The sequence below is a fragment of the Notamacropus eugenii genome, chromosome 4 (genome assembly GCF_028372415.1).
Source record: "Notamacropus eugenii isolate mMacEug1 chromosome 4, mMacEug1.pri_v2, whole genome shotgun sequence".
NCBI classification, from domain to species: domain Eukaryota; kingdom Metazoa; phylum Chordata; class Mammalia; order Diprotodontia; family Macropodidae; genus Notamacropus; species Notamacropus eugenii.
The window spans coordinates 466,903,990-466,976,078 of NC_092875.1; the positions used below are offsets into that span (position 1 = coordinate 466,903,990).

The following is a 72,089-nucleotide window of genomic DNA, read 5'->3' on the forward strand; positions in this document are numbered from 1 at the left end:
ATTTATCAATTGGGGAATGACTTGTATTCTTGTAATTTGACTCCATTCTCTATATATTTTAGAAATGAGGACTTTATCACAGATGGTAGTTAAAAAAATTCTTTCCCAATTTTCTGCTTCCCTCCTCATCTTGGTTGCATTGGATTTGTTTGTGCAAAAGCTTTTCAATTTAAAGTAATAAAAATTATCCATTTTGTACTTCATAATGTTCTCTACCTCTTGTTTGGTTAAAACTTTCTCCATTCTCCATAAATCTGACAAATACACTATAACTTGCTCCCATAATTTGTTTTTTGTATCAACCTTTATACCTAGATCATATACCCATTTGGACTTTATTCTTCTGTATGGTGTCAGGTGTTGGTCTATGCCCAGTTGCTGCCACACTATTTTCCAGTTTTCCCAGCAGTTTTTGTTAAACTGTGACTTCTTATCCCAGAAGCTGGTGTCCTTGGATTCATCAAATAGTAGACTGCTATAGTCACTAGCTACTGAGTCTTGTGTACCTAACCTATTCCACTGATCTACCCCTCTACATCTTAGCCACTACCAAGTCTTTTTGATGATTGCTGCTTTATAATACAATTTAAGATCTGGTCTGACTAGGCCACCTTCCCCAGCATTTCTTTTCATTAATTCCCTTGATATTCTGGACAGTTAATTCTCCTAGATTAATTTGATATTATTTTTTCTACCTTTATAAAATAATTTTTTGGTAGTTTGATTGGTATGGTATTGAACAAGTAAATTAATTTAGGTAGGATTGTCATTTTTATTATATTAGCTTGGCCTAATCATGAGCAACTAATGTTTTTCCAATTATTTAGATTTGACTTTATTTGTGTGAAAAGTGTTTTGTAATTGTGTTCATATAGTCCCTGGGTTTGTTTCGGCAGGTAGACTCCCAAATATTTTATAGTGTCTACCGTAACTTTAAATGGGATCTCTCTATCTATGTCTTGCTTTGGGGCTTTGTTAGCAAGATATAGAAATGCAGATGATTTATGTGGGTCTATTTTGTATCCTTCAACTTTGCTGAAGTTGTTTATTACTTCAAGTAGTTTTTTTACTTGATTCTCTAGGTTCTCTAAGTATATATCACCATATCATCTGCAAAGAGTAATAACTTAGTTTCTTCTTTGCTTATTCTAATTCCTTCTATTTCTTTTTTCTTCTCTTACTGCTAAAGCTAACATTTTTAGTATCATATTGTATCAAAGTCCTTTTAAACAAAAGTTCTGGAGCCAATTTGAATCAACAAAGGAGAGCTGATTGTTAAATTTTCAGTATGAGCATTTGCACTTTAGAAATTAGCAAAAATTCCAATCAGGGTTTGATTTGCTGTTTTGTTGATTATCTAGATTTAAGAAAGTAATTAAGAAAATGTTTAATAATACAGATTTAACTTTAAAGTGTGTTATGAGTAAGTGTTTTTTCTGAAGAGCCGATTGTTTAAACATTTACCAGAATGTCGTTTCTGTGAACTTCCACTTTATTATCATGTGAATGATGACTGAGCACATAACAATGATGAAGGGAAGTATGGATGATTCTTGTAAAGTTTTTATGCCTATCACTATTTTTTGCCGTTGTTCAATTATTTCAGCCATGTCCTTACTCTCTATGACCCCATTTGGAGTTTTGTCGGCAAAGATATTGGGTGGTTTGCCATTTCCTTCTCTAGCTCATTTGACAGATGAGGAAACTGAGGCAAATAGGGCTAAATGACTTGCCCCGGGTCATGCAGTTAGGAAGTATCTGAGATCAGATTTGAACTCAGAAAGATAGGTCTTCCTAATTCCAAGCCTAGTACTCTATCCACCGAGCCATCTAGAATCAAAAAAATCTTTTAAGGGACCTTCTGGGAGATGGTATTAAAGGTTTCAGAGGTAACAGAGTTTAAATTGAGCACTGTCTCTTAAGACTTCATCTCTGACCCTAAGCAATATCTCTTAAGATTTTATATCTAATCCTTGTCTGTATCATAAATATAAAGCCAAAATGCATCTCAGAAGATATTTAGCCCAACCTTCTTTTCTAGATGAGGAAACTGTGGTCCAGGAGGTTGTGATTTGTCCAAGCTTCAGAGGGAACATTTGAAACCAATTCCTTTGACTCCAGAGCCTGTCCTCTCTCCATCCTGTCTCAGTGTCTCTGGTTAAATGGCAACTGAAGGAACTGGAGTCCCACAGGGAATTAAGGACTCCCATACCTCTTTTGTGCCTGTGACTGTAGCACTGGACCAGAAAAGAAGTTTTAGGAAAATATAAGACCAGACATTTACTTCATGTGCTAAAAATGGATTTTTTTGGTTGTTCTTTTATACATTGTCAACATTTCTTTCTTTGTTTAAGGACTCCCCTCCCCCAAATAAAAATGCTATTCATTTTCCACACTGTTCTTTCTGATGGGCAGCATGTGCTAAGAGGAATTTCAGCAGCACTTTTTTCTTATGAAACCAAAGACAACACGGAAATTTTTTCTGACAGTTCTGCTTGGCATAGTGATTAATTAAAGCAGATGGATGAGCTTAAAGTAAGATTTCCTCCTCCATTCCATCATTCAGTGACCTTCTTTAAGGGCAAAGGACTTTATAATAGATGAACCCTTCAGCATTAATAAGCCCTTACTCAGTTATTTCCTTAGGAACCATTCATTAGATTAACAAAACGGTAGTAACCAACTAATGAAGGACCTTTGGTCTAAGCTGTAGAGAAGGGCATGAAGAGTCATCATTAGTGCTTCCAGGCAAAATGTCATTTGGACCACCTTGTCAGAAATGGTCAAGAAAACTTTGACCTGTAATTGTATTGGGAGAGTTCAAGGGCTCAAGAGGTTACAGACAGGATGAGAGATAAGGTACAAGGGTTAAAAAATGCCAATTGGATGCACAAATGAAGACAAACTGATATTGTCAAGGTCTCAGGGAAGGGCTGTTTTTCCCTGCTTCTGAATGCTTGAGATGAGTCATTATTTCACTTTCTTGCTGGCTTAGTTTGTAGATTTGAATTTCATTAAGAAAAAAAGGATGAAAAAGTATAGAAACATTTAAAGTGGTCATATAGAGTTTGATTTCTAAAAAAAATTCAAATATCTATTTTCTTTCTGTGGTATGGGATGGTAATGAGATGATATGACAGACACACAAATTACCGTGTTCCCTTTGCAATGTCTTTGTCTCCCAACAACTCCATGTAGCTTAACAGTTTTCGAAAAAAAATGGGACAATTATTCATTAAAACATTTAGTCCTGAGTCAAAATTTTACGTTTGAAAGATACCATAGAAATAGGACTAGATGTGGAATTGGCTCCAAAGTAAGGAAACTTTCTCTACTAATATTGATCGGTATCTCCTTTGCAACTTACCATCTTAGAGAATTGCCTAGAGATGATGAAATGATTTGTCCAGAGTTACACTGCTGTATATGTCAGAGGTGAGACTTGGACAGAGGGCTTCCTAATTCTGAAGTGAGTTTTCAGTCCCCTACAGCCCAATATCCCTCTTCATGGAAGATGCCCTCAGGGCTGAGAATGGAGGGATAGGAGAGACAGGAAGACAGATCAAATAATGGGAGCCCAGAAACTGAGAAAAATTAGTGAATTTTAACTAGGATATTCCTTATTATGTTAACACTGTGCAGAATAACAAAACTCCTTCAAGCACTGGGTAAAATGGTCAACATAAACTAGAGGTCAGCCAAGAACACCTCTTCAAAGAACTGCTTCTTCCTCCACTATGGTGTGGTCTTCAATCCAGATGGCATCCTTAAAGGGATAATGCACATTAACATTTTCTTTAAGACCCTCAGTCTTTGGGATTTCTGAGAGGAAGCCATGAATCTCTAAAAAAGATGCTCAGGACCCCCTTAGGAATCTCGATAATTGCTCTTCAGGGCTAATTTCACAAATATCAATGTGAATAGTAAAGAATTTCACAGACTCTCAAAGTTGGAAATAACATGAGATTATCTAGTCCAGAGATATGTGAAATGTGTGTGTGTGTGTGTGTATACATATATGGTGAATTTCTCTCTATAGCTAAAGATAGACATAGGTATAGATAGCTATGCACAAATGTGTAGAGAGAGTGAACTACATTTCAATATAACTGATTTCCTTCATAATTTTGTTCATTTATATTTAAAAATACTATTCTGAGAAAGGGCCCATGGACTTTACCAGATTGCCAGAGGTGTCCATGACACACAAAAGGTTAAGAAACTCTGATCTTGGCCCACCTTTGCCTTATGGTATTTGGTCTTAAGATTTTTTAGTTTGTGTCATCATTGTGATGATTTCTGAGTATTAACTAAATGTATCAGTCTTTGTTGTGTAGTATACTGTTATTGAGGTGCCTGCTCCCCTACCCCAAACACACACACACACACACACACACACACACACACACACACACACACACACACACACATACACAGTATATACCAGAATGGGCAGCAAAAACAAACCAAAACGGTAAAGCTTTAGTATCAAGTGCAGTGTGGCACTGACCATTTGAATTGTACCAGGTAAGCCTTCTCCCTACTCCTATTCCTAGTCCAGGGTGTTATTGGTGATTCCCTCACACCATATTTCCTTTTTGGGCAACATAGCCAGGATGGTAGAGAGGAATGAAAATTGTTCTAAATATAGTGCATATATATATATATATATATATGCATATGTACATATACGTGTGTATGTATAGATTATATATAATCTACATTTCTAAATAAAATTGGTAGGAATTTCATACTGATGTTTTTAAAAACAGCAGACTTTTATTATGTAACGGATGAAACTGTAAAAGTACTAACATGCAGTTTCCTTTAGCACTGAATATCATCCCACTGGTATGAAGGCGGGGTGTTCTATCTTATAAAACTACAAAATCTCAGAGCTGGAAGCAACCTCAAAGGCTATGTAATTCAACCTGTACTTGAATAATAATCCCTTCTCTAACATCCCAAACAAGTTGAACAGCTTCTTCTTTTAAGTGCTCCACTGAAGGGAAACTCATTCCACTTTCTAATCTTTAGTAGATGTTTTCCTCATACCACCTCTGAGATAAGCTCCCAGACTCAAACTTAAACTCACAACTGGGTCACCAGATGGTGGCTACTACCTAGGGATCTAGAGATAATCCTATACATGGCTACTCCTACTGATGGGGATGGGATCTGAACCCCTAAAAAGAAAACACCAGGTCTAGACCTCAAAAAGAAGAAATTCCTGGATTTTTACACACAGCCCAGACCCCTGACATTTTCCTGAGGTACCACCCATCCCAGTAATCTTTTCAACTGTCCTTTCATTCTGCCCCCTCCCCCTTTCTCTGTTACCTCCCAACCACCCCAGACTATTTGCCATTACTTAATCTCATCCAGATTTTCCCACAATCCTGTTTAAAAGTGTCCATCCTCTCCTCCATTCTCAGGTTCTTAAAATCTGTCCCTCTTGTGCACCACAAAGGCACAGGTTCTTAAAATCCCACCTGCTTCTATTGGCAACAAAATAAACCTTGACTCTGACTGAAAAAAGGCTTGAGTGGTTGAACTATTTCGAGGCAGATCCATGCCCTATATTCTTGAATTTCATGATTTCTAGCACACCTAGACTACAACACTACCATTGTAGATCATGAGCCCCCAGTGGTGTGCTTCCAACTAACAATTAGCCCTACTAGCTAATTAGCTGTTTAGCTCATAATAAAAGTATTCTTAGAGGACAGAAGAATAATGTTTACAAAACATTTCTCTCATAATCTTGGTACTCATCGCACAAATACACATAGACATTGTGGAGATAGTGGGCATAGATTTAAAATACAACAGTAACGAATCATGCTTGTAGGTTTCCCACATGGCTAAGAGTAACTCAAAAATTCCAAGTACTGTATAGTCTGAAAGCCTCTTTCTCTCTAGAATTGTAGGACCTTCATTCTCTAGAATGACTTGGACCAGGGATGGGGAACTTGAGGCTTTGAGGCCACATGTGATTCTTCATTTGTTTTGTGTAGTTTGGATGCAAAGGGCTGAACTTGAGGACCTACAGGGCTGCATATGGCCTCTAGGCTACAGGTTCCCCACCCCTGATACTTTCTTGGATTGCTCCTCAGTGGGTAGCTTTTACCACCTCCATATTTAGGGTCAGATTCAACTTTCACTAAGCATTCCATAGTATTCTTTCAGAAAGGGTCAAGACCTGTAGCCTAGGTAGAATCCTCTTCAGTTCTACTCCCTCAGCACCTGGGTTTGGAGGCCTGCCCTCTCCTAGAGAGTAAATAAGAGAGCTGAGGTTTCACCTTTCCTTTTGATAACTCCTGCTAATTCAGGTCTAGGACCTCCCAGTCAAAGAATTTATATTGAACATCTAGCACATTTTCCAAATTTTTACCTCCTCAGGCTGGGCCATAAACAGTCAATGACTGTTTGCCCAACAATCACCAAACAGCTCTGGGGTTCAGGGTTCCACAGTTTTCTTTTTCTTTTTTTTAAACACAAATTTTCTGCAGTTAGTATATTCAAACGAGGGGATGAGAAAAGCACCCAGTACTTCTAGACTCTGAAGTCAAATTCACTGTCTCTGTGGGCCCTTTCATATGTAAATGAGCTACTTGATGTTTCCAATCTCTCAAAAGCTGAAGAATGATTCAGCCATACCTGAAAAGGCCTCACCCTTACATCTCCTGGACTCTGCCCTTACCCTTTATTACCTACAAAGAGACACATCCTGACACTGGCAACAAGTTGAAAACTGTCTCCCCACGATTTCCACCTATTGCTCCTATTTCTGCCCTCTGGGGAAAAATGAGACAAACTGAATAATGTTACCATATGATATCTTTAGAAGACAATGCTCACTCACCCACACTACCACTACTGAGTCATCTCTTCTTGCTAAACATCCTAGTGCCTTCAGCTGCTTCTGAATGGAGTGGTCCTCAGTCCTCTCTTTTGGAAACTTTCTTCTCAAGGTATTCCAGGGGGTGTTAATGTCCTTCCTTCAGCATGATTCCTAAAGCTGAACATACATTGTAGTGATGGCATAACCAAGACAGAATACAGTAATATTCTCACTTTTTCTCGATTAACACAATTTAAGCCTCTATTGGTCTCTGATGCATAAAAGATTGATTTACGTTGAGCTTTGGAGCCCATTTAAGTCCCCCATTCTTTTCCCACACAAGCTTATCCATTCTGCCCTTGTGCAGGTAATTTTTATCCAGAATATAAGACTTTCTATTTATCATTATTGAGTTTCATCTTATTAGATTTGGGCCATTGGTCTAGCCCATTGGGATCTTCTTTCTCTGATATTGATGTGTTAGCTAGCCTTCTCAACGCGGAATCATCAGTAATTCAATGATTCAATGATTTGCCTTCATTCAAGTAACTGATTTTTAAAAATTGATCAAGTAAATAAAGGAAAAGTTGTTAAAGGAAATGAACAAATGACTTTCAAAAGAAGAAATACTGATAGTTAATAATCACATAAAATATGCTAGACATTACAATCAGAAATGATGATGGGCTAGAGGCCCAAGCTGAGACTGTACCCCAAAAGAATTACCCCAAAATAATTTGAGTCCCAATTGTCCATAGGCCCTGGAAAACCTCACTTTGAACTCTCCTTGAATCTTCCCACTTAATTTAACTGTTTCATGCCCAAATGTATTACCCTTAAACTAGCCTAGACCTCCATGGTCTCTTACCTCTGGATTCCCTCTGACTACTTCCCACCTTTGATCCTATTAAAATTCCATTTTCTTGGTCCCTGGTGTCTGACCTCTAGTCACCTCAACTACTAGCCACTCCTATCAAGACCATCCCTAAATCCCTCCTCTAGTAACCCCAGACTATTTGGCTAACCCTAGATCCCTCCCACAATCTTTCTGTATATAAGATCCATCTTACCTCCATGAAAATACTCAGTTTCAATTTGGTTCAGATTTCATCTAGCCTGCTTACAAGCATCACAAATGCTCAGTTTCCTTAAGAGCCTACTTAACATGGTGGATCTTAGATAAACTTTGTTTTTCTTTGACTGAAAGAAGGCCTGAGTTGAATGCCTTTGGACAGTACCCAGTGCATCAGCATTTTGGGGTCCTGAGCACCCTGAAATCTCAACAATGTCTAACTCATACCCATGAAACTGACATGATTAAAAGCAATGAAACTCAAGGCCACACTTATTCATTGCTTTTGGAATTGCAAACTTGCAGAATCTTTACAGAAACAATCTGGCAAGAAGTAGTAAAGCTCTCCCCCCAAAATCGCTTTCTTTTCATGCGGTAATTCTATTGTTGGGAATTATAACTTCAAAATTTTATCAGAAACAAACAAAAAGAGTTATCCATTCAGAGATTTTAATAGCATTGTTATTTGTAGCTGCAAAAAACTGGAGGCAACCAAACGTCCAGTCATGGATGAATGACTGAATAAGTCTATGTAATGCAATACTCTACTATATATAATGCAATTCTGTATATACTCTAAGATTAACAAAGAAAAATCAATCAATAATTATGAAGACATGCATGAAATAATGTAAAGCAAAGGAAAAACAGAACCATAAGAACAGAGTATGGATTAAGGCGCTATAAAAGGGGAAGTGGATGGTTTTAATGGATAAAGAATCCTTGCAGAGCCACTGAAAAAATGACTGAAAAGTTGCCATAGATCATATATCATAATTGATTTATTTAAATGTGAATAGTTACAATGTCAGTGTAATTGTACTCATGTTTAATATAAGTTAAACTAAATATTTAATTGAAAAATAGCTTTTAAAAAACTCTTGAACAGCAGCCTTGAATCAAGGATGAATCTCTGGATCTCTCTGCTAGAGATGATATTCTAATACTTAAATGAAGCTTTGGTCCCTTGATCAGCATCTTCCTTCCAGCACTGCAGATCCCAACCCATTAAGGCCTGTGTATCACAGGGAACTTGGATTCCTGCTCTCCCATAAACTGAGGAAAGATGGTCCATCTTCTGTGGCTTTCCTTTACCTCTCTTGGTATTGTGAACACAGGAGTGGGCTATCCATTGGTTATCCCTTATTATTACCTTGTGACAAATCTAGTCTACTCCAACATGCAACAGATGGATTATTTCACTTTCTTCTTTTTTATATTGGTAAATTTTCTGTATTTGGAGTTTTTTTATGTGTGTTGTTGGGAAACTTCCTACTCTATCATATTCACCTGTATCCTCATATTTCATTTTCTGAGTTCATTTTTTATTTCCTCCTTCTGCTTTTATGGTCTATTGTTGTGTTTGTCCTTCATTCTTGAAGGGGACCATGACCTCACCATCAACCATAAAGGTGATGATGACATGACTCATAGTTCACTTTGATTTGAGGGAGGGAGAACTGTGCAAGGTCACCAGTCTCACTTTCTTCTCCTGAGCCATATGGGTCCAGTGGCCAGATAATTATCCAGACAATTAGAGATGGAACAGGATGCAGTGGGAGATCTTGGCTCTTTTAAGCTAAAGTCTTTTCAGGTTCTCACTTTGAGTGAGGTAATGATCATTCTGTAAATGGGCCTCTTGAAGAAGTGAGTCATGGGATGGCCCTTTTAATAAAAACAAAAAACAAACAAGCCAAAAAAACCTGGTAGGAGACGATCCTGAGGGTTCCTGTGCTAAATAGAAACAGTTACTAATTACATTCACTCTGAGCCAGGATGACCAACAAAATAGCATTTAAGAAGGGGTTGGGCAGGGACATACTTCTACCTATCTGTGTGTGTCTATCTATTTATTTCAACTAGTTTTCTAGTTGTATATACTTGAACTTTGTCCAATTTATGAGCTCCAGAGTGAAATGGGTTTAAGTTTGGTCTTTGAGAAAGAGATCTAGCCAGTAAACCCCAAGTTAACTAGGAAGCTTTTGGCCATCAAAATTTATCTTCCTTGGTCTATTGTTTATAGAATGAAGCAACTGTGTTTTTTATGGTGATATAACACTTTTCTTATAATTAGTAGGATGAGTGGAGCATAACTTATGTCAGGTACCATATGGTTAATATTATGTACTATATATTGTAAGTAGTTTTAAAACTTATTTTGAAATCTTGAACCTAGAAAGCTGAGAAAAGAGAGTTGGATTAGATCATCTCTGAGGTACTGTCCAGCTCTGAGAGTCTGTGATTCTGAGAGATTTGGAACAAAAAGGAAGGCTAAGAGAAAATGTCTGTTGCCAACTGGTTCCAGGCATTTCTGTTATCAAAGCTCTGTTAGTGAAATGGTGGAAATGATGGTTGGATATAGGAACCCAAGGTCTAAGATTTTGAATAGGAAGAAAAATTCAGCCTGGATGAAGTATTCTTCTGAATGCCAGCTTGGAGAAATCTGACTCAGGGAATATTAGCATGGCAACTGATATCACATGGTCCAAGACAGGGATTATGAAGGCATAGAGTCTTCCAGAAAGAAGGGGTCCAGATGCTACTTACAGGTCATATGGAAGAGAATTCAGTTTTAGTACATGACCTATACTATATCAATCAGCATCTTTTATGGAGTCTGATGACTTCCATGCCTGCAATCCTCCCTTTCCTTATCTCCACCCACTGGCTTTCCTGACTTCTTCTGAGTCCCAACTAAAATCCCATCTTCTACATGAAGCCTTTCCCAACTGCTCTTCATTTGTGCTCTCTTAGTTATTTCCCATTTATCCTACATATAACTTGCACGTGTTTGTTGGCTTATTGTCTCCCTCATTAGATTGTAAGCTCCTTGAGGACAGGGACTTTCTTTTGACTCTTTCTGTATCCCTGTTGCTTAACATAGTGCCTGGCACTTAGTACAACATCACTCAATGCTTATTGACTGACTACTATTGACAACTACCTGTTGGCTTCAGGTACCTCCACTGAGGGTTCAGTTCATCCCACATCTGTATAAACAGTTGGAGGAATCAACTCAAACAAATCATGCTGAAGAAAATAGATTAGGGGTAAGAAAGGTCATGGATAAGGGAGAGTTGGGAAAAGGATTTTAGAACAGCTGAAATACTTACAGCTTTGCCAGATCAACCCCATTAGCTATAGACCAAGAACTGATATAATATCTACTCACTTAACCTGAGTGAAAGAGGAAGGACCATGCAAATTCTAGGTCTATTTTCCTCATCCATCCATCCATCCATCCATCCATCCATCCATCCATCCATCCATCCATCCATCCATTTATCCATCTATCCATCTATCTATCTATCTATCTATCTATCTATCTATCTATCTATCTATCTATCTATCTATCTATCTATCTATATCTGTCTGTCTGTCTGTCTATCTAATTGAAAAGATTTCTGACTGTAAGTCCTGCTGTTTGCTCTATTGGTGAGTTCCTCCTGAGTTATCTGTTTTGTGGAGGGTCCCAGGTTATCCTTTGTTGCCTACCTGGCCCTGTTCCTGACTTCAGGAATTTAAAATTATGCTCCTGTACCAGGTACTTTTACCCTCCCCACATTCCCCTTTTCAGTTCCCTTTTGTGTATTTTCCCCTGTTCAATGTAAACTCCTCAAGGGTAAAGGCTGTTTTCCTTTTTACTTGTATTTGTACCTCCAGAGGGGCAGCTAGGTGGTGCAGTGGATAGAGCACCAGTGCAGGAGTCAGAAGGACCTGAGTTCAAGTCTCACCTCAGGTAGTTAACACTCACTAGTTGTGTGACCTTGGGCAAGTCACTTAACTCCAATTGCCTCATTCTGGGTCATCTCCAGTCATCCTGAGAAATATCTGGTCACTGGATTCAGATGGCTCTGGAGGAGAAATGAGGCTGGTGACCTGCACAGCTCTCCCTCACTCAGAACAAAGTCAAGTGCAAGTCATGTCATCATTCCTCTGATGGCAGGGTCTTCTTCGACAACAAAGGACGAACACACATCTCCAGAAATTCTTGGCACATAGTAACTGCTTGATAAATACTTATTTTTTCCCTTCCTTCCTTCATTGCTTTCTTCCTTCCTTTTTTCCTTCTGTCTTTCCCTCCTTTTTCCTTCTTTCCATGAATTCTCTAACATTCCCCATACATTTTCTCATGATGTTTAGCAGGTATTTGGTTTTGCTATTTCTTTAACCAGAGCTAGGAGTTCCTTGGCAGAGAGACGGCTCTTTGAGAAGGGGTTTGGACACTGCTCTGCGATTTATAGACTTAAATGTCTGATCGGCTGAATAGAAGTTAATGACTGGCTCAATCTCACTTGGTCAACGTGTGTCAGGGACCAGAACCCAGGCCTTCCTGACTCCTGAGGTCAGTCTAGCTCTCCATCCACCATTCTACCTTGCTTTTGAGTACTTAGTACTAAAACTTTCTAAAGTCTAAAAGAAGGTGATTAAATATCGGAAGCAGCTAGGTGACCCAATGGGTAGAGGGCTGATCCTGAAGGAAGGACTTCTTGAGTTCAAATGTGACCTCAGACACTTACTTGCTGTGTGACCCTGAGCAAGTCACTTCACCCTCTTTGCCTCAGTTTCCTTATCTGTAGAATGAGCTAAAGAAGGAAATGGCAAACCATTTTAGGATCTCTGCCAAGAAAACCCCAAATGAGGTCACAAAGAATCAAACGCAATTGAAACAACAGCCCTACCTAGCTGTAAATGGGATGAAAGAGAGGGACAATGGCAGCTAGAAGCCAACAGGGGATGCTAACAACCCAAATTTTGAGTTTTGCTGGTGAAAGATAAGAATAACATGGGGGAGGGCCATGATGATTACCGCAGCAGGCTTCTAAGTCATAGTGTCATAATTGTATTGCAAATCTGCTACTGGAGGACTTTCAGGGAATGAACCCTATAGGCCACAAGATGTTGTGCTGCAAGCAGAATCTCATACAAAGAAAGCAAGGAGAAGACTCTTTGAGCAGTCACATTGGTGTCCTTTATTTTTAGAATCCGCATTTGGATGATCTAACTCTCCAACCTTCTGTGAAAAATCTTCCTTGGTACAGACACATGAAGTCATTTCACTGGGTGGTTTAGATTTATTTTAATTTACAAGCTTCTGCCGTTGCTCTGGATGGGTGTCTGACTTGCTTAATGTTGCGAATGGTTTTAATACACCACTCAAAGCTCCCTGGGGATATTTGTAAGGCCTCTCCATTCCTGGTGCCATTTTTTTTTCCCACTGTGAACTTGCTGTATATAAATCTGGTGAGTCTCACAGCAGCAGTTTCTGGATGTGACATGTTTGCACATCTGCAATGGCTTTCTAGGGCCAATGCTGAACCGGCACACTTGCTTCTCAGTTTTATTCCATAAGGAGATGAGATTATGAACACAAATCATAGTTCCTGTGATTTACAGCTGTAAAGGTTAGCAAGATATTGCAGAGATAATATCACTGCTATATCTCCCAACAATAATTAAAATCTGGCCACAGGGAACAACTTCCAAGAGGCTTCCATTCACTCAGTTCAGTTGGTTGTTTACTCCGAGTTTGGGTAATTAAAGTTGTGTCCCAGTAGCAGCATGCTCATAATTATAGTTTAGTTATTATCTCACAGGAAACCAAGGTGACCGATTTTCATGCTGGAGGACAACAGAATTGGATGATGACAAAGAAGTTCATTTCCAGAGTTGCAGAAATAAGAGACTATGAAAAGAACATCAGAATAGTTTAGATAATCCTGCAAAGCTAAAAGAAAATATTCCTTCCTCCTTCTTTTCTTCCTATCAATGAAAGGAGTGTTTCTCAGCCCCATCATACATCCTGTGTACATCAAAGAAAGGAGAGCAGCTCTGATAAAATATAGAAATAGAAATCTTTTACTCAGAATATTTTGACCGTAGATTTTCAAAAACTCACTCACCTAAAATCACACATTACTAAAAAACGCCCCATGGATCCCAGTTACTTACTGGATATAATCCAAACTATTGATCATTCAACCATTGTTTTCCACGATCTGACCTGAGCCTACTTGGCAGCCATGTCTCTGATTGTTCACCCTCAGGGACCTAGTACTCAAGCCTAATTAACATACGACCTTGGATTTTCTTGTTTTTTTTCCCCTTTTATTCGTGCTATTTTCTCTACCTGGATAATCTCCTCCATCCTCTAACCATTAAATAGCAGTCATAATGAGAATAATACCTAAATTTCACTGGGATAGAGAACTTCCTTTCCCATACAGGCAGCACCTTTTCTTCAGCTTAATAGTCTTAGAGAGTTACCTGAGGCATGGAGGGTTAAGTCACTTGCCACATACTTCAGTATGTGTAGTAGGCAGAATTTGAACCCACAACTTCCTAGGTCCAAAACTGACCCCTTATCCATGATGTCAACAAAAACAGTAATAATAACTCAAATTTATCCATGTCATTATGGCTTATAAATCCCATTTCTTGCAACAACTCTATGATGTAAATTATAAATATTCATATATCATAGATCTAGAGTTGGAAGGGACTTTCAAAGGATATCTAGTATCTAGTCCAACCCAAGTTTTCTGCCTCTACTACCATCATTCTATCCACTACATGGTGCTGACTTCAGTTTCTCCATTCACAAAATGTGATAATAATGCCTATAGTACCAACTCATGAGACTGTTGTGAGATTCAAATGAGATAACGTGTATAAAGTGCTTTGTGAGCCATACTAAATGGCCATACCATTCTCATCCTCATCCTCTTCACCATTACGCTAATTTCCGGAGATATCTTAGGAAGTATGTAGTAGAATTAGGATTTGAACTCAGTACCTCTAAATCCAAACCTGAAGTCCAGAGAGAGGAAAATACTGTACCCAAGGGATGGATGCAGTTATGAGGTATCAAAGTTAGGATATGAACCTGGGTCTTCTGATTTCAAGTCATGTGTTTTCCATAGCAGCCTAGGAAACATTCTCCACACCTCAAGGCATATCTTAAATTCCATCTCTTTCAGGAAGTTGTGCCTAATCTCTCAAGCCAGAAATGATCTCTGCCTTCTTGAATCTTTCCTAAGATTTTGTTCATAATTTTTCTACTGCCTTTATCACATTCTGTCTTATTATTTGTGCTTGTGTTTGTCATTTCCCTGGTTAGAGATTGTTAGCTCTTTGAGGACAGGACCCGTGTTTTATTCATCTCTATGTCCCCTCACACTCCAGCATCTCCAACATAACGGATGTACAAACAATGATCCTGAAGGAGTGAATGAATGAATATAAGCAGGAAAATGAACTCTTTTCTTCTTCCTACCAGAAAGGCAGGATATTATGGAATATCTTCAGAGAATGATAAATAATCCAGTCAGGATGGAGAAGTGACTTCATGAAAGTTGAATTATGGGAGATATATCTGAAACCTGCCTGGATTTCAGAGGAATGTAAGCTTTGAAAAGCATATTTTTAAATTCAGAGATGGCATATTTATTTTAAGTAATATTTTATTTTCCCAAATTATATGTAAAGATAATTTTTAACATTCATTTTTAAAAATTTTGAGTTCCAAATTCTCTCTCTCTCCCTTACCTTACCCCCACCCATTGGAAGCAGTTTGATACAGGTCGTATCTGTGCAGTCATGCAAAACATTTCCATATTCGTCATGTTGTAAAAGAAGACAGACCAAAACACACATGCACACACATGCACACAAAATCAAGAAATGGAAAACAGTATGCTTCAATCTGCATTCAGACTCCGTCAGTTCTTTTTTTGGATATGGACAGCATTTTCTATAATGAGTCCTTTGGAATTGCCTTGGATATTTGTATTGCTGAGAATATCTGAGTCATTCACAGTTGATCAGAGGATGGCATATTTAAAAATAAAATTCCTCCTCCCCAAAGAAACTATCCCAAGGGGTCTTAAATTCTAAGCCTTTTTATCATTATAGAAGTAACAAAATAGATGTTTTTTTCAATCTAATATGCTCTCAGTACAAGACTTACGACTATGTAAAACAGTGTGATATCATGATGGTAGATAGGTTTCATAGATCCTAAGATCAAATGGAAGATATGCATCTGACTTAATCCAGAGGGGATGTTCATTTTGTCACATTTATCTCATTTTAAAATTTTAAAACATTTCCACATTTTAAAAAAATAGAAAAATAGAAGAGAAGTTATATTTTCAAGGCACGGTGAGCGTTGTTCAGATTATACCCCAGAGGTCTTTCATTACTTAAAATAGAGGTGCCTTCTAAGCACTGATCTTGTTTGAGGTACAATTCTGCTTTATAGTAGTCTGACAAACCAGTAGCTTTGAGATTTTGTGCCTCTGTGAATCTTTCCCTTCCTGTTTCACCAAGAGGAAAGGCAACCCCAGGTACAGAGTTTAGTTTCTTTTAAATTATCTAGTATATCTTTTGAATCCTTGCATATCTATCCTCTAGCAAATATGAGAACTTCAGCAACTGGTATGCAAAATGCCCTACTTTGCTAAGGTTTCTTTTTCATGAAAATGAAACATGTTTTATCCCTAGCACCAGATGGTGTTTGTGAAGACTGGACATGCAGATGCTTCCTAATTAAAGCATTACAGTTTGCCATGAGAGATGGAAACCACAGATTGTGTGTGTGTGTGTGTGTGTGTGTGTGTGTGTGTGTGTGTGTTGTGTGTGTAGGTGGAGAGGGTTACCCAAAATGTGGATGAAGAGGCAGGCTGAGTCCCAGCCTTTTGGAACACATTTTTGATTGGTCCCGAGGGAGCATCTAATGGCAAAAGGCAGTTAATTTGGAGATAATTGAGAGATCTCTTTTTGGTCCTCACACAATAAAACAAGGTGTTGGGCCTCAGCTGGCATTTGCACTCTGACAGGGAGAGAAGGGCAAAGAATTGTCCTGCAAAAGCTGCCACCTCATTTTCATTTCATGCAAAAACTGAGTACTCCCCTTTTTCCTCATCCCTCCTCTCTTTCCCAAATCACACACACACACACACACACACACACACACACACACAGTGTATACACACACATACACTCTTATACCCACGTCATTATTATCCCAACATATCAGTCTATAAACAAGAGTTGCCAAAGGAAGAAACCTTTTACGGACTGGAGATGACTGACTCCCTTGAAAAACAAAGACTTTAACTATAACACAACCCTACAGACCCATGAGAAAGAGAGAGACAGACAGACAGAGAGAAAAAGAGAGGCAGGAGAGGGATAGAGGGAAAACAAAAGAGATCCAGACACCCAGCGATAGACAGAAACACACAGACAGACAGAGAAATAGACAGAAAGAAATGAGCGCATGTGCGCACACACAGAAACAGAAACACAGAGAGAGAGATGGAGACAAGGTAAAGAGACTAAAGGTCTCCCCCTGGAGTAGACAATGACCCTTGGAATCACTTTCCCCTGTCAGACTTCATGGTTCTGTTTGCAATATTGTCTCAGAAAAAAAGGCAAATTTCTGAGTTTCTTTCTTAGATGAAAATCATCTCTGGGTTGGTAGAGTGTAAAGAAGAATTATACAACAGAAACTATCATTGTAATGGAGTTAGCAATTAGAAAAGGTGTAAGGAAATTACCAGATAAAAACTACTTCAATGCCTTTGATTTCATGAATTCATAGGAACATAGATTTAGAATTAGAAGTAACACAAGAGGACATCTAGTCCAACCCTGATATCTGTTGCCTATGTGGGCCTCAGTTTCCTCATCTTTAAAAGGAGTATGTTTGACCCAGGGATGGGGAATCTGCAGCCTCAAGGCCACATGTGGCTCTCTAGCTCCTCAAGTGTAGCCCTTTGACTGAATCCAAACTTCACTGAACAGATGCCCTTAATAAAAGGATTTCTTCTATAAACCTTGGACTCAGTCAAAAGGCCCCACCCAAGGACTTAGAAGGCTACACTCCCCACTCCAGCACTAGATCAATGCTCGTATCTATGATCCAAAGACCCTCTTCATTTTTCCCATGAGAAAATTGAAGCTCAGGGCCACTAAAATAATAATCAGAGTGGCAAAATTGAAATCCAGGTCCTCTGTCTCTCACACCAGTCCTCTGTCCATTTCACTGGGTGTTACAGAATGCTAGCCAACGCTGGAGATTCTAAACCTTCTGATCCTTAGTTCAACATTTCATGAGTTACCGCGGCTTAAAAGCAATCCCCAAACACTGGCTCCTGGTGACTGCCTTGTGGAGAAGAAGCAGTCCCAACCTAACTGGTCAGTCTTCAGTCTTTTTCTAGGCCACACTTTTTCTGTTTCATAGGACTTCTGGTATCAGAGTCTTGGGTAGGGATTCATTCCATGATCTTCCAGATCTATCAGCTATCACCTCATGATGACCTCCATGCAAAGATGAGGCATTTGTAGGTTTTAGTCTAGTAGTTTTTAGGAGAAAACCAGTGAATGTTGAGGGTTTTTTCTGGCCTCTCTATTTCTCTCTCTTTCTAAGGTAGTTTACTTATAGTCACAGAGGCCATTAAGTCAAAAGTATAATTTTTTTTTTAAATCCAATTTTCTCCTATAGCTCCTACCCATGAAACTCCAATGTAATTAGAATCCACATAGCTGTGAAAATGGTCTCTTCTCTCCCAGGAGCTGTGAAATTTGATGGTGATTGAAGTTTAAGGGTGCAAAAATGGAGAGATTAGCCCTGATAAAAAGAGGAGTCTTTAATGATTAGCCTTTGTGGGTGCCCTATTCACTGGATTATTCCCCTTCAGTAAAGCTCAGAAAACAGAATTGCCTGAATTGAGACTGAAGTCCTGGGGAGGAAAAGGCTGGGAGGGCGGGGTTGAGGGTGAGGGCACAAAGCTGAATGAGGGGACAGCCAGCGGAATCCGCAGGGCTGGGGGAATGAGCTAATTAACCTCAGAGTACAGGGATGGGAGAAAAGAAGCTTGGGTCTGATTAAGGGGCAGATAGACAGCTGGGTTCTCTAATCTTACTTTTTTTTAGGTATTAAAGACCTGGCTGTTATTTTGGAAGTTTGTGGTTGGATAAGTTGACCCATTTGGGAAGTTTGCTGTCCCAGGCCTTCCACCCATATCCAAGGCAGCTGTCAGGTTTATGGTTGGGGAGTGTCAATGATAAAAAGTTACATTAGGAAGCAATATGGAATGATGGAAAGAATACAGTTATCCCTTCCACATGGTGACTTTCCCCATCACGGGTTTTGATCTATCACAGGTTTTGATATATAGAGGATCGGCATAAGAAATTAAATGGGAATTTTGGAGGAGTTTTGCAGAAGTCACAGACAACATGTGAAGGCCAGAAGTCTATACAGAAAATGTTTAGAAACTCAGAAATTCATGAAATATATTTATAGCATTGTATAATATCAATGTATTTTATCTTTTAATACCATAATAATTAAGACTTCTTCTCTGAGGGCCAAAGGGAGGGCCAAAAAATTTTACATGGATTTTCTAGGTGATGAGAGCGCTGCACCCCTAAGATACAGAAGGGGCAAGTGTAACGCTTTAGGTGTCATGGACCTTGGGTTCCAGTTCTGACTGTATCACTTACTACCTTTGTAACCAAGTAGCCTCTCTGAATCTTAGTTTTCTCGTTCATAAAATGATGGGCCTCTAAAATTCCTCCCAGATCTAAATCTGTGATGCTACAAGGTCTACCACAAAGATTATTTATGCTTATCACAAAAAACAAACCAAAAAAACAACTAAGGGGGGATGTTGAAAATGTACTTCTGGGATCTTCTCAAGAGAATGAACACACAATATGCAAGTAAGTCAGTTCCTTCCTAGTGACTTTAGGTATGGGGTAATGTAGCAGCACTCAGCTTTCCAAGCCATAGGTGTGGAGCAGAGGAGATCCTGCCCCTGAACTAAACAAAGAACTGAAATCTTCCAAAAGTTATTGGGATTCAAAGGCAGTGTTATGGAATCAGAATGTGAGATATTAATGGTGAGCTACAGTAGGAGCAGGAAATGTGGAAGAAGGAAAGAACAGGAAATGAAAAGCACAGAACCCTGAGTGACAATCGGTGCTGTGTTGGTAAATGTTTGACAGTTAACTCTCCCTGCTTCCCTTTCCCCCCAGTGCATGCAGGACATACTTTAAAATTTAATCTGATGTTGCTAACCATTTCTCCAACGTTTTCTTAAATATAGACAACCAATTAAACTGTAAATCAAGCCCTGATTTGTAACCTTTGCAGATTTCCAAGGTGTAAATGCTCACGCTGAAAACTGAACAATCCTCTCTGTGGTTCAGGCTGGCTCCAGGATGGCCCTGGTTATCATCCTGAGAATTCTTTCTGAGGAGATTCCCAGTTTCTTAGACTCGGCACCATTTTGGGACAGCTAATGTTTGCTGGAGGCAAGGAACCAGATTGTCTGTTAGCAAGGGAATAATGGGCCTGAAACCATTAACTTTGTAATTAAAAGCCTAGCATTCACAATCCCACTAACATTTTCTGTGGCATACCCCATCAATCATTCCGGCTTGTTGGTGGCTTTTTTTCTTCCTATGGAAAGGTAAATGCTTTGGTATTATTTCGTTCCTCTTCTAATTTTAAGTTGGTAATTCCATTTCGAGCACTCATTTGAAAGAGTGAGAGGATCTGGACACAGATTCATAAATCTTCTCTGTGCAACTTGGAGCAAAGCATTTGCCTTCTCTGGATTTTGGTTTTCTCGCCTGTCGAATGAGAGCCTTGGACTAGATCAAGAGTTCTTAAATGGGGGTCCATGAATTTATATTTTTTAAACAATAGGAAGGGGGAGAAAAGCATGTATTAAGCTCCTACTATGTGCCAAGCACTGTGCCAGGTACTTTACAAACATTACTTCATTTGACCTTCACAACAGCCCTGTGGAGAAGATGCTATTATTATCCCCATTTTAAGTGACTTGCCATGGGTTACTCAATTCGTAAGCGCCTGAGGCCGGATTTGAACTCGGATCTTCCTGATTGTCTCTTTCACTTAAATCCAATCTACTCAAGAGGCAAGACATCACCCCATGATAACAATGGCCCTCTTTGAAAATAAAGGATGAACAGGAACAATGACTGATAGATATCAATAACAATATTTCGATATAATTGATTTTCCTTGTAATTCTATGTACTTAATTTTATGTATTTAAAAAATTATGTGAGAAGGGGTTCATATGTTTCATCAGACTATCAAAAGAGCATGGGATGCATACAAAGTTAGGCTCCTAGACTAGATAATATCTAAGGCTGGTCCTAACCGTAAATCAGTGAACTGAGTTCATGAATTTTGAAAGGATTGTAAAGTCAGAGAAAAAGAATTATAATATCGACAAAGCATCTAAGTCACAGACTGGAGACCAAAGATGCTGAATGTTGAGCTTAGTGAGGGCCCCTTGGAAAGATTCTGTATTTCCTCTCTCCAGGGAGGAATAGTCAAACTAATCCAACTTACTGGAATTTTGGCAGGGAACCGAAGCAAAATGAATCACAGACCACAGAGTTCGAAGTACTCCATCCCATACCTGGCCAAAGAACCCCTTTTCCAACATCCCAACAAATGCTAATCCAGGCTCTGCTTGAAGACCGCCCATGAAGTGAAGTTCATAACCTTCCTTGGTGGTCTGTTGGGCAGCTCTAATTATCAGGAAGTTGATCTTCACAACTGGCCAATATCTGCCCAATATCAGATATCCAGTACCTGCTCCTCTTTACCTTCTATTGGCTGCTTTTATTTCTGGCCTGTGGGCCTAAGCAGAACAGGTCTAATCCCTCTTCAACCTGACAATCCTTCAAATAATTAAGGATAGTGATCTCATTCTCCCTAACTCAACTCTTTTCTTGACTAAGCATCTCTAGTTCTTTCAACGAATTCTCCTGTAGTATTTATTCCAGTTAGTTCACCACCTTTGTCACCCTCTTCTCAGCACACACCAATCTTTCTTCAAATATAGGAGCCACAGGTGTCCTCTGTATTTAGACTAATCATAGCAGAAAATGATAGATTATTACCTCTCTTTTTCTAAACATGATGCTACTTAATGCAGTCTAGGACAGTGTTGCCTCCCAGGGTTGCTGTCACACTCTTGACTTATGTTAAGCTTATAAGTCACTAAAACCCCAAGATCTTCTTCATAGTAACTATTGTCTAGATATACTTTTCCTGCCCTATATTTGGAATGTTGATTTTTTTGAACCCAAGTGCAGAACTTTACATTCATTCATATGAACATTCATCCTATCCAATTTGGTCCATTGTCCTAGCCATCTGAAAGGTTTTTTGGATTTCTGTTTTCCAGCGTGCCATCTGCAAATGTGACAAGACTGCTGTCTGTTCCTTAATGTTGCTTGGTCATTGATATGGTTTTCTTTATTTTTAAAAAGATGTATTTTTTATTTTTTCCCCCAATTACATGTTGAAATTTTTAAAAACATTTTTTAAAAGTTTTGAGTTCCAAATTCTATCTCACCCTCTCTTCCCTCCCCCCTCCCTGAGACATTAAGCAATCAGATATAGATTATATATGTTCAGTCATGTAATACTTGGTCATTGATATTGATATAAAACATCATATGCTAAGAATAGATCCTTAGTGTACTTTCTTAGGGGCAAGGGTTCTCAAACATTTTGGTCTCAGGTCCCCTTTATGCTATTAAACTTTTTTTAGTACCCTCCAAAGAACTTTTATTTATATGAGTTATATTTATCAATATTTACTATATTATAAATTAAATATATTAATATTATTATGCAAGTAGTTTTGATTTCATGACCCCTTGAAAGGGTACCTAGAAGACACTTAGAAATTAGTAGAAATTTTCTTCCAATTGATCTATTAAAAGCTACCCTTTTATCTGCTCACTTAAACAATCCCAAAGTCACCTAATTATCCTGTCTTCTAGTCCATATCTCATCACCCTACCCACAGGCATGGAATGGAAGACTGTCAAATATGAATTTGCCAATTTGTTTGCATATTCAAACATATTCATATCTCTTCAGATAGTTCCTCCTTTTCCTCCTCAATGGAATAGAATACTTTGTTCTCATACCTTCAGGATTTCATTCTCAGGCACTTTCCATTCTTATTGGTTTAACTTCTCTTTCAAAGCAATTGGACCCTATCTCTTTTCTTTGAAGCCTGCCCTCCCCAAACCCAGTGTGGATGTCAGATCCTCAACAGCCAAATGAGCACAATATGGCAAAACAGAATAAGTTTTGGGTTTGGAGTCAGGAACTGTGTTCAAATTCTGACTTTCCTCTCCTTTGCTATCTTGAGCTTTAAGGTGGAGGGCTCACTCGTTCCCAAGGTTCCTGTAATTTCTACTTCAATGTCCAATTCCTTATTGTTGGTGCTATTGGATGGTTTTAAAGCAAATTTATTGGTGTATTTTATTTTGATGTAAAAGGAACAATCCAAGTATATTTATTTGTTTATTGATGGTTAACATAAGAGATAAGATAATATAGTGAATAGAGACGGCCAGGAAGACATCTATCCCTGCAGTGAGCCAGGGTAAATCACTCAACCCCTGAGGGTTCCAGGCAATTCTCTAAGACTATAGTTGCCAAGAGGGGGCCAATTTGCATTGGAAGAGGGAGTATACTCACATGGGAATTACCTGTATCAATGAAAGAAATAGCAATTGTTTCTGTTCCGACTAGAAACCCTGAGGGTTTTCCCCTTCCAGATAGATTCTTTTGTGAAGTCAAATTAGACCATCTTTTGCCTCCATTTTCACCTAGCCTTTAACTATTGAATCGGTGTTGCCTCCAGAGTCCCTCACTGCATCCCAGACTACCTCTAGTTGTCCTGATTTATGTCTGGTCATTGGTCTCCAATGACTCTGGAGGAGAAAGTGAGGCTGGTGACTTTGCGCAGCCCTGCCTCACTTAAATCCAATTCACTTGCAAGTCAAAACATCACTCTCTTGATGTGATTGGTTTTCTTCTAGAATGAAGGACAAATAATGACATGTTAATGAAATCCCAGTCTAGTCCCTTTCCCCTAATATAAGGGAAGGATATACCCTTTAGCTCTGACAAATGACATTAACACTGACTGCTGCGTCTGAGCAGATTTTATTGCCTCTCCACGTTGACTTAACATTACTGTAATCATTGTGTATGCTGTTCAGCGGTCCTGGTTTCTTTACCCAGGATCACTCCATGAGTCTCCTTGGGTCTCTCTCTGAATTCTTCACGTTCACTGTTCCTTTCAGTAAAACCATCTTGTTGGATGACTTTTACAACATGGAGATTTCTTGTAAGTCATAAAAGTAGAATTACAAAGTAAGTAAAAAGATAAATCATAATCCAAAGATCCTCCTTCAACCAGGAAAGATCGGTCATATCATTTGTGAGCATTTTCCTACTGGCACATGATGCCACAGGAAATTAGATAATGTCTGTCCTACTGAGAAAGACCCGAAGATAAGCAATATTTTTTCATACTTGGCATTGGCCTTTGGGTCAAAGCAAATTCTACAACAGGGGAAGAAAAGGTGGTACATAAGGCAGCTGTCTGGAAAGGGTAATAATAATTACCAGTTGTAACTATAAAAGAGTTTCTCCAATCCTGGAGTCTCCCCTCCTTTTCTTTCTCCCCCTGTCTTTGTGTTCAGGGCCTCCAGCTTATCTCCTGCACTTGACACAAAGAAACTCCTGGGTTTCTGGGGGAGTTCAGGCCGCAAGCTGTGATCACACCTGTTTAGAGTTTTATTTCCTGCCGGCTTGGAAATGCTACACTCTAGGTTTTTGTTTGCAGGCAAAGTGGGCGGAGAAGGTTTCCTCTTAACAGAAAGGATGCATAAAAGATTCATGGCTGATATCCAACAAGCACTGCAACTTTCCCTTTGAAAAAAGTCTGCTTAGGCTCCCAATGGTTTTCCAGAATAGAGACCATTTTTATACAGTTGCTCTTTCTGGCCTGGAGTTTTAATGCTCACATTAAATAATATAATAGCATCCATTTGGTCCCTAGAAAAGAAGCGTGGATGATATAGAATGTTCTGTTTTTCTCTAAAAATGCCTTTCAGATTTTAGACAACTTTATATTGTTGTGAGTCATTTACTAGGAAGCACAGTTAAAAATTAAATTTGATTTTCTTTTCACAGCCCAAACGTACTCCTGTGATCGTTTCTAGTTTATAAAGGATGTGAAGTATTTAACATTTTTAAGGGTTGGATTTCTTTTTGCTTCTGATTCTGCAGTCAGGTTTTTCTCAGGTCCTGGCCTGGTTGCTTATATTGACGAATCAGGTGGATTTCAGGAATTCTTCTCCTTCTGTGATGTAGTGGACGGAACAATAGATTGCAAGCTATAAGATCTGGGTTCTAGTCTCACCTCTGACACTTCTTTTTAATATTAGTTTATTCAAAAGGCAAAGGAAGAGATGCTATCCTAGGTATGGGTAAAAGCAGAGTTTGTTCAGACAAAGAAGACACCAAGGTCATCCAAGGACACATCCGTTGTGTCCCAGGCCATCACCTTTTAAGTGATGGTCAAGTCTTGACTTGTATGTTGCCGCTGGACTCAATGGCTCTGGAAGAGAGAGGGAGGTTAACGACTTTTTGCAACTTTGCCTCACTTAAATTCAATTCACAAATGAGTCAAGTTGTCACCCAGGGATGTCATTGGTCCTCTTTGAAAACAAAGGACAAACAAGTACAAAAGCAGTCTCAGAAGCATAGAAGAGTATTCTGGGGCCAGAGAAGCATAACATGGCGGGAGGAGATAGCACTTGTCTGGTGGAAGAGAGAGCAGTCTTTTTCTGTTTGACCTCAGAAGGCAGAATCAGAAACAACAAAAAGGAAATTTTGGTTGAGAAAAGTAAGCATTACACATGGAGTCAGGAAGACCTGAGTTTGAATCCTGCCTCAGACACTTACTAGCTGCTTGACCCCATACAAGTCGCTTAACTTCTGTCTGCCTCAGTTTTCTCATCTGCGTAATGGGGATAATAACAGCACCTACTCCACAGGGATGTTGTGAGGTAAATATGTTTTAATATATATTATTATTATACATTATGATACATCATAATAGATAACATGGTACAAATAATATATGTATGCAGGTGTATGTATATATATATATATATATATACATATATAAATAAGTTTATCCTCACAGCAACCTTGTGGAGTAGGTACATCTATCCATCCATCTATCTGTCTGTCTATCTGTCTATCTATCTATCTATCTGTTATTATTATATAGGTATTACATGCATAATACCTATGTAATATATATACACCATATATTAATGTTTGTAAACTTTATAGTGCCATATGGTGTTAAATATTATTTCAGGAAAAATTTCCTAATGTTCTTTATTGTTTAGTCACTTTCCAGTTGTGTCCAACAGTTCATGATGCCCCTTGGGGTTTTCCTGGCAAAGACACTGGAGTGGTTTACCATTCCTTCTCCTGCTCATTTTATGGAAACGGAGACAAACAGGGTGAAGTGACTTGCCTAGGGTTCCACAGCTAGTAAGTGCCTCAAATCAAATTTGAACTCAGGTCTTTCCGGTTCCAGGCTTGACGATCTATCCCCTGTGCCACCCAGCTGCCCCTCCCAATGCACAAAGCAGCTCATTCCATTTATGGGTAGCTCCTAATGATTAATGTGCTCCATAAATGGAATGAGCTGCTTTGGGAGGTAATGGGTTGAAGATTTCCAAAGAGAACTTGATGACCATGTGCCCAGTATATTCCAACTCTAAAACTCTGTGATTTGAGATCTGGCTGGAAAGGATAATATAATGGACAGTTTCCAAGTAAGATGACTGTGTGAAAGGGGAGCCCAGCCCTTTCACTCTGTAAAAGCTCTAAGAATATTACCAGACCAAATAATGATCAAGAAATTCAAAGAGAAACTTGAATATTTTCATCCAACCCAAGACTGAGCAAGGACTCCTCGATGAAGGAAGCCAATGTCATTGTGGGTAAGTAAGGTAAAAGCAGCTTGCCAAATCTGGGACCAGAGATGCTCAGGGGACATCTGAAGCCTGCAGCAATCTTGATGCTGGGGATGGGGTGGGCAGAAAGCTGGAATTGGGTGAACAAGGAAGCCCCAGAGGTCTCAGGAACTGCAAGCATTTTGCCCTAGGATCCCAGGGGGACTGGATGGCCAAAGCAATCTGACCTGAGATATTGTTGTAGCAGGATGCCCATCAATTGGGAAATGATTGAACAAGTTATGGTTTGTGAATATAGTGGAGTATTATTACATTATATGGTATGAATATAGTGTGGTATTATTACAAAGTTCCAAAACAGATGGATTCACAATAACCTGAAAAGACTTGTATGAGCTAATGCAGAGTGAAGTGAGCAGAGCCAAGGGAACAATCTATTCAAGAACTATAACTTTAAGAAAAACCACTTTAAAAGACAGAAGGACTATGAACAAAGGAACGACCAAACGTGACTCCAAAAGATTGATGATGAATCATATTTCACACGTCCTGACATAGGAGGGACAGACTAGAGGTGTGCAGAAGGAGACACACATTTTTGTCAGACAACAAATGTGTGGATTTGTTTTGCTGGACTTTTTGTTACAAGGGAAAGCTTTTACTTGAGATGGTTTGTGAGTGTGTGTGTGTGAGTGTGTGTGTGTGTGTGTGTATTTATGTGTATATGTGTGTGGAGTTTATCAGAAAGGGGTAAAGATAGTGATGTCAAAAACAAGATGAAAAGAAATAATAATCCTAGCAATCATTTGTATAGAACCTACTGTGCCTTAGGCGTGGTGCTTAGCACTTTACAAATATCTCATTTGATCTTATGACTATGCTGGGAGGATAGGGGATATTATTAGCCCAATTTTGCAATTGAGGAAACTGAGGCAAACAGACATTAAATAATTTGCTCAATGTCAAGCCCTTAATAAACGTTTAAGACTGTATTTGAACTCAGGTCTTTCCAACCCTGGGTCTAGCCCTCTATCCGTTAAACCACCTAGCTGCCTCCATAGGTTGACACAGCATCAATTAAAAATACAGAGCAGAAAAGAGAAGGTTATTCAGAGGGAGACAGAAACAAGCATGACAGCTTTTGAACTAATATATTGAATTAATTATATACTTTAAAAATGCAGTCTCTGGGTAACCAGAAATTTGTGGTTTTGTATGTAATGCTCTTTTTCTGTTCTTCTTTGCACGTGGAAATATTCATATTTATTTTTGTTTGTCAAGCTTAGAATACAAAAAAAAAATTTTAAAAGGTGAGTGGGGAAGCTCGGTTGTGCTTGTTTTCTCTTTGTTCTCCAAAAGGACAAGGACATGAGGGAGATGATGACACAACTTGCAGTTGACTTGGATTTGAGTGAGGGAGGGTGGGCTGTGCAAGGTCACCAGCCTCACTTTCTGCTCCAGAGCCATCTGGGTCTAGTGACCAGATATTCGTCAGGATGACTGGAGATGGCCTAGGATGCAATGGGAGACCTTGATCCTTTTAGGCTAAGTCTTTTCAGATTCTCACTTTGAGTGAGGTGATGCCCATTCAGCAAATAGGCCTCTTTAAGAAGTGAGTCAAGGGATGGCCCCTTTAATCAAGAAAAAAAAAAAAGAAAAAACTGGGAAGGAAAGATCCTAGGGTGGCTGGCCAAAAGAGAAATAGTTACTATTCACAATTTTTAAAATTTACTATCTTACTACTAATTTACTATTAACTATTAAAAAAAATTTAAAGGTAGGCTGGGAAGCTAGGCTAGTGCTAGCCCTTGACAGTCAATGTCACACTAAAGAGGAAATAAGAAACCAATGAGTATTCTGGAGCAGAGGAATGACGGCCAAATATAAATATTCATGTGGTCATTCTAGTAATAGTATGAAGAACAAACTTGAGCAGAGAAGTGTGGAGCCAGGAAGCCCCTTTAGGAGGGTATTGCAATGGCCTGGGGGGATGAACATGACAGCCTGTACAAGGATGGCAACATAAAAATAGAAAGGTGGAAGCTGATTCAAGAGGTGTTATGAAAGTGAAGTCATGCTGATTGACTATGAGAGATACAAGAGCAGGAAGAGCAAAAGCTTATATAGAAACTGTAAATGTTGGAGACAGAGTGAATGGGGGCCCTTATGACAGAAGAAGTGAAGTTGGGGCAGAAGGAGGCTCACAGGGAATGATCATGAGATTGGTTCTGGACCTGTTAAGTTTGAAATGTTGGTGGGATACCCAGTCAGAGATGTTCTAAAGGCAATTCAAGACTCAGAGATACGTCCAAAATGGAGATAAAGCTTGAGAACTCATCTGCGTAGGCACAGTAGTTAAAATCATGGGAGTGGATAAAAATTATGGAGAATGTCTAGAGAGAGGAGAGAAGAAGACCATGGTCAGAACACACACATATATGGTAAGAGGCCAAAAGGAACATGAGTCAGTGAGGGAGGCAAGGAAGGACCCAATAAAGAGGGAGGAGAACCAAAGGAGTATGACATCTCTGAAGTCAAGGGAGGGAATAATATATAGTAGTATAGTATATAGTATACAGAAGGAAATGTTACATGGTGCCTAATTCAGGGATAATAAACATGGGGAAGGGGAAGACCTGTGAATTTGGTAAATAGAAGGCTATCAGAGCCCTAGGAGTGACTTCAGTAATGATGATGGAGGAAGGAGTCAGGAACCAAACTGCAAAAGATAATGATAAAATGAAGTCATGGGTTATAGACAGCTTTCTCACAGCTGCTACAGATAAAGGGGAAGATGGAACATGAATTGAATACTGTGATACCCACAGTAGCTGCTATGGATATGTAGGCATATTTCCAGGGTAAATTTGCAAAATATAAACTCTCTTCCTCAAAGATGCAAACAAGAAATTTATTCAGATACCAGAAAGTCAATTCTACCATGGTAACAAAGAAGTTCATACATTTTATCAATGCAGGGAGCATGGCCATCCCCAAGCCTTCCCTCCATCAGACCGCCCCACAAGCTTCCTTAGACAAAATCACCCCCTCTCTCACTCACGCTAGCTGCTCTGCTCTGCTCTGCTCTATCTGCTGTCTCTCTCAGCTCTCCCTCATTCTCTCTTCCTGTTCCACCCATTTCATCTGTCTCAGCCTCAGTTCCTTCATTTGTAAAATGGGAGTAATTCCAGCAGCACTGACCTCACAAGAGTTTGTGACGACCCGAGAGGAAGAGTCAGTTACAGATGTAGGAGAACCAGAAGAGTGTGGTTTCTCTGAAGAAGGGGGTGTTACATAGTGCCTTAGCTACAAAGTATTAAAAAGCAAGAAGAAAATTAAACAGAGAATTTAAAAAAGCAAAAAGTGTTTATTAAACTTTGGACACTGGAACGGTGAGTGACTAAGCCAGGGCATTGTGGTCTGCAGGTATCAAAAGGGAGATTTGAGCCTAGGACTCTTCTGTTGGAGGTCAGCTCTTTAGCTGTTACACTATAAAGATCTTAGTTAAATTAAGGCTCATTCACTTACACAAACCACATTGACTGAGTTTAGTAAAAAGCACACACACACACACACACCACACACAAACACACACACACGCACACACACACACACACACACACACACACACACACACACACAATACAAAAACCCTCAGAAAATTCCATTGAATTAAGTTCAGACAAGTCACAGAGAATTCTCCATGCCTCCAAATCACTGGCTTGACAGATCCTTTTTGCTTTTCAAATGGTTGTTGAGCTTTGTTGTAGCTGGGGGTTGGAGCTGGGAGGTAAGGAAAGAATTCACTCCTATAATTACAACACTTCACAGGGGCTTCAAAGGGTGAGGGCTCAGGCAGACAAAAGGGGAGAAATAATTGTTTCTTTTCTCCCTCCATCTACCAACCCTCTCATTTTCAATTTAGATACAGAATCTTTTTTTTTTTCTTTCTTTTTTTTGGAACACCCTCAGACCCAGCTTGCATGAGCAGAAGGCCTTAGTTACCTCAAAAGGAGAGCTGCAGCAGGCGCCTGCTTAATTATACAGGCGATGGGACAAAGGTTAATTAGCAAAGAACTTACCAAGCATCAATTCAGATGGACCAGACATCTTCAGGTCAATCTGCAGATAATCTCATCACTTCCAAGTTTAAGCATCCTGCAAGAGGAACACCCTGGCATCCAAGACCACCTCTCTGGTTTACTTACGATAATTTCCATTGGGGTTTTTCACTGGGTTGATTTGGAGTTTGTTGGTGCTGGGGTTTTTTGTCCTGAGTAGAGGTACCGAATATTGTTCATGATAGAATTCTAGACTGAAAGGTGGAAGAGATCTTGGAGATTACCCAGTCCATCCCCTTGGAGTACAGAGGACAGAGGGCAGACCTGGCATCAGAGAACCTGGGCTTGAATCTTGCCTCTATATTTAATATCCATTTTACCTTGGACAAGCTGTTTGATCCCTCTGGATCTCAGTTTCCTCATTTGTAACATGAAAGATTTAGACTATGGTCTCTTCGCTCTTTTCATCTAAATATATAATGCTAAGGTCTCTCATTTTACAGATTTTATAACTTGCCAGAGGTCAGAGAGGGAATAGCTCACTGGGTCTGGGATTTGAAGACAAGGGCTCTGATTTTCAGATGAGTACTCTGTCCACTGCACCATACTGCCTTCCAGATCAGAAGTACCATAATGTAGTGGAAAGAGGGCTGGTCTTGAAGATGGAAAGACCTGTGCTCAAGTCCTGCTTCTGATCCTGGATGGATTCACTCTCTGGACTTCTCTACCTCCTCACTGGACCTCTTCCCACCCTGGGAGAATCCTCCATCCTGGGAAACCTCCTTCTGCCAGTGAATCCTCAGCGCTGACTACCACTTCATGAGGTGTTTGGGCCATTCTCACTTCACTCATTCTCCAGGTTCCTCTGTCTCCTCACCAGTCATTGTACCTCTCAGCGAGGACTCCTCTTGTCCAGTTCCCCTCTTTGGGTTGTGTTCCCCAATTAACATGTATGTTCCTGGTAGCTAGAGATGGTCTTAGCTGTTTATATTTGAATTCTCAGCATAGTGCCTGGTCTTAATAACTCTGTCTCTCTCTGTCTTTCTTTGTCTCTGTCTCTGTCTCTTTATCTTTCTCTCTGTTTCTTTCCCTTTCTTTCTGTTTCTCTCTCCCCTTCCCTCCCTCCATCTCTCTCTCTCAATATCTATCCATCTCTGTCATCCATTATCCAACTCATTCTCTATCCACTGTCTCTATCTCTCGCAATCTCTATCCATTTCTGTCCTCTTTATCCATCTCTATCACTTTATCTCTGTCTCCATCCATCTCTCTCAGTCTCTATCTCTGTCATCTGTCTCTCTATCTCATTATCTATCTCTGTCTTCATCCAACTTTCTCAATCTCTATCCAGCTCTGTCATCTATCAGTCTCACTATCTCACTTTGCCTCTATCCATCTCTCTCAACCTTTATCCATCTCTCTCATCTCTCTCTCTCCTCCTCTTCCTCCCCCTTCTCTCTCTCTCTCTCTCTCTCTCTTTCTTTCTCTTTCCCCCCCTCCCTCTCCCCTCCCCCTCTCAGACTCACAACAGTAATGCTAGCTTACTCTTAGTTCGGGTTCAATATTGGGACTTAATAAGCTATAAGCAAATCATTGACCATTTAACAAAGGAGACCCTAACCGAGCAAGACTGTGCAACAAGGATTCAGTGATACTTAGCTTCTCTGCCCTTTCTTTCCTAGTTTCCAAAATGTCTGGTCACCAGGTCCTTAGGGAATGGTGACTTGGAGTCTTAGTCATGTCCCCATATCTGAGAGGCACAGAAAACATACATATGGCTGGGAGTTTTTCTGTCCCTGGATCCCCCATCTGCAGACTGCTCTTTGGCAGCTGGCCAGCAAACTGAGAATGTTTGTTACATTTTAAAGTACAATAAAACCTTATTTGAAAATGTAAAGGCCATTCTAACACTGTGGGCACAAAAACAAACCGGCTCTAACAGTCATGTATTTTCCAATCCCTGCCCTAAACAGCCATGATGCTGCTGGATCAGGGAAGCTGGGGACCAATCAATCAGGTTTCAGGGGCACCTTCGTCCCATTATATCCTATGGATCTAGTGACCCCCAGGCAGGTCACCTAAAAGCTGAGTGCCTCAGCTTTTTAAAGACTCTAGGTTTTAGGCAGTTGCCCATCTTCCATGGATGGATGGACTTTTCAGACTGGGATTTCCTTATTAGGCAATAACTCCAGATCCATAAGGCCATCCCTTTTATAGCATATTTTCTTACCTGATGCCATCAGCAAAGGAGTGAAAGAGAAAAGCCAAAATTAAAGAGTTGAATCAAATGAAGGAAAGAAAAAAATTGTTGTTGTTGAATCAAGTCCGACTCTTCATGACCCCGTTTGAGGTTTTCTTGGCAAAGATACTGAAGTGGTTTTCCATTTTCTTTTCCAGCTCATTTTATAGATGAGGAACTGAGGCAAACAGAGCTAAGTGACTTGCCCAGGGTCACACAGCTAGTAGGTGTCTGAGGCCAGATTTGAACTCAAGAAGATGAGTCTTCTTGACTATAGGCCCAGCACTCTATCCACTTGGATACCTAGCTGCTTCAAAGAAAAAATGGCCTCACTCTTATTACTAGTTCCTTTTTGGAGGCACCACAAGCACCAACCAGCAGCCAATTGGAAAGGTTTCTCCTAAAAACCACATGGTTAGCCTACTAAAACTGGTCACCAAATGTCCACACGTGCTCTAAAGTCTCCCCAAGGCCCTTCCATTCCCCATCATCATGACACTCTCATGAGCTGATTTTCCATGTCCTTCATGTAGGGAGATGATATCAGATGTAGCATTTACAGAGTTGTGTCAACAGCTCCCACCTTTTTAAATATGTGTCTCATGTTTTCCTTCCTCTCTGTTCTGATGGACACCGCTATCCTAGTCCAGGTCTTTATCAGCTCTCTCCCAGATTATCGCCACAGTCTCCTCCATGGTCTTCCTGCTTCTAGTCTCTCAAGAACCTAAAATGATTCTCTACCACAACCAATCTGGCCACTCCATCCATTCAGCAGCACTCTTCTCTATTCCAGCACAGGTACCCTCCCTTTGCTCCGGTCAGATTGGTTTCAACATCTCTTCTCTTTGATCATGTCATTCCCATCCCTTGGTTGCCTTTCTCCCTCTCCTATTCACCTTCTTTTCAAGATCCTAGTGATCTTTCTGGGTCAAGTTCTAGTCCTATCTTCTCTAGTGAGTTCCAATAGTGCTAGTTCTCCCCACTCCTCTTCTACTGTACTTGTAGTCAGAACCAGAATGTGGCACATGATGGTTCCCTGACAAGTGATGGAGCATCTCTCTGATAAGATGGAAGATGTTTGAAGGTAGGAATCATATCTTAAACTGCTTTTGTGCCTGCATAAGAGTAGGAACTTAGTAGATGCTTGACAAAAACACCATAGTTTAAAGATTTAGAGCTAGAAGGGACCTAATGTAATATAATACATAATATAATATAATATAATAATACGTGATATATGATATATAATATAAGTTAATATAATAAATTATGTGTGACAATATAAATTAATAAAATATATAAATAAAATAGTGTGATATAATATGTGATATAAATTAGTATAATATGTGTGATATATAACTATAATACAATATAAGAAACCATTTAATCCAACTCTCTTGTTTTATGAGTGAGGAAATTGAGCTCCAGAGAGGTTAAGTGATTTGCCCAAGGTCACATAGTAATAAGTGGCAGAGGTAGTATTTGAACCTAGGCTCTCTGATTCTAAACCCTTGTTGATGGATTGGGTGTTTTGCATTTTATTTTTGAAATAAATTTTGTTGATATGTTTTGCTGTTACATCAATAAAATTTCTCCCAGTGTTCCTCTATGATTCCTTCCCAGCCAGCCACCCAAAGAACATATCTAAAGGGTGGGAGGAAGAAAATGATCAGCAAAATCCATCAATACCTTGAAATGGTGTGAAAATATGTTTGGTGATATCTATGGCATGCAAATGTACCTGTGGTATAACTGTGCAAAAGAGTGGGTGGGAGAGAAAGAATTGTCTTCTCCTATCTCTTCTTTAGGGTCATTCTTCTTGGTCATTTTACTTTTGTTTGTTTTGTGGTTATTGTTCTTTCCATTTTCGTTTTTGTTGTCATTGCATATATTCTTTTCTTGGCTCTGCTTACTTTACTCTGCATCAGTTCGTGTAAGTTTTTTTCATTCTTTTCTGCATTAACCATATTTTTCTCTTCTTACAGAGTAGTAATATTCCATTGCATCTGTGGGTCACATTTTGTTTAGCCATTCCCCACTTGATAGATATCTATTTTGTTGGTTGATTGTTATAGAAACAAGGTTAGCTGTCCCAGGCAGAAGTTAATAGTTAGTCTTTACGCTGTTATTTAAAAGAAAAATCAGACTTGCAAGCATTAGACTTTAAGCTAAGGAAGAGAATTAAGAAAGCTAACCTATCCACAGTGGTTTTTTGCCCATGTCAGCATACAGAGGGGGAAAACATGCCACATACATTTTTCCATACGTCTCGAAAGGGAAACACTATCATACATTATAATATTCATCAAAATATTTTTTCTGGTGCCCACCTCAACAGATGCTATGAATCTTCATCGTACTGGGGATATATTTTTCCTGTTAATTTTTCACCTTGCTTTTCTTACAGTCAGTTTTTCTAGTAGCTATTTTTCTATGTCAAGTACTTTAATTAAAATTGGAATGAAAAATCTGATTAAAATCTAAATTGACTCATGAAGCTGTAATCTTCCAGTCTGTCTTTCTGCAGTCACATAATTTATGGTTGAAATAGCTATATTTAATTGTTTTTTTAATTCTCTTTGCTTATAGTTTGAGAAATGGCAGAAGCTTTGAACTTCAATAATCCTAATTTGGGAGATAGAGTTAACTCAGTGTCAAGCAATGAATGAAAAACAGTAGAACTTGGTTTGAATATCCAGAATGATTTAATTTCTGAACAATTCCCGATGACATGCCCACAATTCCCCTCGGTGCTCCATATTTACAGTACTGATCTCTTATCCAAAGTAAATCCTACAGTGGTACACTCTTGAGTTCAGGCTGATTTGTGGATGCTATAGAAAAAGTCAATTCTGAATCTTCATAAGGAGTGGATAAGAAAGCCCTTGGAACATGCTGCATCTCTGGCCTGTTTAATAACAGGTCAGTTTACCTAGGGCTTTATATCTACAAAGTGCTTTCCTCACACTAATCCTGTAAAGTAGGTAGCATTAATATCATCGTTCCCATTTTAGAGAAGTGACTTATTCACAATCATTCTGCTAAAGGGGCAATGGCCTGGCCCTCTCCTAGGACCAGAGAGTTATGAATGCAAAGCCCTGGAACCACCTTGTTCAAAATCCTCATTTTATAGAGAAAGGAAACTGAGACTCAGATCACACATACAGAAAGCATCAAAGGCAGGATTTGAACTCTGGTCCTCTGATTTCAGTATCAGTGATCTTTCTGTTGTACTAAACCACAATTAGAAATTGCGTCTGGGGCAAATTCAGTTGAGTTAGGCGAGGGACGGGCGGTGCCAGCATAAATAGAGGACTCTCTGTCCTTGGTTTCAGGCCCGCTTGGAAATAGGTGATTATCACCAAGAGGAGAATCTGGCCCTTTTCCTCGTAGGGACTGAGGAAATCAGCAGTAGAAGGGTTGCTGCAGTAAGGGGACCCTGTGGGTGGAATTGTAGAGGCAGTTGGTGCTGCACACCACTGTGGGCCAATGAGAGAAGGTACCATCCTTATGTCTTTTCAGTTTATTAGACTAGTATTTGAATTTTCTTAAAGCACTCTCTGGTTTGCTTGGTGCTATTTTCAGAGAGGCTTTAGACTGCAGGCCAACCTCTCTGACCTACAGAGACAGTTGATCGGTCTAGTCTGGTTTCCCACTCTCTGTCTCAGGTGCATGAATTCTCATAAAAATCCATAAAAGTGATTAGGTTTTTCTGAATTGGAAGGAAGGCCAAAGGGGCAAAGGTAACTACAACAGTTAATGTTTATAGGAGAGGGAAAAGTCATTAGCCTTTATTATTTTTAAAGCTTAGTTTTTGAGGGTTACACGGTGGAGTTGGCCTCACTGCTGTTTTCTATAGTTTGAAATGATCTGCCTTGGGCAGAGGTCACCCCGTGGTATCAATTACTTGCTGCTACCTGGAAAATTTAATTTCATGCCCTTCAGTAGATCTGCTTTTTTCTCTGGCTTGAATGGCGACTGTTCCCCTCTTGGTAACAAGAATAACTCATTCACTTGGTGTGATTAGAATCCCAAAGCTCCCCCACTCAGAATGGCGACCGGCCCCAAAATGTGTTACACTAATAAGCTGGCCAACTAGAATAAAAGCCCTCTCTCTGGCCTCTTCTTAACCTTTTAAGATATTGTTTGGTCTCAGATTTGTAGGGTCAGCCTAACCTCTGGCTACAGCTGGGGCTTGGGTTTTCTCTGTGGACTTCCTCACAGAGCGTAGACACCAAGAGAGGATGACCAATTGGAAATGCCTGCCTAGATCTGCTGGCTGCTGAGGAAGGAGATGATGGGGGCCTGGTGAAAGCCCAATCTGTATTTAATCTTGACTGAAAAATATCATTGCCCTTTTATTAAACAGATTTTTCTTTGTCTCTCTTTTTCTGTCTGTCTCTTTCTCTCTATATGTATCTCTGTCTCTCTTTATATCTCTATTTCTGTTTCCCTGTCTCTCTGTCTCTTTTTCTCTGACTGTTTCTCTCTGTCTGTTCTCTGTCTCTATGTGTCCCTCTATCTCTGTCTTTCTCTCTATCTTTCTCACCTCCTTCCTTCTTCTATCTTCCTTTTTCTCCCCCTCCTCTCCAGAGTTCCTGGAAAAGTTTAATATCAATTACTTTTTAAGCTATGTCTAATAGTACTACTGGGTAAGTACAGTCATGCAAAAAGTGAAACAAAATAGACTTTTCTTTAGCTCCTCATTATTGCTCTGAGAGAGCTGGACCCAAGGTGGGCCCAGGAGTTACAAAAACATCAGAAATGACGAAAGTCCATGAATTGTGGATCACCAAATGTAACACATGCCTTAAAAAAAACGCAATGAAATATGAAGTTGTATTCAAAGAGGACGAAAAGTTTGAAGTGAAAAATGAATTAGCTAATAAGGCATATGAATGACAACCAAAGAAAATAAATGATGGTTTTAGAATCAGAAGGCTTGAATTCAAATCCCAGTTCTACTACTTACTTTCTGTGAGATCTTGGGTAGGTCACATAACTTTTCTGAGCCTTTCTTTGTCTAAAAAAAAGATGGTTGGTGTATATATTCTTTAAGGTGTATATATATGTATTTATGTATGCATGTATATATGGCAGCTAGGTAGTACAGTATATGGAAGACCTGGAATCAGAAAGACTCATTGTCCTGAGTTCAAAACTTACTTGCTATGTGATCCTGGGCAAGTCACTTAACCCTGTTTGCTTCAGCTTCCTCATCTGTAAAATGAGTTGAAGAAGGAAATGGCAAACTACTCCAGTATCTTTACCAAGAAAATCCCGAATGGGACCATGAAGAGTGGGACACGACTGAACAACAATGTGGCAGAGTAGATTGAGGGTTGGCCTTTGAGTTAGGGAAACCCAAATTCAAGTTCTGCCTCTGATATATGCTATTGAGATGACCGAGAACAAGTGATTTAAACTCTTCGGTTTCTTCATCTATAAAGTGGAGATGATCAAAATCCTAGCCTCACAGGCTTATTGTAAGGAAAGTGATTTATAAACATTAAGAATGTTAGAAATATGGACTCTTTTTATAATTCTTCAACATTGAAGTCTACCTTGCAGAAAATTCAAGTAGTGAACACATCAATAAGGATATTCCCTCTAACTCCTAAATAGGTTTTCCCACAAATTAGCCACAAGTTTCTGGAAATACACATTTCTTCTCATATCCTGAAGATACCAGTGGGGCACTTGTGCTATCCATCTGTCATCCTTATCCCTGGACACATGACCAACCCATCCTCTCTTTTTATCATTTATTTCCTGATGACCTTCTAGTCTCATTCTCCTTTCTAAATTCCTCATTGGTTGTATATTGCAGCTGTTCGCACACCCACCACAGGACTTTTCATTGCCCTCTGTGTGATAGGACTAATTTTTAATTTTTCAGAGAATTTTAATTTTCATTTGTGTTTCATGACTCACAACCATCCAACACCTCCAGTAGAATGCTGGTATTAAAAAGATGGGCCTTTGTTTCAGGGAGAAGCTTGGAATCATTAAGGGAGCTTTGCAAATTTCCAGTACTCAGTCCAACCCTCTGTCCTTGAGCTCAGTTCACTGTCCATTTATACCATCTGTCCCAGATCAGAACACTTTTTAAATTTCTATTTGGACAGTCAGACCCACCCAAGCCATCATAAAAAAATTTATGGGGGAGGAAGCCTGCTCTAAGCTCTGAGCGTTCGAACACTCGGAGTGGACGGGAAAAATCGTCATTCCTTGTTTACTAAAATCAAGAGTAATGGGAGACAGAGCTGCGGGAAGATGTTATTGCTCGTTGCCAGGGGAAAGACAAATGTTTTCTAGGGAGAGTAAAGGGAGGAATCACACCAGAGTTCTAATCCGGAAGTCCTCAGATTATCCCCTCTCAATCAAGTCAACAAGTCAATAAGCTTCATTAAGTACCTAGTATGTGGCAAACGCTGTGTCAAGCATTAGGGCCACTTCTATATATAACAGGCCATGCTCTACCCCTCTCTGTCTGCTTACCATTAGGAACCATAAGTGGACACAGCACTAACACAAAACAAAACAAAACAAACCGCTCCTGCCTGATGGAACAGAGCCACTGTGATTTTTTTTTGTAAGTTTTGTGCTTTTTAATTAAAATTCACATTTAAGGTGGAAAATAAGACATGTTTATGTTTTGCACTTTGGACTGGCCCATGAACTGCCTGGAGGACCCTTGGGGAACCCTGGTTCTCTGCTGCCAGAACTCTGAGAACCACTGTTGGGCTACTGAGATCAAGCTGGTGCAGGGGTTAGATTTGTGAATTGACAAGGGGTGGGGAGGGTTTATGAGAAAGGAAATAAGTAGGGGGAAGAGGTGGAGAGAAGGACCAAAGGCATGAGACCCTGAGGAGTACCAAGATGAGGCCATGGAAAGTTCCTGAGATGTCCGGTAATGTTATACTAGGAGCCTCTTGGTCATAGTGACTACCAGTCCTGGGGGTGAGATGTGCCATATTAGAATACAGTGAAGACCGAAGGGAGGTTCTTAGGATTGCTGTACCACATCTCGGCCAGGCGGGGCTGCAAGGAAATAGAAAGGATTTGAGACTATCATATTAAACAAAAGAAGCTAGCTCAACCCTGAGAAAGGATATAAAGTCAAGTCTTCCAGAAGAATGTTTGGCTTTAGGATAACTTAATTCCCATCTCTATGCGTTTACATGTGTCATTCTGCTTTGCTTACTACCAAGTTTTGATGAATTGTCCTAGATTCAGGCCAAGTAAGGACCTTGGATTTCTGGAAGATTAGCTATTTTGCAGATCTAGGAGAACATAGCCTGTTGGTAATAATAATGGTGATAGATAACATTTGTCTAGCACTTACCATGTGCCAGGTGCTTTATAGTTATGATCTCATTTGATTCTCACACCTACCAGGGAGGCAGGTGTTATTATTATCTCCATTTTACAGATGGGGAAACTGAGGCTAAGTGATTTGTCCAGGGTCACATGGCTAGTAAGTATCTGAAGCTAGATTTGAACTCATGCTGTCCTAACACAAAGCCTGGGGCTCTACGACTCCATATCCCAGTCATTTCCCAAACCAACAGAGGCTTCCCAAGCCAGGACTGCCCCATGTGTATTGTCTCTCCCTACTGGAAAGTAAATTTGAGGGCATAGACTGTCTTTGCTTTTCTATTTGTATCCTCTGGACTTAGCAAAGTGCTTGAGTAGCTGCTTAATAGATGCCTTTCATTTATTCATTCATTCATCTCCTCAGGAGGCAATATGGTGCCATAGAAAGAAATGGGGACAAAAGATCATGGAATAAAATCCTAGATCTGCCCCTGGGTGCCACTGGATGAATCCATTAAGTTCTGATTTCCTCATCTATAAAATAATGGCATTGTCCTAGATGACTTTACGTCCCTTCCCCTCCAGATCTACCATTCTATGATACTCACTGAGCCCTCAGGCTCCCAGGGTTGAGAGATCTGCCAAACCCCAATTCGGAATGTAGCTCCACCCACAAGCTTCCAGGAAGGAATCCAATAGCTCCCTGGGGGAGATGGTAATTTTATAGGCTAAGGAGGAGGCGGTAGGGTGTTTAGAGAGGGGGTGAGATCTGACAGTAAGGAGATGGGGTTTCTGAGAGATGGGCTGAGGAGAGAAAGAGGGGATACAGTTGGAGGAGACCATGTAAGCAAAATCCCAACATCCTGATGAAAGGGAAAGCAGAAGTAGCCAACTTTTTTTTTTTCAACTGTATAACTAAGAGCCTTGAGGAAATCTCTCAAGTGCCCTTCCCAGGAAGAAATTCTTGCTACTCTAGAGCCTTCTACCCTTGTCCAGTGGGGCATTTTGTTAGTCCTGATTCATTTACATGAGTTCATTTTTCATTGTTTTAATGAGTCTGATTGAAATGCCACCCAAGTGTGGTAGGGATAAGGAGCCTCAGACCTAGGAATAGGTTTTATGTTTCACAGAATATTGAAGCTAGAACCTCATTCCTGGTTTGGTGGTTAAGAAGACCACCTGGGGACATATTTTGTGAACCATTTTATGTTATATGTTTCATAGCTGAAGTCCCAAAGGCTGAATTGGAATAGAATCCAAGGCTTTGTTTCCATTTTCCATTTTCTATCTTCCTTTCTTTCAGCCACTCCCTCCTGAACCAACGTATCTTTCATTTAAATAGTCACCTAGTGTGACTGCTTGCCAGGCTACACATTTCTCCCCTTTTGCTGCTTCCTCTTCTTCTCCCGCCCTGTCTCCAGAAGAGACAGGAAGAAAAATGTGAATGAGGAAAGAGACTAGAAGCTGGACCCGGAGGTAGAGTCAGGACAGGCTGGGGGTTTTAGACCTTGCTCCTTTCTGGTTGAACAAAATGGAAAAGAGGACAAAGTCATTGAACTGCTACAGAGACATCAAGGGACTCCACTGAAAATCTGTGGGAATGAGTGATATAAGGAGCCTCAAGGACAAGGATGGCTTGGGTCAACTGCACAGAGCCTTCTACCATTGGCTCCAAGCAGCATCCATTCTAGAGCCTTTAAGCAGCTCCCATGAAGGGGGACTTCAAGGGCAGACAGATGTCAGACAAAGACACCACCAAGCTGGAGACCCCGGAGTACAGCATAGAATCACAAGGATAATGGAAAGTTTCCTTCGCATTCTCCCATCCCAGTGTAGACAGCATGTTATAAACACTCTGCCTATGTCCTGTTCCGCTTTGACTGGAATATAGGTCTACTAAAGAACTCGTAAATAGAAGTATGTGTTGAATGATTACATATGTGTGTATGTATGTATACATATATACATGTACATACACACATACAACCATACACACATATTTGTGTCTGATGGCAGCCTTCTCTAGGGTGAGGGAAGAAAAAAAAGAAAAGAAATTTACATGATAACTTTATTATATATTTAAAAGGAATAGCAAATTGTACATAATAGATTTACAGTTTCATGGGCAACCATCCTTTTTATTCTATTATGTTATGGAAATCCTTTTTTTCTTTCATAAATTAAAAATAAAATAAGATTAATACTGTACTCCTGGGTTGGCTCTTTCCTCTTCTCCAATTATATCTGAAAGACAGATTAGGGAAGAATAGGACACCTGCCTGAAGGAAGTGGAGTAGGGGGAAGGTTGCCTCAAGGGCTGGAGCTGGGGATGGTGAGAAATGCCTTTGCTGTAACATATATCTCCTTTATTTTTTATTTACTAGATTTTTATCTAAACGAATGCAGCACCCCCTTGGGAATGTGTGATGGAAGATGGAAGAGCTCCCTGTCACAGCTGAACAGGAGCAGATATCCTCTGACTGCTTCCTATCAGTTATTATGATACTTTCAATTGACTGCTGAGCCAGAACCCATCACCCAGGTCCCAGAAAGCCTATGCCTAAAATGGGGCTGTCTCCTGTCTGTGACTTCTTTCCTTTGGAACTAGGGCTTGTGAGATCTCAGAAGGCAGCTGGCATCTCCCCTTCCTGGGAATCTAGACCTTAGCTTGAAAAGACCAAGGATTCCCACTGCTTCTTGGTCATCTCCAGTCATCCTGATCCATATCTGGTCACTGGACCAAGAAAGTGAGACTGGTGGCTTTGTACAGCCCTCCCTCACTTAAATCTAGTTCAATTGGAAGTCATGCCATCACTTTCCTGATGTCACAGTCCTCTTTGAGAATGAAGGACAAACAGCAACGCTGGGTACTAGCTGTTGGAGCAATTACATTAAACACAGAGAGTGGCTGAGAGAAGAAGGGGGTGGGGGTGGAAAGAGAGAAACATGGAGATGGAGACAGAGACAGAGACGGGGAGACTGACATTGATCAGGCTGTACTCAGTGGAGGTGAAATGTAAAGTGACGAATGAGCAATCCTGTTGCAAATGTCCTAAGAGTCTTGAACACTAGCTTTCAAGGGATGGAATCATTTTACAGTTTATTATTGCTTAGCATTCTTTTTTCTGCACGGGAATAAAAGTACTTGTTCCATGTTTATACTTTGGGCAACTTTTTAACTTCCCACCCCACCTTAAATTAGAGCCAAAGATAGAATTAATAATTGCAGCTAGAATTTATTAATATTTTAATTTTTCCATTTTATGGACAGTATTTCCTTTGTTTCTAGGAGGGAGGTGCTATTATTATCCCCATCTTACAGATGAGAAAACTGAAGCTGACATAGGTTAAGTACAAATGGACAAGCATAGTAAGTGTGGAGCTATATGAATGACATGTCAGTTTATTGTGTGTTTGTTCTTTGCTGCCGAAGAAGACCACGCTATCAGAGAAATGATGACATGACTTGCACTTGACTTTGTTTTGAGTGAGGGAGGGCTGTGCAGGACACTAGCCTCACTTCTTCTCCAAAGCCATCTCAATCCAGTGACCAGATATTCATCAGGATGACCAGAGATGACCCAAGATGAGGCAATTGGGGTTAAGTGACTTGCCCAAGGTCACACAGCTAGTGAGTGTCAGGTGTCTGAGGTGAAATTTGAACTCAGGTCCTCCTGACTCCTGCACTGGTGCTCTATCCACTGCATCACCTAGCTGCCCCTAAATATTTCAATATTAATCATGTTGTGAAAAAACACATGGTTAAAAACAAACCTCATAAAAATAAAGTAAAAAATAGTGTGCTTCAACCTGCATTCAGACTCCCTTAGTTTTTTGCATGTGAATAGTATTTTTCATCATGTCTTTCCTTATTGTCTTGGATCTTCATATTGCTGAGAATAGCTCAGTCATTCACAGTTGGTCATTATACAGTATTGCTGTTACGGTGTACAATGTTTGCCTGGTTCTGTTCACTTCACTTTGCATCAGTTCACATAAGTTCAGATTTTTCTGAAATCTGCCTGCTTGTCATTTCTTGTAATGCAATAGTATTCCATCACAATCATGTGCCACAACTTGTTCAGCCATTCCCTCGTTGATGAGCATCCCTCTAAATTTCCAATTCTTTGCCACCACAAAAAGAGCTGCTATAAATATTTTTGTACATGTGGGTCCTTTTCCTTTTTCTCTTTTTCAATCTCTTTGGGATAGAGACCTAGTAGTCTCATAGCTAGGTCAAAGGGTATGCATAGATTTCAAATTGCTCTCCAGGATGTTTGGATCAGTTCACAACTCTACCAACAAAGCATTTGCATGCATTTTCTCACATCCCCTCCAACATTAGTTATTTTTCCTTTTCTATCATAGCAGCTAATCTGATAGCTGTGAGGTAGTAGTGCTGCAGAGTTGTTTTATTTGTGTTTCTTTCATCAGTAATGATTTAGAGCATTTTTCATGTGACTATAGATAGCTTTGATTTTTTCTTCTGAAAACTGCTTGTTCATATCCTTTGACCATTTTTCAGTTGGACTTAACCTTTATTTTTTTTTAAAACCTGTTAGTCAGAAGAACCCAGAATCTCTCTTCTTTCCCATTCTAGCCAACTCTGCCCTGTTCCTCATGCGGACATGGACCATTTATTTCTACCTACGGGGAGAAAATACCACATAATTGGCCATGTGGACCAAGTATTATATTAGAAAGTTATGGAGAACATGCTGATAATATAGATTAAACATAAAGGTGTATCTTTTGTAAAAGTATTTTTTTTTCCCTGGAGAGCTGGTTGATAAACATTTACCGGCACTGTCACGGTAGCTAGCTGGTGCAGTGGATAGAGCACCAGTGCAGGAGTCAGGAGGACCTGAGTTTAAATCTCACCTCAGACACTTGACACTCATTAGCTGTGTGACCTTGGGCAAGTCACTTAACCCCAATTGCCTCATCCTGGGTCATTTCCAGTCATCCTGATGAATATTTGGTCAATGGATTCAGATGGCTCTGGAGGAGAAGTGAGGATGGTGACCTGCACAGCCCTCCCTCACTCAAAACAAAGTCAAGTGCAAGTCATGTCATTATTTCTCTAATGGCATGGTCTTCTTTGGCAATGAAGGGCAAACACGCACACTAACATGTCTGTATGGCGTACAGCATAGGCCTTCTTCTCAACAGGAAAGGGCATTACATGATGGGGAGTGTGATAACTGACTACTGTGGTGGCCTCAAAAACTTTAGTTAGAATGCTAAGTCATGAAATTCTATGTTGTGACCTTAGGTCTCAATTTCCTTATCTTTAAAATGTAGGGGTCCCTTCCAGCTAAAGATCTATGACCTTTTGACTCCATCCCCTTCGTTTCTTACATTTCTATCCAATCCAATAAGCATTTATTAAGTTCCTACTAAGTACAAGTCATTGTGGTCCAAATTCTATTATCCTAATTAGAAACACCAACTGCCCCCCACCCAAATCACAAAAGCAGGCCATTTTTTATACTAGACATTACCTCCTTCAAGGACTCTCCAGAAGGTTCCCCTGTCCCTAGGATTCCTTGTCTATAAGTCCTTTCTCACATTGAATTTCACCCTTCTGGGTCATCTTTCACTTAACTGCCTTTGGTATGTGTGTATGTTTGGTATCCTCAGGCTTCTCAGGACATAAACAACGCATTGAAAGTATGTGACGTAGTGAAAAGGATACACTTAGAATTAGAAGAATGCTGAGTGTGTCTAAACTTTGCCATTTACTGGCCATGTGAGCCTCATTTCATAAGTCCCTGAATCTCATTTTCTCCATCTCAAACTATAAACATTTATTAAGCACCTGCTATGTGCCAGGAAGTGTGCTAAGTGCTGGGGATACAAAAAGAGACAAAAGACTGCCCCTGCCCTCAATAAGCTCACAACCAAATAGGGGAGACAACAAAACAAGCTTCACACAATACAGAATGAATAGGAAATGGTTGTTTTCCTTCGTCTTCAAAGAGGACCAAAATGATATCACTGTTGTAAGGTGAAATTTCAGTGTGTGGCGGATCAGACCAACACAAGCTCGGAATGCTCTACCACAGGTTGGGCACAGATAGTCCGTATGAATATTTGGGGTGGATATCCCAAATTTGTGCATCTTGCATCTACTTTGTGGTATCTCAATTCTGCTTTGCTCAAAGAGCACAGTACCTTTTATTAAGTGGGCACATCATGCTGAGCAATCCTGTGTCAGTGTCTCTCTTTGACATGTTGCACGGTCAAATCCAAAGTTCTTGAGAAAGACCTTGAGAATGTCCTTGTATCATTTCTTCTGGCCACCATATGATCATCTGCCCCCTGCAAGTTCTCCATAAAATAGTCTTTCTGGCAAGCGTACATTTGGCATTCGAACAACGTGGCCAGCCCATTGGAGTTGTGCCCTCTGAAGCATAGTTTGAATACCTGGCAGTTCAGCTTGAGCAAGGACTTCAGTGTCTGGTACCTTATCCTGCCAGGTGATTCTCAGAATCTTCCTAAGACAGTTCAAATGGAAGCAATTCAGTTTCCTGGCATGGTGCTGGTAGACTGTCCATCACAAGCATATAACAATGATGTCAGCACAACATCTCTGTAGACTTTCAGTTTGGTAGTCAGTCTAATCCCTCTTCTCTCCCAAGCCTTTCTTCAGATCCTCCCAAACACTGAGCTAGCTCTGGCAATGCGTGCATCAACCTCATTGTCAATGTGTACATAGCTTATAACTGACCAGACTTTGAGTAGCCCAGTGAAAGGATCAGAGAATTGCCAGATACCATGGGCTTGTCCCTCTGCATGAATTGTCCACTCATTTACATGGACAAACAGGAGAGACTGAGTTTTAAAATGAGAGAATCAATCAGCACTAGAGAAGAATTCTAACGTCATGGTGCCTGGGAAAGAGATTGTGATATTTGGAGATGACGGACCGCTGGACTGAGATTTGGAGGAAGCAGCCCTGGGGAGGCTTCCTGTCGGTGCTCAGGTAAGGGCTCCAGACCTTTCTGAAAGCTACTAGCTGTGCCTCAGCCAAGAATTTCAACAGAGCCAGAAGCTGAAGGCTGTAGAGGCCACAACTTACCTTCAGAACAGCGTGCCCTGCAAAAAAGCAGACACAGAAAGTCGAGCACAGTAACTCGCCTAACCAAGATGTCTCACATACTGAGAAGCAGCTCAGGGACATCATGAAAGCACATCAAGGGCCCTGAAGCATGTAAATTGCCCATCCACACATGTTCCCTTTGTGTGGGCCCGTCATGTTCAATATCTGTATTTGCTCACTTTCTCCATTGACGGTGTGTATGTTTGCGAGAGGGTGTACCCTAAGTTTGTGGGAGGAATGCTCTGTGGTAAATCGAACTACTCCTTGACTTTGAGCTAATTACATCCTTGGACTATTGAAAGGCAAAAACATTTGTGGGAGCTTGAGAGCTTTAGCGTGGGAGTGCAGCCCCCAGAGTGTCACAAAACTGGGTAGCTGTCCCCCAGGAAACTTGCCTTTCAGTGGAGAAGGAACCCAAAGGAATATCACTGCACCCAGATCAGTTGGTAGAAGGGCCTACGGTGCACCATTAGTTAGAACAGACAGCAAGGTGGATCTGTTTTTGCCTTTTTATCCACAACGATTTGATTGTACATAAAGCAGATATGAAATTTCACTGGCATGAGGAACCTGCGGGCAGGAAATTGCTTTCATCAACACATCTTTACCTTCCATGCAACTAATAGTATTGTAGAATTTCCCAGGGCTCTGAGAATTTAGGTAGCTTTCACAGGGTTGCCTTCACTATATATCGGGCAGGACTGGAAGCCAACCTAGCCTGACTCTGGCCTGGCTCTCCACTCTCCATTTTGTCTCTCACCATATACATTGTTTTGGTTGTCCTTGTTCACTTGTATCCAACTCTTCATGAGCCCATTTGGGGTTGGCAAAGATACATTTGGGGTTTTTTTGGGAAAGATACTGGAGTGGTTTGCCATTTCCTTCTCATTTTACAAGGAAGAAACTGAGGCAAACAAGGTTAATTGATTTACCCAAGGTAACACAGCTAGGAATTGTCTGAGGATGGATTTGAACTCATGAGGATGAACCTTCCTGATTCCAAGCTCAGCACTCTATCCACCTCTCTATGCCTCTTATACACTGTAGTAAGTGCTTTAAAATGCTGGCCGGTTGGGATTCATGTTTTCCTACAATTGCATTCTCTATGAATAGTATTTGATTTCGTGATGTATCTACAAGAGAAAAGTTTAGGATTAACTGATGTTTCTTAGTGAATAGACACCAATAATTTATTTTCTAGAAAATCCAAAAAGGTATGTGTTCTGAAGTTATATAATTGTTTTATTTTGTCTTAAAATACAGAATAGTTGGGGGGGAACTCCCAACTACTCAAAGTCTCAAGATGGCAGGTCCCTGACCCATACAGAAACACTCCCTTTGGATAATTGCACCTGAAGGGTTAACCTTGATCACTCTTCCAAATGAATAAGTGAATGGCATTCTGACCTGGGATGTCTTCAGTCTTTATTTCATTGAATTACCCCCAACTGATTGGGGAAGACAGTTTCTCATTAATTAGTGTATGCTCTGTATGGTATCTGGCTCATTTCCATTTCAGCCTTGCAGAGAAGACACAACCTCATTGTGTTATGGATTCAGAGAATCTTAGAGCTGAGGGGGAGGGAAGAGGTACCACTGAGATTAACTAGGCCAAACCCCTCATTTTTCAGGTGAGAAAACTGATATAAGGTTACATGACTAGGTAGCAACCAGTATAATTTTGCCATTTCTTTTCAAGAGTCAGGGATAAAAATGTTACCAGGAGAGTTTCATGTTAGTGAGGACAAAGGTCAACCTCAACATTTTATTGTTTTAACAAAAAAAAATACATTGCATCATCAGATATGTACTGGCATATGTCACAATGACAGGTAGATACATCTTAAAACAAACATGATTCAAACAAACCAGGGTCTGAAAGAACTCGTCCCTCCTATTAGATCATCAAGTTCATCCCCTTGTCGAGTCGAATCGAATCCCCAGGTACAAGGAAGAACATTTGATCTTAGCCAGAAGGCCTGGAGGATTCTGACTTTTCCCTTGCCAGAGCTGATAATATCTCAAGTAACTCTAGCCGCCTAGATGACATAAAAAACAATTCTTTGATCCACAAGGATACCAGTAGTTAATACAGGGGAGATTGAGGTTGCTGAGTTTAGTATTTGATAAGGGATTGGAATAAAAAATAACTGTCTAATTTTTAGCAATATAGTATTCTTGTATTCGTTCATTAACCACCAAACCCCAGAGCCGAGCTCACAGGATTTTTCTGTCAAATGGCATAAGAGAGGTGAGTGACCCTAATAACAAGCTGGGACACATCCAGGGAAAGGCTATCAGGATGATGAAGAGCTGCAAACCATGCCATGCGATGATAACATAGCACTTTAAGGTTTGCCAAGGTCTTTACAAATATTATCTCAACAACCCTGAGAGGGAGGTGCCATTTTTACTTGCATCTTACAGCTGAGGAAACTGAGACTTGTCCAGGCTCACATAACTAGTATTTGAGGAAGGATTTGAAAACAGGTCTTCCTGAAACCATCTCTAGGCATTCTATCTGATCATCCCTTCTACCTGGAATGTTCTCCATCCTCCAGTCCAACTATGTCTTTTAAGCCCCAACTAAATTCTTAGTTTCTACAGAATGCCACACTATTATCTAATTTAAAAATGAGGAAAGGAAGTAGGGATAATTCTACGTGAAGGCCAATTTGGGGAAGATTAGGCTGACTTCGGACCACAAATGGACCATTTGAGGGCACTGACTTGGATTGGGGAGACCAGGATCTCGAAATTTCAAAAGCTGTGAAGGTCCCAGAGACAAGCTGTACCTACTTTGCAACTTTTCCCGGGACCCAATGGGCAAATTTATCTCAATATGTAACATATTCCACTTGCCATAAATTAAATTATACCTGGTTTCTGAGCCAATCCAAAGCAGAATTCCAAGAGAACTGAAACTGATCAAACGCTATAATGTGAATAAAAAGGAATCATTCTAACAGACTAATGCTAGCCTTTTTTTCCTTTAAGCTTATGGCAAAGTTTAGAAATAGTGATAGGAAGCTAGGTAGCTCAGGGGTTAGAGTACAGCAGTTGAAGAAAGGATAGACTTGGGTTCAAATCCTACCTCAGATACTTAGTTGTGTGACCCTGGGCAAGTCATTTAACTTTTCTAGGCCTCATCTGCTCTTAGCACTGTGTCTTGCACATAGAAGACACTTGATCAATGTTTATTAAATTAGGTCACCTACCTAAGACAGTTGTGAAGAATGAATGAGATATATATCTGTATACATACACATTGTGCTTAGTAAATCTTAAAGCAGCATACTATGAACATTCATTTCAGTTTCTCAAAAGAAAAGTCTTGAGTAAGTGTTCTTTGGCACCTTGGGATGAGTTCCTGCTCACTTGTATGGTATCCCAGAGACAAGAGACTCATTGAGATACACACAAAGTTATCTAAACATCTTGGAGGACTGAGAGTTCTAATCCCAAGTCAACACATTCTCAGGTCTTGCACAAGGACTCAGTCAGTGAGTAAGTCAGTAAATATTTGTTAAGGGCCTACTGTGTGCTAGGCAGTGCTCTATGAGCTGGTGGGGAAGGTAGAAGATGGTCTTGTCTCTAGCAGCTCACAGTCTAATAGGGGAACATGTAAACAGTTACATGCACACAAGATACATAGGAGAGAAATGGGAAATAATTAAGAGATGGAAGACGCCAGAATTAACAGGAATTCAACAAAGTTTCCTCTAGAAAGTGGAATTTTATCTGGGTCTGGAGGGAAACTGGGGAAACCGGTAGGTGGAGATGAAAAAGATGTGGAGAACAGCCGTCTAGAGGTGAGAGAGGGAGTGTCTTCAGTGTCACTGGATGGAAGAGAACGCCAGAGGGAGTGAGGTGTGACATGGGAAAGGTAGGAAGGGGCAAGGCTAAGAAGGGCTTTGAACGCCAACCAGAGAATTTTGTATTTGATCCTGGAGGTGATAGGGAGCCATGGAGTTTGTTGAGTAGAAGGGTGACATGGTCAGACCTTTGCTATTTTGATCTTCAACTGATCAATCCAACACTCATCAATTGTCTCCTTAAAGATAATAAAACGAGTCACTCAAAGGCCTGTAGAAAAATCACTTACTAGGACCAGCTCTGGAGCAAATCACTGTGTGTCTGACTGGCCTTCCCTACCCCAGCATTTTATATCAGTAAGGTGAACATCAAAGTGAATCTGAAAGGGAAAGGAACCCTCCACAGGGCAAAGTGTCACCTGAAGTTAAGTGTATGGGTTGGAGTGATGGGCAATATTCTCTTTTTTTCCCTTTTTTTAATTAATTAATTTTTAGTTTATCAACATTCACTTGCACAAGATTTTGAGTTCCAATTTTCTCCCCATATTATGGACATTATTCTTAAGGTTTTACCCTACTTAACTCACCTTCATTCAGTCTCCCATGCAGTCTAGCTGGACTTCTGACTGTTCCTCATCTGACATTCCATCAAACTCTTGGTTCCCCATTCCCTTCCTCATCTCTGCCTCCTTTTTTCCTTCAAAATTCAGTTCAAATGCCACCTTGTTCCCAGCTGAGCACTTTCCTGACCTCCCCAGATGCCATTGCCTTAGTCCCCTAATAAAACATTTATTTTGTGTATTCAGCATTGTGTAGATAGAGGTGGAATCAAAAACCAGGAAGACTAGGGATCAACTTCTGCCCATGATACCTATTGAATTTTAATTTTATTTTAGTTTTAATTTATGAAATAAAACAAGCATTTTCATAACATAATATGATAAAAAAGTTGATGGTACATGAGACTCCAAATCCATTGTATATAATTTGCTATTCTTTTTAAATAGAAAATAGAGTTATCATGTACATTTCTTTTTTTTCTCTTTTCACCTCCTTCATGGCTACTATCAGACAGAAATATGTATATATGTATACATATATATGCAAAATCTTTCTGTGCTTCTAATCCTTACTATATGATCCTCAACAAGCCCTTTAAAACCTCTTAGCTCTTTAGACTCCAAGTTTCAGAGAAGGGTCTGACTTGCTTTGATAAAGGGGATTTCTTTACCTGGGGATTTCTAAATCATTGGTCCAGTCTCTATCACTATGGTTTGCATGTACTTAAATTGATAAGTTATCTCCCTTATAGAATGTGTTTCTTGAGATCAGTTATAGCTTCTTTTTTTGTTAGTTTCTAATATTCATGTGCACTTAAATATACATTTATTATATACATGCATTAAAAATTAGGTACGAATTAGTTACAGATAGAAAGAAGCATATAAGTTTATATTTTAATACTGAATAGATTCAAAATCTACAATAAGAAATTTGTAGTGATATGTCTACAAAATATATCACTACAGGGAGATTCAAAATTATTTCATTATTATTTACTAGAAATTTGGCATCTTATCAACATCAGGTATAATAAGTGTGATAATATAGTTTCAGTATGAATGATAAATGGTCATTCTTTATTAATTTTTAATTCGATTTTCTTTTCTTTTCAGTTCTAAGTTCTCCTCCTCTCCTTCTCCATTTCCTACCTACTGAAAAGACAAGATAACCAAACCCATTACAAATATATCTAAACACACAAAACAAATTTCCACGTTAACCGTGTTTACAAAAAAAAAAAAGAAAGTAGAAAAGGAAGGAAGGAAGGGATAAAAAAAGGAAAAGAAAATATGCTTCAATCTGTACTCTGAATCTGTATCTACAGGTGTATAGCATGGTTCATCATGAGTTCTTTTGAATTATGGTTGGTCATTTTATCAGTCAGTTACCAAGTCTTTCAAAGCTGTTTATTGTTACAATATTGGTTTACTGTATACACTGTTCTAGTTCCATTCACTTCATTTTGCATCAGTTCATGCAGATCTTCTCATGCTTTTCGGAAACTACACCCTTCATCATTTCTTACAACGCAATAGTATCCCATCATATTCATATACCACAACTTGTTGAGCCATTTCTCAATTGATGGTCACCCCTTTAGTTTCCATTTCTTTAGGGCAGTAACAGTTTTACTTTTGGCTTATATCCCAGTCCCTCTTAGTGCCTGGCACATGGTAGGTATTTAATATATGTTCAATGATTGATTCATTCCTAAGGTTTCCTGCTTCAGTTGTTTTGTGGAGATGTTTACAGGGTGACAGTAGGTAGGATTTTCTCATCTGTCATAGTTCTTGCTGTTGAATAGTTTCCATCATGTTCAGCTCTCTGTGATCCCATCTGGGGTTTTCTTGGCAGAGATATTAGAGTGGTTTGCCATTTCCTTCTCTAACTCATTTTATAGATGAGGAAACTGAGGCAAGAAAGGATTAAATGACTTGCCCAAAGTCATTAGTAAACGTATGAGGCCAGATTTGAACTAAGGAAAATGAAGCCTTCCTGCTTCCAAGTCCAATGCTCTATCCAAGAAGACAAATAATTGTCCTTTTGGATACCGCTAGTAGATCCCATTTCCTCTCTTCTACCTCCTGCCTCCTAAGTTCAGTTACTCAGCTAGCTGTTCAGTCCCAGCATTAGGGAGATCTCCACAATGAGGAATCCAGACAGTTGGCTCTTGGGATTAAAAATGAGGAACCTAAGGGTTTGCCTAGTTCAGTTCTCTTATCCTACAGATACAAGAAGATGAAAAAAAATTCCCCAAGATCATGTAAGTATGTGATCACATAGTAGGGATGACTCAACCTTTTTCTGAAAGTAGAGAATGAAAAATGCAGGGAATACAGAAAACATTTCAGTTCAAAACTTGTTGGAATCACCTTTCATGAGAACAAGGAGTTGAAAGGGTACAGAGATATTGTCTGTTTCCACAAGATATCAAAATCTCCCACAAGAAATTTAAAAAAAAATTCAGTCATACGTCCAGATGTTTCATCTGCACACAGACAAGATTTGGCCCCTGGATTTGGCACTGCGTAGGCACCATAATTCTATCAACCCCAAGGCTGATTTCTAGATGACTGGATGGGGAGACACAGGACAGACAGAGGGGCCAGGGGCATTTCTGCAGCTACTCATTATTTTACTCCCTCCTGGGATTCATAGATGAGTTTAGCTTCCTTCCACTGAGCATTTAATTCAGCATGAAGCTCGCGTGTAATGAAGAAGTATTGAGTTTTGCACCACCGCAATAAAAGCGGCATTACATTTGGCGTTGCTCATTTTATAAATACTGCCTTGCCTCCTCGGTTTTCTCCTGCCCGAAATGAGGATACCAGTAAGAATTTAATTAGCCACAGGTGAGTTGGCACCAGAGTGCTGGTGATGTCAGATACCCTTCAGCTATTTAGAATAAATCTGCATCTGTCCTAAAGATGAGGACCTTTGTATTTTAATTTTGCAGGGTGTTTCTTTCCTCCCCAGCCTCCCCCTCCCCATCCCCACTTCTAGGACTGCTGGGTTTCCATGTGTCACTTCAGAAATATCATTCCGTACTTGTAAAGCTCCCAATCTTTTGATAGGTAGTAAGAGAGCTGAGACTAGTGTCTGCAGTGAAGAGACACATTCAAAATCCAAGTCTCAAATACTAAACAGCCTTCTCTGCCTCCAAATGAGATCACAGAATAGTGTTGGAATGTGAAGGAAACTGAGTTTATTGAATCCAAATCCCAAATTTACAGGGAAGGAGACAGAAGCCAAAAGTATTCAAGGGACTTGTCCACAGTTTTGACAGACTTAGGACTAGAACTCAGGTCTCGTGGTGTTCCCCAAGCTTCTATCCTGGTCCCTCTTCTAGGCAGTTATTTTCCAAATCTATATATCCTATTCCATTGTCTCTGCTATCAGTCACACATCAATCACTGCCATTTGGACATCTTGGGCACCTCGGATAGATCATTTTGCCTGAAGTTAGGAAAACATCTTCCTGAGTTCAATATTGCCTCAAATATTTACTAATTGTGTGACCCTGGGTAAGTTACTTAACCCCAAGAGTCTCCCCCCAACCGCAACCTCAATATAGCCAAAATAGAGATCTCTATCTTTCCCCTTAAACCCACCCTCTTCCCAATTTCCCTTCTGCTGTCCATTGTACCACCATTCTGTTGGTTAATAGCTAACAGCAAAGGAAATTTGAAGGGGAAAGATGCCTAAAAGTGTAAAGTATCACCTGAAGTGTGTGTGTGTGTGTGTGTGTGTGTGTGTGTGTGTATGTGTATAAATATGGGGGGTGGGGTGGAGTTGAGGAATGGGATACTATTATTAAGGTCACCATCTTGCAGTCGTACTTTATTCCTCATATACCCTCACCCCACATATCTTAATAGCTATAAGATATATATATATATACATATATATTAAATTAAGTATATACTATATTATGAATTATATTTTGTCAGATTCTATTTATTTATTTATAATTGGTCAAATCTTACCTTCCCTGACATTACTACCACCCTAGTGCAGTCCTTCACCACCCCTTGCCTGGATTATTACAAAAGGCTGCTCATTATTCTTGCTGCCTTAAGCCTCTCCCCACTCCAGCCTATCCTCCACTCAGCTCCCAAAGTGATTTTCCTAAAGCCTAGCTCCTAGCCATGTCACCCCACCCCTCCTGCTCTCTCTTTGTCTCTCACTAAGCTCCAGTGGCTCCCGATGATGCACAGGATCAAAAGTAAACTCCGCTATTTGACATGTAAAGCCCTTCATGATCTGGTCCTTTTCTACCTTTCCAGTCTTCTTATACCTTATGCCCCTCCAGGAACACTGAGTGCCAAATACACTCATCTATTTGTTGTTCCTCAAATAGGACACTCCCATCTCCTGACCTGCCTTTATACTGGCTGTCTCCCATGCCTGAAGTGCTTTCTCCATTTTCCCTTCCTCCTCCTGGATTCTTTTCAAGATCCCATCTCCCTCTTCTCCCCCTCCCCCAGTTATTTTTCTCTTGTTTCTGCTCAGTCGTTTCAGTTGTGACTAATTCTTTGTTGGTCCCATTTGGAGTTTCCTTAGCAAAGATACGGGAATGGTTTGTCATTTTCTTCTCTAGCTCATTTTACAGATGAGGAAACTGAGGCAAACAGGATGAAGTGACTTACCCAGGGTCCTACAGCTGGTAAACCTCTGAGGCCAGATTTGAACTCAGTTCTTTCTGACTCCAGTTCTGGCATGTTATTCATTATGCCATCTATCTGTCCCTATTTTATTATCTTTTTCTCTACTCTGTAGATTTTGTAAATGAACATAGTTATTTGCTTTTGTCTCTTCCATTAGAATTCAAGCTTCTTGAAGGCTGAGACTGGTTTTACTTTTCTTTTTATCCTAAGCACTTACCATATTGTAAGGACTTAGTGTTTGTTGAATGACTATGGGATCTTGTTACCCTACAATAGTTTACTTAGATTCTGTCTCAACACTCCAGAAACAAGAGTCCAAGGAGCTCCCATTCCAAGCTCCAACATCTAATTTTCCTCCTAACACATGCCATGCTTGGTCAGGGATCGCAAGAGACACATGCTTTTGATTTTCCCTGTAGGATGAAGTCACCCTATCTACTTGTAAAGCATGGGCAGGAGATTTATAGACATTCTACAATCTAGAGTTGTTTCTTTACTCTCATAGCTCTTAAAAGACATAGTATAGAAACAAGCAAACACCTGCAAACTACAGGATCCTCTCTCTCCCGGGGGATTCCTCTAAGATTTACTTTGATCAGTGTTTTTGGACCTGATCAATCAATCAACAAGCATTTATCACTGTGTGCCAGACACCATGCACTTGGATCGTAAATACAAAATGGAACCGTCTCCACTCCTAAGAAGGAAACAACACACATATATGTGCACACTAATCAGGACCTTGCTGTGTATGCAGAAAAACTATATACAGTGCATAAGAACAATCATATGTGTTATATAAATGCATAAGAACAATGATGTGTATTATGTAAATACAAATAGATGTAATAGTTAAATGCAAACTATTTAGGGCAGGAGGGCACTGGGCAATTGGTGGATCAGGCAAGACTATGTAGAAGAGGTGCCTGAGCTATGTCTTGAAGGAAGTGAGAGATATTTCTTAGGAGAGTTTAGAATCTCTAAAAACAGTTTTATTTACAACTGTGAAGAAGACAATCCTTCCCACTTTGCAGGAGTACTCTGAGCCCTAGAGAGCTGATATGACTTGTCCAGGGTCACATCTAGTAAGTTTCAGACACAAGATTTGAACCCACAGCTTTGCTGAAATCCCAGGTCCTACGTGCCCCATTGAGATGGTCAGAATTTTTCGTTCTTCAGCTTATTGCTCCAGGTGACCCTCCCTCATGTTATCTGAATATCACGAATGTTATATGTGTGGCAAGTTAATATTATTATTAGATAGAATTCGTATAGCACTTTAAGGTTTGTAAAGCACTTTACATACATTGTCCCATTTGATCATTCAAAGGGGAATACCAGGTAGTGAAAAAATTTCCAAATATTGGGATCTGATGATGGGATTGGGGAACAGGGACTGAATCCTCTTCTACAGATCTGTTTAAAGAGACTCATTTGTTTTTCCACAGCTGCCCCACTCACAACTCCAAAGCAGGTAGTGATAGGCAGGCATCCCATGGTTTTATTTTTTCAAGTTGCCCCCACTCCTCCTTCTGCTTCTCCTCTCTAGCAGAGGTGGCAGGCCACCATAGCCAGATGAAATAAATATTGGAATGCTTTATAATTCCTATAGTTTAGTGCTTCTTAGAATTAGGATTGTTCTCCATAGTAGACAATGAAGGTTTTTCTCACTCTTCCCCTGGTAATGGAGAGAACGTAAGCAGCTGCTCTGGATAAAAGCTGGAACACTCCCCCATCTCCTGCATCCCCCACCCCTCCAAAATAATCCCAACAAAACCCTACACACACAAAGCCAATCCCACACCACTATACCTCCATCACCTTATTGAGAAAGACAGTTGTGTCCCCAGGAACATCACATCATGTGGCTCTCTATTTTTCTTAATCACTTGCTTTAGTTTTTTGGTATTTCCAAAGTTTAGCATAAATTATTTAACAAGTCTCTAGGGAATGTCTTTATGAGAACTCGAGGTCAGTGCCCATATGCCATAGGTTAGGGTGAACAAGAAGTGAAAGTTAATCCTACTTGTTCCACTATGGAAAACACGCCCACCCACCCACACACACACACCCCAGAAACACCTCCTAAACCACATGGCCCGAGCAGTAAAACATCAAGGCTTCGATCAACAGACCCAGCCCAGTCCAGAGCTAACACCGAGCCCTCCAAAGGCTTAGCCTGTGCTTAGAAAGGCTCCCTGGAGTGCCTAGTCCCCTGTTGTAAAACATTGCCACCACTCAGACAAATATACACTTTCTATTGAAACAATTAAGCATTCATGCTGTGGCTACCTTTCTCCTTGCACGATGATTACTGGGAATTTCAGGACTAGGAGGGATGTTGATGATGATCTAATTCAACCCTGTGGATTTTATAGATGAGGACCCTGGGAAGTGACTTGCTCAGTGCCCCATGGCTCGGCAGTCAGGCTTCTGCCTCCCAGTACAATGTGCCTTTTCCATACTATCTCTGAAGCCCCTAGGACCCCAGCAGCCAGTGTGAGAAGACAGCTGCCTCACTGATCTTACTAGGAGCAGAGTTCGTGGGATCGTGGGATTTAGAACTAGAAGGGACCTGAGAGGTCAGTGATTTAGTTTATCTTCATTTTATGATGAAGAAACTGAGGTCCTCAAAGTCCAAATGATTTTCTAGAATCTGACCATGTCACTCCTCTACTCAAAAACCCCAGATGTTCCTTATCACCTCCAGGATACAAAAGAAAATCCTCTAGTGTTCAAAGGGCAACTAGGTGGCACAGTACACAGAGTGCTGGGCTTGAGGTCAGGAAGACTAATCTTCATGAGTTCAATTCCAGCCTCAGACACTTCCTAATTGTGTGACCTTGGACAAGTCACTATACCCTGTTTGCCTCAGTTTCTTCATCTGTAAAATGAACTGGAGAGGGAAATGGCAAACCACTCCAGTATCTTTGCCAAGAAAACCCCAAATGGGGTCACAAAAATGTGACTGAAACAACTGAAAAATCAGATGGGATTCTAGTAAGAAGAGGTCTTATCCCGGGCTGTAAATCAGGAGCTGAGTTTATAGGATGCTCTTGGAAAATTTGCCATAAAAATGTTGATGGACATTTGATTCACTTCAGTTCTATTTGGTTTAACGAGCCTCCTACGTACAAGACACTGAACTGGGCGCTAGGGGTAGGTAGATCAAACACAGAACAAGCAAGATCCTCTGTCCTCAAGAAACTTGTTTTCAGCTAACAGAAGCAACTGTACAAGAATAAACAAACGTGATTACTTCAGGAGAGAGAGAACACTAAACGAGTTGGGTCAGGAGATGCTTACTTGCAGGAGGCAGCCTTTGAGCTGAGCCTGGAAACCAGCTTTCCAGATGTGTGTGCACACATGTCTGTGGGCCTATGTATATAGGAGCCTGGGTGTGTGTCTGTGTGCCCCTGTGTATGTGTGGGTTTGGGGGAGCTCAGGGGAAGGATGAAATCCACTGACTTAGAATGTTTTGAGAACTGGGCTGAAAAGTCCAGTCATTGTACAGCTGCAGCAATGCAGTCAACGCCCCCTCCCCCCCAACTCAGCCATTTTTCCATGTAGCCGTCCTGTGACCCTGCTTACTGTTCTTGCCACGGCACAAAGTCCTGCCTCTAGGGAAGCTTTGGTGTGAAAGAACAAGCATTAGGAAAATACAAAACGATGAAGTTTACTAGGTGGTAACAAGTTTATAACATGGCACAGGGAGCCCCTTCAGTGTGGTCTGTGGCTCTGAGGGTGGCATGGCACATTACAAGGAATATTAAGGGGAATGTGGCTGGCCAGGAATAATAATATCTCAGCTTGATATCCAAGGAGCTCCAGTATTTGGGTACGTAAGCACCCTAGGCCTCCCAGATGCCCTGACTGTGTCTTTGTTCCTCTTGGGCCTTGAGAAGTCCAAAGGGACAGGAGGAACTGCCTCAAGGCTCCCTGGGTTAGCCACCAAGTCAGAGGTCTACAAGTGTGCTTGAGGGATCCCGGGGGCATCCTCCAGGGGGTCTGGGAGTTATTCTCTAATGGCACTAATGATGATGTAATAACATTATCCAGGTGGCACATTGAATAGAGTGCTGAACTTGAGTCAGAAAGAACTGAGTTCAAATCCTACCTCAGCATGATTCTGAGTATGTCTCTTAATCTCTGTCTGCCTCAGTTTTCTTATTTGCCAAATGAGGATAATAGTACCTATTTCATAGGGTTGTTGTGAGAATAAAAGTGCGATAATATTCATGTATCTTAAAGCACCATGTAAATGTTATTATTGTGGTGATGCTTGCTTCCGGACTAGATTTACTGGGGACCTACCATATTCCCAGTGCTAGACTCTGGGGATATAAAGACAAAAATAAAACAGTCCTTACCCTCAGGGAGCTTCCATCTTATGGAGACAGACAATATGTACATAAATAAATACGCATAGAATATCTGAAATAAATGCAAAGGAAATTTAGAGAATGGAGGGTAGGAGGAGTTGGAGGGTAAGGAAAAGTTCCATGCAGAATGGGGTGCATGAATTAATAATTTACTTAGACCCTCTCTTCCTCACATAAAGCTGAATAAATACAAAGTCACTTCCTCATTTGTTGTTTCGTTTTTCCATAGGATCATAGATTGGCATTAAAACTGAAGGGGCCTTAGTGGTCATCTAAGTGACTCCTTTATTTTACAAATGAGGAAACTTGAGGTCTAGCTAGCTAGGTTAAGGGAGTTCCCAAGGCTTTTGACTCAGATACTAAGTGGCTGAGCTAGGATTCCAACCTGGGTCCTCTGACCCTAAAATATACACTCCTCATACTATTTGTCCTGCTCCTAAACATGACACATAGACACACAACACGCACACGTACAATATACTACACTCACACCTGCTCATATGTATATGTGTGCTGCACAGAGACACATGATTCACCCACAAGAGCACACATATATTTTGGAAATATGGAGAAAGCAAGATAAGAAACCATGTCTTCCTCTGTCCCATTGAAGAGTTTTTGGGAAAACAAGTGTGAGAACCATGGACTCCCTCCTCACTTTCTGTATGACTCCCTGGGGGTGGGAGTGGGGTCCTATCTGGCACTGGTTATGGTATCACATGGAAGTGGTTAGCTCCAAAGTCATTCCCTGGATTAATTTCATTTTTCTCCCCCATTTCAAAGAGGGGTATTGACTGACAAGATACATTTCAGACTGAGCTACCCTCAAGTCTTGTAAAAAGCTGCTAGAGGAACACCATGAAAAGTGGAGGTCAAGGCTTGTTATTTAATATCAAGCTTTCAGTTTGGCAGAGATACAACTCAACCTCCTTCTACTCCTATCCACCAAAAAAAATCCCTACCCCAGAGACAGACCCCAGTGTTAGAACATGCATCCTAGGTGGTAGTGGTGGGGTGCGGCGTCTGTTACTAGCACTGATTTCTTGAAAGAAAATAGAATTCACGTATATTCTTTAAGGGATTAGCTGCTTATAAATTTTTTCATTTTCAAATAAAGTCTCCATTGGCTGAATTTTCCTATTGAAAGTAAAAAAAAACCAAACCACAAACAACCTGAAATCCTAAGAATCATGTTGAGTTTACCAACAAGATCAAAGATGACTGAAATGATTTAAATCCTCTCATTTTTTTTCTTTTTGGACAATAAAACTTCACATCTGGGCTGAGAAGCCTGGTGCCAAGTTTCAGTCTAATGCAATTTGAAATGGATGAGCTATTATGTTAGGAGGCATGAAAACCCACGCTTCTAATGGAATTGCTTGACAGTCTTTTCTCCACCAAAGTGCTGCTATAATGACAATGTTCTGAGAGGGTTTGCTTAGCGCCCAATTCATTTAGAACGCTGCTGTAGAATGTCATTTCAGGCTAGGAAAGGGGCCTTTTCATTGACCTCCTCTCAGCTATCAGGCAGGGCCAAAGAGGCTGACCTTTTCCATTTTTATCACCTATGACACTAAGTGCACCCATATGTGGAGGTGGAGAACTCATGTGGGCGTTTTGCCCATAGCAGCTCCTCCTTGGTGAGCTGGAAGCTCCTGCGCCAAGGCCTTCCTTCAGTGGCTGCTCGAGTCTCAAGGTATTTTGGAAAGCTTTGCATTTCCTGTACTGCTAATTTCTTTTAAATAAACATTTCTTTCTGTTTCCTGAAGGGAAGGTCTTGGAGACTGAAGGAGGAAGATGGAATTCCTGCCCCTTGGTGCCTTTATAATCTGGTATGGGAGACAAGACGTGAATATAAAAGATGACAATTAACCATTGTTGGCATAATGGAAAGAGCCTTATATCTGTCCTCAGAACAACCTGGTAGGCCAAGTCTAGCCATCTAGTCAACTCTAGTAACTCTTGTTTGGGCTATGAGAAGTTTGTACACAATAAAACACCTTTACTTGGAATAGTAGAATTCCTACTTGATAAAATAGCATGCTACTGTATTCTCCACAAGGACGATGCAGGTTTGAAAACAATCCCTGCAGGGAAGTGGAAATTCCTCCAAACTCCGAAAGAGGAAGTTAAGCCAATGATTCAATGCCTATCCCTCCTAACCAATCAAGTCCCAAGAGTGGTATCCCTAACCATTTAAAGAGAATTCAGCCTGCACAGAAAGATATCACTCCTACCCAACTGGGTCCCAAGCCTGTCTTTACTCTGTACTGCAGATGTCACTTTGGATAAGTCCCTTAATCTCCCTGAGCTGCAGTTTCTTCAAGATGAAAAATAAATGATTGGGACTAAATGATTTTTGAAGTCTTGACCAGTTCTAAATCTGTGATCACAAGATACTGCAAAATGTCCAATAAGTCAGATGGACCAGAATGGCCTAGGGTGACCAAAGGAAGGACATAGATGAAATGCGATGCTGAGAAGCTGGAATGATTCCGGAGGAGGGGAAACAACATACCAGGATTACTTGGAACCATGCTGTCTTTGAGAGAGAATCTCTCAGATCTGTTATCTCTCCACTTGGTGAGTGCTGGGCCTAGCGTCAGGAAGACCTGAGTTCAAATCCACTCTTGGGCACTTACTAATTATATAATCCTGGGCATGTCACTGAGTCCTGTTTGCCTCAGTTTACTCATTTGTAAAATGAGCTGCAGAAGGAAATGGCAAACCACTGCAGTATCTTTGCCAAGAAAACCCTAAGTGAGGTCACCGAGAGTAAGAAACAACTAAAAACAACTGAACAACAAGTTGTTCAACAAGTCTAGGGAATAGATGAGGTCACTTCCTATGATTTTATGGTTCTATAATCTGGACTTTCAAGGAAGGGTAGAACTTCGACTTAGACAAGTGGGGATGGATTGGAGATGGAGGACATTCAACCCAGAGAGGGGTGTAAAAGGCTTAGACAAAAACTTAGAACCAGAGTGGGTGCCCATTGATCGGGGAATGGCTAGACAAATTGTGATACATGAACATAATGTAATATTACTATGTCATAAGAAACTATGAATATGTAGAGTTTTGAAAAGAATGAAAAGCTTTATATGAACTTAACTGATGCAAATGAAGAAAGTAGAAGCAGAAAATATACAAAGTGACTACAACCATGTCAATGGGAAACAATAAAAAACTTGAAAAGGAACTCTTTGTAATTATAACGACCATGTGTGACTTAAGGAGAGCTGTGGGAAAGCCCCTCCCTACCTTCTTTGCAGATGTGGGGATGACAGATGTGGATCAATCACTGCATGCATTGTCAGCCTCAGTTGATAGTTCTGCAAAATTCATTTTCTTCCTTCTTTTGTTTTTTGTTAAAAGAGATGGTCTTTGAATGAAGGAGAGACAGAGGGACCTTAGAAACTGATGGAGATAGAAAAGCATATAAACCAAATTTTTAAGGGAAGAAAAACTTCAGGGTTGTAAGCACATTCTCATCACGTATTTTCTTTGATAACAGACTGTGAAGCAACAATATCAAATCAGTACCATAGGAACCCATCTCAAGCATAGTCAACAAGGTTCACAAAAGAGGGAATAAGACATGATCTAGAAACCCTGGGGAGATGTTGGGGGTGGAAGCTCAATTCCATGGGGACAGTCTCGGGCGGGTAAAGGTGGGAACTTCTAAATCTTAGAGTTCTCATGAGGCCCCCCATGAAACACCAGGGAATCGAGGAGTGAGACCGAGCTATCTCGTGTATTTCCGCCTCTTCCCGTGAGAAACGTGATGGGAGGAGCATCCCCGCCCTCGAGACTGTCCCGGATCTGGGCACACCTATTGTTATCTAACAGGCACGGTATTCAGGTGCAAACTACACGGCCGGAGAGCTTAATTAGGGTCAGGAAAGCCTGAAGGCGCTCTTAGCACGAGGGGCCCTGACAGAACAGAAGGCTCCGTTTTTCCTCTCTTCGCTCTCCCCTCCCCCTCTCTCCCCACTTACACTTCTACTTCCAATCTCTTACCGTAAGATCTTGCCTCCTTTGGAGATTTCTCTCTCCCTCCTAAGGAAGAGCTCCCCCTGCACATGTAACCAGGACCCTGAATAAAGCCTAACCCTTGTTCGACTCCGGAAAGTCTCTTCTCTCATACGTTTATCCGGTTTGGCCAACCGAAGACCTGGGACAGGTAAGGTAAGACTCGGGTAGCCCTCAGGCCTCTAGGCCTGGCAGGGAGACACTGGGTCAGTGCTGGTCTAACCTATAGAACTCTAATAAAGCCACACAACCTCTTTGTTTACAATTGTTTCATTCACATGGAAGAAAGGAAACTATTGTGGAAAGAAAAAAATAAAAACTAATTTCAAACCTTAAAGAAGGGAAATTTCACCAGTATGGTCCATGCCTCTGTCTGTGCAGACTGCAGTCCTTCTGACTTTGTGGATGGTTCCTGAGAGTTGCTATGGCTTCAACATCTGCTACCTTGTGGCCAGGCTGATCATATCTCCCCCTGAACTTAGCTAGGCTGGTCCATGCATAACAGATGTAACCCTTAATGGATCTATGGTTGATGTCTTTAAAATGAGGTTGGAACCAGATCTATTTTTTTCTCTTTTGGCACAGCCTTCAAAAATCTAGGGATTCTTCCATGACATGGTGAAACAAGAGAAGAGAACTTTAATGGGATAATAAAGTACCAATTGTGGGTAATGAAAAATAAAAATTATTACCTTTGTTGTTGTTTAGTCATCTTAGTCTTGTCTTCTTCATGATCCCATTTGGGGTTTTCTTGGCAAAGATACTGGAGTGGTTTGCCATTTCCTTTTCCAGTTCATTTTACAGATGAGGAAACTGAGGCAAACAGGGTTAAGTGACTTGCCCAAGGTTACACAACTAGTAATTGTCTGAAGTGAGATTTGAACTTGGGTTTTCATGGCTCCAGGCCTGGTACTCTATCTGCTGTGCCAATTAGTTGCCCCCAAATTATTCTTAGGGCATTGTAAATATAAAACACACATCTGACCATGCCACTTCCCTGTTCTGGTGTTCCTCATTGCCTAGGAAAAGGAGGATGGGAGTAGAAATGGAACACTTTTTTTTAAGGCCAGGTGTGGATCCTCCCTATTTATTTATTTATTTGTTTGTTTGTTTTAATATATTCATTTTTAGTTGAGAATATTCATTTCTATAAGCTTTTGAGCTTTAAATTTTCTCACCCTCTCTCCCTTCTCTCCTCCCCAAGATGGTGTGCAATCTGCTATAGGTTCTACATATACATTTATATTAAATATATTATCACATTTGTCATGTTGTAAAGAAGAATTATAACCGATGGAATGAATCACAAGAAGGAAGAATAAAACACAATAAAAAGGAAAGAGAGCAAATAGTACACTTGGATCTGCGTCCAAATGACATCATTCTTTCTCTGGATGTGGACAGAATTTTCCATTGTGAGCCTTTTGGAGTTATCTGAGAACCTTGCCTGGCTGAGAAGAGCCAAGTCTATCAAAGCCAGTCACCACACACCGTGGCTGTTACTGTGTGCAATGTTTTCCTGGTGCTGCTCAGGTCACTCAGCATCAGTTCGTTCACATCCTTCCAGACCTCTCTGAAGTCTTCTTGCTCATCATTTTATAGCACAACAGTATTCCATTACATTCATATACCAGCTATTCCCCAGTTTCCAATTCTTGGCCACCACAAAGAGTTGCTGTCAATATTTTTGTACATGTGGGTCTTTTCCCATTTGTATGATCTCTTTAGGATGCAGCCCTAGAAGTGGTATTATTGGGTCAAAGGGTATGCTGTAATGGTAATTTAAATGAGAAGGTCTTTCATATTCATTAATAGGCCCATGTGACCTGCCTGGGTCACATGTAGCCTGTGGTGGGAGAAGTTTGCTGAATGGGTAGAACAGGAAGAGGCAGAACTAGAGCAGAGCTGAGAGAAAGTTAGTGAGAGAGCAGCCAGAGTTAGGAAGGATGCAGGCTGCTGGCTAACCTGAGTGAAAGGGATTGTGATTCTGTTTAAGGGAGCTGGTTTGTGGGAAGCCTAGCAGGGGGAAGGCGTGGGGCTGGTGTCATCCCATGTGTTGCTATGATGCATTTGACTTTCTGGTGTCTGAATAAATGCTTTGGTTCTGCCTTCCATGTGAAGAGTCTATGGTATTTTGTGATTCAGAATTGCACTGGCATATTCATGGCTACCATAGGCACTGTGAATATTGCGTTGGTGCTACAAATGGGGACAAGGATGGAATCGCAAAATATCAGACTTCTATTTGGAGACAAAAAGGCAGAAGAGACAGAGGAAGAAATGGATATCCCAGGGTGGGAGGATTTGCCTTATTCCTCCCCAGTAAGAGAACAGGCTAAAGACACAGGGCTTTGTGAAAACTGGGAACCAAGGCTGCAGAAGGGAGAACCCAGAGGTCTAGAGTTGTATGTGGAGTCAGAGACCAGCTGCTCAGGGGGGCGGGGTTCCAATGGAGAGGAGGTTGGCTAGTTTCCATGACAGGTTTTTTGTGTTGCAGCATTCAATCTTTCCTTAGGTGGAGCAGTCTGGAGGGCGTCAGGTGGTAAGAAGTGTTGTTGTTGGTTTGGCTCACAGGAAGCGAGGGATTAACAGTGGGAAGGTGAATGTAGCCCTTGCACAGGTTGGGTTTGATTCAGGCCTGGACATGGGCCAGGAGGATATGTGGGAAGACACTGGAATGGGTGGGGAGGCTGGGCTTCAGTCAATGCTGGGAGGGAGGTGGGGAAGTCAGGCCCTCATGGTGTTTGGGGAGGTGATTGAGGATTTTGCTCAGCAGGAGGTCATGGATATTTTGGGTTGGTTTATCCAAAGGAGGGGAGAGTCGTTGCTGCCTTGAATGGTGAGAATCAGTGGAAAAGATGAATTTCCTGGAGAGTGAGGAGTGGATGGTCAGTGGATTCAAAGTCAGAATGGATTGACAAGAAGGGAATTGTTTACTACTCTATTGAGAGTAGGGGAAGATTTTGGAAGAATGGATGACATTCAACTGGTGAGCTGTATGGAATGTATCAACGAGGGAGGCTTGATTTTAGACTGAGCCAGGAGATGAGGGCTGTCCCTGTAGATCCTCCTGAAACATCGTATCTGGGTTTGTCACACCTTCAGGGAGAGTGGGAGGTTGACCAGCCAGGCTTGCATTAAAGAAGGTATACCTTTTGCAGAGTGCTGACTCCAGGACTGCAAGTTAGAAAGCAGTGAGAGAAAATAAATGACGATGGTGGGTTCATGGACTCCAGAAGCATGGCTGACCCTATACCTACCCTGCTTCTTGCCAGGCCTAGAGGCCTGTGGGCTACCCGAGTCTTCTTACCTCTATCCCAAGGTCTTCGGTTGGCCAAACCGGATGCTCGTATGAGAGAAAGGACGTTCCAGAGTCGAACAAGGGTTGAGCTTTATTTCAGGGTCTAGTTACAAGTGCAGGGGAATTCTTCCTTAGGAGGGAGTGAAGAATCTCCCAAGGAGGCAAAGATCTTACAATAAGAGATTAGAAGTAGAAGTACAAGTGGGGAGAGAGGGGGAGGGGAGAGAAGAGAGAGGAAAAGCGGAGCCTTGTTGTCCTCACCGCTCCGCGCCCCTCTGCCCAAGAGAGCTTTCAGGCTTTCCTGATCCTACTTAAACCCTCCAGCAGCATAGTTTGCATCTGAATACCGTGCTGTTAGATAACAATAGTGTGCCCAGATCCGGGACAATCTCGAGGGCGGGGAGAGCTCTCTCCCATCACGTTTCTCACGGGAAGAGGCGGAAATACACGAGATAGCTCGGTTCACCTCGATTCCCAGTCGTTTCCTGGGGGGTCTCGTGAGAACTCTAAGATTTAGAAGTTCCCACCTTTACCCGCCCGAGACTGTCCACCTGGAATTGAGCTTCCATCCCCAACAGCTTCTAGTTATTGTCTCCTTGTTTCTTTTTGACTTTTTCTCTGTTCACCTTGTTTGTAAGATTTGTTTTTTGCAGGCTTAGTTCCCTCCTCCTGTAGATGCCTGATTGCTTAAGTTGGATGTCACCCCCTGTCTGATGTTCTGTGTCTCCCCTGGACCTAGTGTTGATCAAGCTCCAGATGCCAGCTAAGGAACTGACCCCTCAGGTGGGACTTTTTGGGGCAAGGATAGCTCTGCATCTGGTCTCAGCGGGAAGTAGCTGTGGAGGGGAAGACCTTTGCTTCTTGCCCCAGGATTTTGGACCCCATTCATTTGGAGGGGGTAGTGATGGGGTGCTTGTGCTCAAGTCCCACTCTGAGACATTGTTTTGTGTTGTTTTGTATGCTTATTTTCTGTGATCCCCGTTATATTGTAAAGTTCTGTTGACACCAGTTGCCTAAGATATTGTTTTATATGCTTATTTTTCTGTTATCCCTGTTAAAATTCTGTTGATATCATTGCCGCACCAACCCAACCTATGTAATGAATAGGAAAGATCTTGGGGTCACATGTAATGGTAATTTAAATGGGGAGATCTTTTGTATTCATTAATAGACCCATGTAATCTTCCTGGGTCACATGGAAGTCTGAGTCACAAATCTGAGTCACATGGAGCCTGTGGTAGGAGAAGTTTGCTGAATGAGTGGAACAGGAAGAGGCAGAGCTAAAGCAGAACTGAGAGGAAATGAATCAGAGTCTAGTCAGAGTTAGGAAGGATGTAGGCTGCTGGCCAGTATGAGTGAGAGAGCTTGTCTGTGATTTTGTTTAATGGAGCTGGTTTGTGGGAAGCCTGGTGGGGGTAAGGCTTGGGGAGGGTGTTGTTCCCTGCATTGTTATTGTGTATAGATTTTTGTTACTATGATGGGTTTGGCTTTCTGGTGTCTGAATAAGTGTTTTGGTTCTGCCTTCCATGTGGAGAGTCTGTTGTATTTTGAGATTCAGAATTGTGCCGGGATACTCATGGCTACTCTAGGCACTGTGAATATGCCAGGACATATGTACATTTTATAGCCTTTGGCAATAGAGTAACAAGCACTTTTATAAAGCACCTACTCTGTATCAGGCACTATAAGCTCTTTACAAATGTTATTTCACAATAATTCTACAAGGTAGGTGCTGTTTTTATTTCTATTTTATAGTTGAGGCAACTGAGGCAAACATAGGTTAAGTGACTTACTTAGAGTCATGCAACTAATAAGTGTCTGAGGTCATATTTGAACTCAGATCTTCCTGATTTTCTAGGCCCAGCATTCTATCCTCTAAGCCACCAGCTGCCTCTGTTGGGTATTAAAACCCTTTATAATCTACCTTCAGTCTACCTTTATTGTTTGATTATATATTGAACACCTACTGTTCAGTCAAACTTACCTACTTGTTATTCCTTATACATGATTCTTTATTTCTTGCATCTGTGACTTGGACACATACACACAATGAGGCATATGTGTTATTAAATGGCATCTAGGTGGTGCAGTAGAAAGAACACAGGGCCTTGAGTCAGGAAGACCTGACTTCAGGGGTGGAGCCAAGGTAGTGGAGCAAAAGCAGGGACTTCCCTGAGCTCTCCCACAAAGCCCTCCAAATACCTGTAAAAAATAACTCTAAACAAATTCTAGAGCTATAGAACTCACAAAATGACAGAGTGAAACAAACTTTCAACTCAAAACAACCTGGAAAGTCAACAGGAAGGGTCTTTCACACTGGGGAGGAAGTGCAGATGTGCTAGAGCAGTCCTCAGGAGACTGAATCATTGGCAGCTGTGGCAGTTTCCAGATTTCTCAACTCACAAACACCAAAAAGGTCAGTGGGAAAACTCTGTGGGATTGGGTGAAAGACCAATGTGGTCTGGCCTGGCCCCAGGGTGGTGGTGGTGGCAATGGCAGCAGTAGCAGCAGCAGCAGAAGCGGCTGCTTCTGAAGCTCTGAGCCCACAGACAGTGGGGGATTGAGCAGCTGATACAAAATCCCTGAAGCCTGGGACAGACATGGCATGCAATCCGATATAGGCTCTACATATGTATTCTTATTAAACATATTTTCACATTAGTCATGTTGTACAGAAGAATTAGAATGAATGGGAGGAACCACGAGAATGAAGAAAACAAAACTACATTAAACAAAAAAAGAAGATAATATGCTTCAGTCTGCTTTCTAGAGGGTTTTTTTTAAGAAAACTTTTAAGTTGTTAAATAGTTGTTTTTTAAATTTCTGTAGCTTGGATTTCTTTCTTTAAAAACTTATTTATATCCTTTCACCATTTATCTTTTTTTAATGTATTTATTTAATTTTTAACATTCATTTTCACAAAATTTTGGGTTTCAAATTTTCTCCCCATTTGTCCCCTCCCCCACCCCAAAGCACCAAGCATTCTAATTGCCCCTATCACCAATCTGCCCTCTCTTCTATCATCCCTCCCTTCCCTTGTCCCCATCTTCTCTTTTGTCCTGTAGGGACAGATAGCTTTCTATACCCCATTACCTGTATTTCTTATTTCTTAGTAGCAAGAACAGTACTTGACTGTTGTTCCTAAAACTCTAAGTTCCAACTTCTCTTCATCCTTCCCCCCCCACCCATTCCCTTTGGGAAGGCAAGCAATTCAATATAGGCCATATCTGTGTAATTTTGCAAATGACTTCCATAATAGTTGTGTTGTGTAAGACTAACTATATTTCCCTCCATCCTATCCTGCCCCCATTGCTTCTATTCTCTCTTTTGATCCTGTTCCTCCCCGAGAGTGTTGACTTCAAATTGCTCCCTCCAACCATTGCTCTCCCTTCCATCATCCTCTCCACCCTGCTTATCCCCTTCTCCCCCACTTTCCTGTATTGTAAGATAGGTTTTCATACCAAAATGAGTGTGCATTTTATTCCTTCCTTTAGTCTAATGTGATGAGAGTAAACTTCATGTTTTTCTTTCACCTCCCCTCTTTTTCCCTCCACTAAAAAGTCTTTTGATTGCCTCTTTTATGAGAGATAATTTGCCCCATTCCATTTCTCCCTTTCTCCTCCCAGTATATCTCTCTCACCGCTTAATTTCATTTTTTTAAGATGTGATCCTATCCTATTCAATTCACTCTATGCTCTGTGCGCATGTGTGTGTGTGTGTGTGTGTGTGTGTGTGTGTGTGTGTGTGTGTGTAATCCCACCCACTACCCAGATACTGAAGAGTTTCAAGAGTTACAAATATTGTCTTTCCATGTAGG

General features: G+C 40.6%; 1 long non-coding RNA gene across 1 annotated transcript; it reads left to right on the forward strand.

Annotated features, from left to right (window-relative positions):
• Nucleotides 1–26,667: 26,667 nt before the first annotated feature.
• On the forward strand, nt 26,668–43,562 carry LOC140502049 (uncharacterized). The gene is made up of 2 exons (XR_011966492.1): nt 26,668–26,810; nt 42,788–43,562. It is a non-coding gene; the product is annotated as an uncharacterized lncRNA (long non-coding RNA).
• The last annotated feature ends 28,527 nt before the right edge of the window (nt 43,563–72,089 follow it).